Consider the following 72089-nt stretch of genomic DNA (forward strand, 5'->3'; position numbering starts at 1 on the left):
GGATTAGGAACTGGTTGACAGACAGACACCAGAGGGTGGTGGTTAATGGTATTCACTCGGAGGAAGGAAAGGTGCTGGGGCCAATTTTGTTCAATATATTTGTGAGCAACATTGCCTAAGGGTTAGAAGGTAAGGTCTGCCTTTTCGCGGATAATACCAAGATTTGTAACCGAGTGGACACTCCAGATGGAGTGGAAAAATTAAAAAAGGATCTGCAGAAGTTAAAGAATAGTCTACTATTTGGCAATTGAAATTCAATGCACAGAAGTGCAAAGTGAAGCACTTAGGGAATAGAAATCCAAGGGAGACATATGTGCTAAGCAGTGAGAGGCTGATAAGCACAGACAGGGAGAGGGATCTTGAGGTGACAGTATCTGAGGATCCGAAGGCAAGGAAACAGTGTGACATGGTGGAGGCTGTAGCCAGAAAGATACTAGGCTGTATAGAGAGAGGTGTAATCAGCAGAAGAAAGAATGTGTTGATGCCCCTGTTAAAGTTGTTGGTGAGGCCCCCCCCTGGAGTATTGTGTTCAGTTTTGGAGGTAGTTTCTTGCTAAAGATGTAAGAAGACTTGAAGCTGTCCAGAGGAAGGTGACAAGAATGATATGGGGCTTGTGCCAAAGGGCATATGAGAAGAGTCTGAAAAACCTTAATATGTATACCCTAGAGGAGAGGAGGGACAGGAGAGATATGATACAAAGTGGTTAATGCCTGGAATGCCCTCCCAAGACAGGTGGTGGAAAAAAAAGCCTGGCGGAATTTAAAAAGGCCGGGATAAACACAGAGGATCTCTAATTAGAAAATAAATGATATAAAAAAACAAAACTTAAAGGGTTGCATATGTGTTTGCTTAGATGGTGCATCAACTAAGGTCAGTGCTGGGCTGCCTTGTACAGTCTGAGTCCTGCATATAGTGATCTAGTTTAGGATGGGCTGGAGAGAGCTTCGACGGATACTCCAGTAATTTGGAATGTGAGGACAGTGCTAGGCAGACTTTTACAGTCTTTGTCCTGCAAATGACAAGACGGATTTGGATAGGCTGGAGTGGGCTTTGACGGCAACTCCAGTAGTTGGAACATAAGGACAGAGCCAGGCAGACTTCTATGGTCTATGTCCCAGGAACACCAAAGAAAGACCATTGTTGATTTAAATCTTGAATTAATAATGAATGTTACTGTTGGACAGACGGATGGACCATCCAGGTCTTCATCTGCCGTCGCTTACTATGTTACTATGGGCCCTGTTTACTAAGCTGTGCTGTAAGCGCGCAAACTTTTTAGCACACACTAATCCTAGAGACACCTAAAGGAATATAATGGGCATCTCTATCATTAGCATACGCTAATTTTTAGCATGCACTAAAACGTCAACATGGAATTAGTGAAGGGAAATCTTGCCTCACCAATCTTAAATTTCTTTGAAGGAGTGAACAAATATGTGGATAAAGGTGAGCCAGTTGATATTGTGTATCTGGATTTTCAGAAGACGTTTCACAAAGTACCTCATGAAAGACTCCAGAGGAAATTGAAGAGTCATGGGATAGGAGGTAGTGTTCTATTGTGGATTAAAAACTGGTTAAAAGATAGAAAACAGAGAGTAGGGTTAAATGGTCAGTATTCTCAATGGAGAAGGGTAGTTAGTGGGGTTCCCCGGGGGTGTGTGCTAGGACTGCTGCTTTTTACATATTTATAAATGACCTAGAGATGGGAGTAACTAGTGAGGTAATTTGCTGATGACACAAAGTTATTCAAAGTCGTTAAATCGCGGGAGGATTGTGAAAAACTACAAGACGACCTTATGAGACTGGGAGACTGGGCGTCTAAATGGCAGATGACATTTAATGTGCGCAAGTGCAAAGTGATGCATATGGGAAAGAGGAACCCGAATTATAGCTACGTCATGCAAGGTTCCACGTTAGGAGTCACGGACCAAGAAAGGGATCTAGGTGTCGTCGTTGATACGTTGAAACCTTCTGCTCAGTGTGGTGCTGTGGCTAATAAAGCAAATAGAATGTTAGGTATTAGGAAACTAGTAAAAAAGCCCCGTTTCTGATGCAAATGAAATGGGGGCTAGCAAGGTTTTCTTCAGAGTGTGCATGTGGGAGTGTGTGTCCCTGCCCTCTGCCCTCTCTCCCTTCCCCCTTGGAGTCCAGTCCTTCAGTGTTAAGTTTCCTGCTGTTCTGTGTTACAGAGAGAGTGAGGGCATCTCTCTCCCCTCCCCCTCTGAGTCCTTCACTGTTACAGAGAGAGGGATTTCGTGCTGTGCTGTTTTCCTTCACTCATGGGGAAACCGGATATCTCTGGAGCTTCACACTTCCGGCTGGAGGCTTCATAGAACATTGGTCTTGCCTTTTATATATATAGATGAATGGAAAACAAAAATGAGGATGTTATAATGCCTTTCACTCCATGGTGCGACCGCACCTCGAATACTATGTTCAATTCTGGTCGCCGCATCTCAAAAAAGATATAGTGGAATTAGAAAAGGTGTAGAGAAGGGCGACAAAAATGATAAAGGGGACGGGATGACTTCCCTATGAGGAAAGGCTAAAGCGGCTAGGGCCCTTCAGCTTGGAGAAAAGGCGGCTGAGGGGAGATATGATAGAGGTCTATAAAATAATGAGTGGAGTGGAACAGGTAGATGTGAAGAGTGTTTACGCTTTCCAAAAATACTAGGACTAGGGGGCATGCAATGAAGCTACAATGTAGTAAATGTAAAACGAATCCGAGAAAAGTTTTCTTCACTCAACGTGTACTTAAACTCTGGAATTCGTTGCCAGAGAATGTGGTAAAGGCGGTTAGCTTAGCGGAGTTTTACTACTACTATTTAGCATTTCTATAGCGCAACAAGGCGTATGCAGCGCTGCACAAACAGAAGAAAGACAGTCCCTGCTCAAAGAGCTTACAATCTAATAGACAAAAAATAAAGTAAGCAAATCAAATCAATTAATGTGTACAGGATGGAGGAGAGGAGGGTAGGTGGAGGCGAGTGGTTACAAGTGGTTATGAGTCAAAAGCAATGTTAAAGAGGTGGGCTTTCAGTCTAGATTTAAAGGTGGCCAAGGATGGGGCAAGACGTAGGGGCTCAGGAAGTTTATTCCAGGCATAGGGTGCAGCGAGACAGAAGGCGCGAAGTCTGGAGTTGGCAGTAGTGGAGAAGGGAACAGATAAGGATTTATCCATGGAGCGGAGTGCACGGGGAGGGGTGTAGGGAAGGACGAGTGTGGAGAGATACTGGGGAGCAGCAGAGCGAGTACATTTATAGGTTAGTAGAAGAAGTTTGAACAGGATGCGAAAACGGATAGGGAGCCAGTGAAGCGACTTGAGGAGAGGCTTCCTAAAGGAAAAGTCCATAAACCGTTATTAAATGGATTTGGGGAAAATCCAGTATTTCTGGGATAAGCAGTATAAAATGTTTTGTACTTTTTGGGATCTTGCCAGGTATTTGTGACCTGGCTGGATTGGCCACTGTTGGAAACAGGATGCTGGGCTTGATGGACCTTTGGTCTTTCCCAGTGTGGCAATACCTATGTACTTACGTTAGCACACCTACAGCATGGCTTAGTAAACATGGCCCTTTGTGTTCACTCACACACACAAAACACATACATAGTAACATAGTAAATGATGGCAGATAAAGACCTGTATGGTCCATCCAGTTTGCCCAACAAGATAAACTCATTTTACATGGTATGTGATACTTTATATGTATACCAGATTTGTCCGAGTTTGATTATACATATGAATAATCCCTTCAAGGTAAATAATTCCCTGTATAACAAAATCAGAGAATTATTTTTTTCTTCTTCAACTAAGAAACCTTAAGACTTTTACTTCCCTGTTTACTAAGAAGAGCTAGCAGCTGCCGTATGCTAATACTGCGATATTGCGGAAGGGCTGTCTGGTAAGGTTTGTCTCTTTGCGGATGATACTAAACTGCAACAGGGTGGACACCCTGGAGGGTGTGAATGACATGAGGAAGGACCTAGCGAAACTGGAGGAATGGACCGATATTTGGCAACTAAGGTTTAATCCCCAAAAATGCAGGGTCATGCACTTGGGTCGCAAGAATCTGAGGGAACAGTACAGTATAGGGGGTGAAGTGCTTCAGTGTGTGAAGGAAGAGCAGGACTTGGGGATGATTGTGTCTGATGACCTTAAAGCTTCCAAACAGGTAGAAAAAGCGACGGTCAAAGCCAGAAGGATGCTTGGGTGCATAAAGAGAGACATGACCAGCAGGAAAAAGGAGGTGATAGTGCCGTTGTATAAGTTTCTAGTGAGGCCTCATTTGGAGTACTGCGTGCAGTTCTGAAGACCACACCTACGGAAAGATATAAACAGGATAGAGTCGGTCCAGAGGGCGGCTACAAAATTAGTAAGCGGTCTTGAATGCAAAAATTATAGGGGCAGGCTTATGAACCTCAACATGTACACGCTGGAAGAGAGGAGACATGATAGAGACATTTAAATATCTCAAGGGCATTTATGTACAGGAAGAGAGCCTTTTTCAAATGAAGGAATGCTCTGGAATGAGGGGGCATATGACGAAGTTAAGAGGGAATAGGCTTAGAAGTAATCTAAGAAAGTACTATTTCACAGAAATTGTGGTGGAGGCATCGAATGGCCTCCCAGTGGAGGTTGTGGAGTCGAGGACTGTTCCAGAATTTAAAAAGGCATGGGATAAGCATGTGGGATCGCTTAGGAACAGGACGAATTAGGGGTTACAGAGGATGGGCATACTGGGTTATATGACCTTTATCTGCAGTCATGTTTCTATACCGACACAGCCCATTCACTTTGAATTGGTTGTGTCGGGATTGCTGTGTGGCTTAGTAAACTGGGGTTAATTTCTCAAAAAGGATCACTTTGATATTTACTTCTGAAGTGAACTGATCAGGCTTTGTCAGAGAGCTGAATCCAAAACTCTTATGACTAGATTTTTGATATAGGATGTGACAATCCTATATAATAAAAAGCACCTCCAACGTTCTGAAGCTGACTCCATGGCAGTGAAAGTTTGAAGGGTTGGTGCTGCCTCTAACGCTGTATCCATCTCCTGAATTGACGTCATGCACTTCCGGGTTCGTCACAAACAGAACTGACCAACCACAGGATAGCAGCACGAGGCACAACCTCAACATCTATAGCCTTCCCTTCAAGTTCATTCCCTCAGAGTCCTGCCCTCGCGGAAAGAGGAAATGATGTCAGCAGGCAGGACTTCTGCATAAAGAACTCCCTCCCCTTATTATTCAGTGCCTCTCTGTGAAATAGTAGTAATAAAAAAGGCAAGAGCATTTTTATAATATACCACTTCAATCCACAAAACAAAAGGAGTAAGTTAGGTTTAACTATTTTAAATTATAGATTGTATTAGGTTTGTCCTTTGTCGTCATTTCTGGCTTGCCATGCTTTCCTGGCATGATTGGAGTTCTATTTGTTTGTATATATGAGTTGTATTTTTTACATATGTAAACCGTTCTGTTTTGCAGTTGCAATAAGATACGGTATATAAATTGAAATAAAATAAATTTTGATGTAGGCACAGGAAAAAAAAAAAAAATTAAATACTCCCAGGTTTCAAAAAGCCTTTGATACGGTCCCCCACAGAAGATTCATGAATAAGCTGAAAGGGCTGAACTTAGGACCGAAAGTGGTGAACTGGATAGAAAACTGGTTAACCGACAGGTGGCAGAGGGTGGTGGTAAATGGAATCCGCTCAGAGGAAAGGATGGTGAGCAGTGGGGTTCCTCAGGGGTCCGTGCTGGGGCCCACTTTATTTAATATATTTGTGAGAGATATTGCTGAAGGGTTGGAAGGAAAGGTTTGCCTTTTTGTGGATGACACGAAGATAGCCAATAGAGTGGATACCCTGGAGGGAGTAGAAACGATGAGAAGGGATCTCCGAAAGTCTGCCACAAGTCAGGGATACAACAGTACATATACAGTGATATACTATGTTACAATTTAATAAGTTATTAAGTGAAGCAAATTGACAAGATCAATGTTAAAATTTATTAAGTAATGTTGATGTGTATTTCTGAATGATGTAACGAATGTGGAGTGAGAGAAAATTCTGAGTGAGCTTTAGGATAATATATGTGTTAATGTAAGCTGATACAATAAAATAAGCATAAAACTTTAGAAAACATCTGGAGTACTTGATGTTAATTATTTGGATAATTGTACTCCTGTGGTTAATATTCTATCCCCTTGTGATTTAAGTAGATAGTTAAAATTTAATGACAAGAAGTGCAGAGCGATGCATTTGGGTTGTAGAAACTCAAAAGAGAGATACCGAATAGGAGGGGAGAGATTAGCGAGCTCGACTCAGGAGAGAGACCTTGAGGTGTTGGAGGATATGAAGGTGAAGAAACAATGTGACGGCCATGGCCAGAAGGATGCTACACTGCACAGAGAGGGGTATAACCAGCAGAAGAAAGGAGGTGTTGATGCCCCTCTACAAGTCGTTGATGAGGCTCCACTTGGAATATTGTGTTCAGTTTTGGAGGCCATATCTGGCTAAAGATGTAAAAAGACTGGAAGCGGTGCAAAGAAAAGCTACGAAAATGGTATGAGATTTGTGTTGCAAACCGTATGAGGAGAGACTTGCCGGCCTGAACATGTATACCTTGGAGGAAAGGAGAAACAGGGGTGACAATACAGATGTTCAAATATTTGAAAGGTATTAATCCGCAAACGAACCTTTTCCGGAGATGGGAAGGTGGTAGAACTAGAGGACATGAATGAGGTTGCAGGGGGGGCAGACTCAGGAATAATGTCAGGAAGTATTTTTTCACGGAGAGGGTGGTGGATATGTGGAATGCCCTCCTGCGGGAGGTGGTGGAGATGAAAACAGTAATGGAATTCAAACATGCATAGGATAAACACAAAAGAATCCTGTTTAGAAGGAATGGATCTATGGAATCTTAGCAGATATTGGGTGGCAACGCTGGTATTTTGAGAATAAAACCAGTGCAGGGCGGACTTCTACGGTCTGTGCCCTGAGAAAGGCAGGGACAAATCAAACTCGGATATACATATGAAGTATTACATACCATGTAAAATGAGTTTATCTTGTTGGGCAGCCTGGATGGACCGTTCAGGTCTTTATCTGCCGTCATTTACTATGTTACTATACTTTTAAATAGCAAGTCTGATCGCTAAGCACCTGAAAACATCTCTGCATGCACAATTAGCTCTCTGCTTGCTGGAGAGAACCAGGGGGGAGCCCGCCATCTCTGAAATCCGCCCAGGTGGCCATTTAAAAGGAACCAAAAAGATTTAAAGAAAAAAAAAGCATAAACCAATCCCCTGTGCCAGCAGACTGGAAAGCCAGTGGAACTGTTGGGCTGTTCGCGCAGCAGTAGGTGGTGGTTCTGGGCTCCCTATCTGCTTCCCTCCTCCTCCTCCTCCTCCCTGTCTTTCTCCTGGCAGGTGTGTGTGGCTGATACCTTCTGCAAACAACCAGTGCTGTGGAAGTGGAACCTGTTCCAATTCCATTGTTATGACTGGAGATGTGTGAGCCCTTGTGCCCGACTGAGCACGGCGAAGATGTACAGATGCCATACTCGGTCAGGCAGCCAGACAACCCCTAGCTTCACCTGGGAAGCTACCACCGTTCACCAAGAGTTGAGCCTTCAGCTGCAGGTGGCCACCAGGACTTCTGGAACCGGCGGGGTTGCACAGCCGCTGACCAGGATGGCAGGAATACAGACACAGTCCAGCACCAGAACTCCAAATAGGCAAGAATAGTAAAAAATCAGTCCAGGGTCAAGGCAGGCAGCAAACAAGCGAAATCCAAGAACTAGCCAAGGTCCAGTGCACAGGAGATAGCCAGCAAACAGCACTCCAACAGCAACTCCTCAGAACAATTGAGGTCAAAGCAAAGAAGGACTGGAGGCAGTGCTTTAAATAGTGAAGCAATCAGAGCAAACCAAACTCAGGTGCATCCAACATGGCAGCCCCCATAGGAGTAGGGTTACCATATGGCTCCAGAAAAAGGAGGACGGATTGAGCCAGCCGGGTTTTACTTCCAGTGCTTTCAATGGAAGTAATTGAGCCAGCCGGGTTTTACTTCCATTGCTTTAAAGCAATGGAAGTAAAACCCGGTAGGCTCAATCCGTCCTCCTTTTTCTGGAGCCATATGGTAACCCTACATAGGAGATCCTCCCACGACCAGATATGGAGTTCCTTCCTGTTCTCATTTAGACAAGATGGCTGCCCCCTCCTGAGCTAGCCAAGATGGCTGCTGCTCTTGCTCCAAGCCGGATGACGGCTGCAGGGTGGGAAACAGAAACCGACCCATCCTGGAGAAGTGTAGTAGAGCGTAACATCCATCCTCAGCAGCCCACACACTCTGTGAGCCAGCCAAGAGACAGAGCACACAGCACGCGCCGTGGAATGGTCCCTTACCCTACTACAGCCAGCAGTCACGGAAGAAGAACAGCTCACACAGCCGAGCCCAAGTGCTGAACATCCTGCACCACACACCGAGCTGGGCATGCCTGAGCTGAGGAGGACCCTGGGCCTCAGCCCCCTCTCCCACAGTGCTGCCTGCAGTGCTTGAAGCCAGGAGAAGGAGCTCTCTCAATGACGTTCTCCTCCTGGCTTCAAGCAGTGCAAGCAGCACTGTGGGGATGGGAGACGGGAGTGTGCGGGCACCAGGCGGCTCACAGCAGCAGCAATCTGTTCACTTCTTCATGTGCTGTTAGGGCAGGCACGGCAGGCGATGCCAATCCACATCATCCGGCACATTATTATTATTATTATTAATTACATTTGTACCCCGCGCTTTCCCACACATAGCAGGTTCAATGCGGCTTACATAGTAAATAGAATTACAAAGTCCTGTTCTGGCACTGCATGCAAGCGGGAAGATGACGCATGTGCATAGGCGCCATTTTTTTGACAAATCTGGGAGAGCAACCGCTCCCCCTGCGTTCCCCCCCTCTAGCTACACCACTGGTAATACATTTCACCCTCAGAGTGGGAATAAGTTGCTGTCAAAACATATACCACTATTAGACAATGCTGGCATAACGGTTTACATAGTATGTATAAAATTTTAAACGCAGATAGAATAGAAAAAGAAAAATAATGTGTTGTTGCTTGGAAGCATTGGCAAATTTATCCATTTTTGAGCTGTCAGATATATATATATATGCCAAAAGTCACTGTTTGGGCTTGATGCTCATTTCCTCTAACTTACCAGCCGGGTCCTTAAAGCCCTTGTAATGAGATGGAGAGAACACACAGCCTTACAAAACTACCTCACCAACCCACCCAGTTATTAAAGCCCACCTTCTATACAATCCTGCTTAACATCTTTCTTCTCTCTTCCCTTACTTAATCTTTTTACATTACTAATTGTATTTGACATCCTGGAATGACTATGTCATAACCAGGGCTTTTTTTGAGGGGGTACTTGGGGGTACTGAGTAGCGGCACCTTTTCCACAGTCTGCTAAACTTGACCCATGGTTCTCGTATTTTAATGAAAGAGCTCAGGTTCTACATACAAATTCTGTCTTGTCATAGATTCTATGTCTGGTTGCAGGGATCCTGTCTATTGTAGGGTGCGTCTCTCAATGATCACTGCACCCCTGAAGGGTGGCCTGGCATTTGAGTACTGGCATCTTTTTTGCTAGACAAAATGCACTGGTCATAACAAAACTCTGTAAGCCACATTGAGCCTGCAAATAGGTGGGGAAATGTGGGATACAATACAAATGCAATAAATAACTCTCTTGAGCAGGGACTGTCCTTCCCCATGTTTAAACTTGTACAGCGCTGCGTAACCCTGGCAGCGCTATAGAAATGCTAAGTAGTAGTAGTAGTAAATAAATGGAAGACAGCATGATGTATCTCTACTCAGACTCCTGAAGTTCTCATCATTAGTCTGAGGCTGTCAAACTACCCCAGGCACACTTCAAAGAGCCTTGGCCAAGCCTGAACCTAGCTGAGGCGCTACCTCGGCACTGCATGCGCTAGGCCCGAACCGCTCTCGAAGGCATATTGATGCATATGTAGCTAAGACATTAGGGGGTCTTTTACTAAGCGGCAGTTGCATTTTTAGCTCACGGTCGAAATCCGCTGGTGGTAAACGGCCGAGATATAGGGTTCGCATATGGCTCCAGAAAAAGGACGACAGATTGAAGTAAAACTTGGACTGGCTCAATCTGTCCCCCATTTTCTACTGCCAGAGCGCCTCGGCGTTTACCACCAGCGGATTTCTACCGTGGCTTAGTAAAAGACTGCCTAGATCGCTGCGGCCTGTTTTGTGCTTACACCCCCCCCCCCCCCCCCAAAAAAAAAAAAAAAAAAAAAATCACATGAGAAACCAGCTATCTATCCTCGTAGTAGCGGCGCTCTGGAGAAAAGTCACAGGTGTGCGGATGGTGCACACAAACCACTTAAAGCTAAAACAAAAACAAGCAGGTGAAAAGGCGGCCAATTAGCCTACAACTCCCAGGCTGCAACACGCCTTCAGGCCGGACGTTAGCCCCGCCCGTCTAGAAAAAATAGTCTCCGGAAGGGGCCAAGAGACGAGCTGCGGCGTTCAGTTGTTCGGTGACTAGCGAGTGGGAAAGACGGTGTTGGTTTCGTGGAACAGCGGGAGTAGCAGTGTCTTCTGTAGAGATGGTAAGTCTCACGTGTCTGTTCTTTCACGACTCTTTTCTAGCAGCATTTATCTTTATATATATATATATTTTAGGTGAAATACCGCTTTAATTGCCGTATCGAAATCATGTCATCGCTTACTGTCTCTCCTGTTGGCGGCTTGTGCCTCCTCCCCACTCTTTAGCTTTCATTATTTTTGAAACCCAGGCACGCCATCTTTGATCTACACAGAATGAGTGAGGGTGGGGGATAAGTGATGTATTTGTGTGTGTTAAAAGCTTGTGTGGTTGTCTATAGGGCCTGCATTTCTCGTCTATTTTCCTCATTTTGAGTATGGGGCAGGGATTATTATTATAGAGGAAGTGGATGAAGCGCTGCAGGGGCACTGGCACGGGAGGCTGCGCTGCGGCTCTTTATCTCCGCGGATGTATCAGGGCGGGCGGAGGTGATTGGAACTTAGGAGGCGCGAGGTTTCATTCCTTCCTGTCGTTCGTTAGCTGTCCGCCCCCTTTCCTTTGTGGGGAAAGCGTGCTTTGGTTTTAGGAACTTATTACGGGTGGGGATTTTTTTTCCAGCTTCCCTGTCGGGTGGTGGCATCGATAACTATTATTTGCTCTTAACGTAGTGGGCGAACATATTACGCAAATTCTTCATCATGTGTCTTTTTGTTGGTTTATTTAAAAGAAATACTTTCCCTTCCGCTGGTTGTACCGTTATTCGGTGCCTCGGGCGATGATTATGCGCGTTACCTCCGTTGGGGAGAGAGAGAGGGAAGAGGCGGGCGTGCTGAGCGCATGCGCCACGTTCCCGCGCCAGTGGCTGGTTTGGTGGGTGCGGCGCGCGACCGGAACGCGGTGATTTCGAGGGAGGAGGAAAGCCTGACCTTTTTAAAACCGCAATAAGGCGCCGACTGGCGTGTGGGAGGGTGGAGAGCGCCTAGCCTTTCCGTTCTGCACCCGAGCTGCGTTTCTCCGCTCTTTGGATGCGTCGTCGATTACTTACGCATCCGGTCACAACCGAAGGTCGCCAACTGGATCCAGATACACGCGACAGGGTGGATCCAGACCCGGTTTATCTCGTTTCATGCAGGGACTTGTTCTTATTTCCCCACTGTATTCCTTAAGAAAAGCTAGGCTACGAATCCCTGCACGCAATGGGGTAAATCGGGACTGGATCAGCCTTGTCTGGTTCCAGTTGGCAACCTTAAGTGTGTAGGAAACGAGGCCAGTTGGCCGTATTTGAACTTGATTCTGTACTCTTCCCCTACTGGTAACGCACGTGGCTTTTCTATGAATTGATGCTGTGGTTATGGTCAGATCAGAAGCAAACGTGGTTGCTAGATGCTATTAGCACCATACTAGGAGCCCGTCAGCGTATGAAACAATGGGCTTGCGGGCTATGACTGCAAGTAGCATGCAAATGCATGCTAAAAAAAAATCTTATTCCTCCCCAATGCTCAGCGGACAGAGCGACAAACATTGCCTTCTTCTGTGGCAAACCGTACACCAGCTTGGAGCTGGCGTTAGGTTTGCAGAGTATTGGGGAACCTTCTCCAGCATGCTTACAGAACCCCCCCCCCCCCCATCCACCTCCCCCCCCCCAAAAAAAAAACAAAAAGAAATCCCTGGTGGCCCAGTGGCCAATCCTACCCCCACCCGCCCTTGTGGTGTAGTGGCCCCCATACTTTAAATGGCAGAGGAGGGAGTATCACTTGCTCCCCCTTCGAGCACTGCTGACAAAATGGTGGCACCCTGCCCAGTGCATCCTGGGCCACTAGACCACAGTGGCGGATGGGGGTAGAGTTGGCTACTGGCAACCATGGATTTTTTTTGCTGGGGGGGGGGGGGGGCTAGAGATCCACCGGACCTCCAACCCTGTTCTATTGGATGGGTGGGGGACTGGAGCCATGTGTCACTGTGTAGGGGGTGGGGGCACTAGGCCACCAGGGCCTCAGTGATTTTGAGGTCTGGGGGGGGTCCCATGGACCTTGTATCTCCTGCATTTTGACAGGTCCACCTGTCAAATGCAGGACAGCTCAGGCACAATCCTCTTCCACTTCACCTCTATGATCAGAACTAACGTACCTAAATTTGCATGCTATTACCTCTGATCGTAGGGGCTATTTTTAGAGCGCCGTACAGCGCGGGGCTTCTGATAATTGGCATATTAGTGTGCTGACTTTCCTACTGCAGTCAGCTAGGAAGTTCTGACTTTCTCTTCCTTTCCCACCATCTGAGATATGCCATCCTTTCTTAAGAATAGGCGTGCGTTTAGTAACATATTAAATATCCCTTCCTTTGTTCCCATTCCATGTTATATTATTATCTGAAGTTGGTAATAAGACATGTTTGTTTAAGGACTGGCTTGGGGAGTGTCGGCCAGGTTGGCTCTCCTAACTGAAACATGGTTACACTTTGAAGATGATCCCCGGATTGCTGAACTTTGTCCTCCAGGCTAAAAAAAATTACTTCTAAATCTCAAAATGGCAAGGAAGGAACAGGCATTGGTTTCGTTTATAAAGATACTAGCCGTTAAGCCCGTAAAAACGGGCGAGATTTCTAGCTACCCTCCTCGCCGCCGCTCCCTCCCCCCTCCATGCCGGGCCCCCTGCACTGACCTGACAGCGCCTCTCACCTCCGTGTGAAAGTGCTGCAGGCAGCAGCAGATCGCTCTGCTGCTGCCTGCAGTGCTTCCACACGGAGGTGAGAGGCGATGTCAGGTCAGTGCAGGGGGCCTGATGCAGAGGGCGGGAGCGACGGAGGGTGGAGGTTGGTGCCCGCAGTTCGTTTCCAGGTGGCAGCGTCCGACAGTGACTCCGACTCCGTTTCCCTCTGTTCTGCCCTCTGACGTCATCACTTCTTGATGCGAGGGCGGGACGGAGAGGGAAGGCTCTACTGTGCATTTGCGGGTGAGTCGGTCACTTGCCGTTTGTTTGATATTGGATGATCAATTAATTGAAGCTTTCTGTTCCAGAATTGGAGATTTTGGCTTGTCAAGTTAGAGATTCTTCATTATCATATTGTCCACCTGATAAGTAGACAAAAGCATACCCCTCTTTCTGTGAGTTTGTCTTTAGGAATTGAATCATTAGTCCTTAGTTTGATTTTCGGGGATATTAATGACCACTTGGAGGACTTAAAAGAAATCCTTAAATTACACTATATATACCTTTGCATATTTTAACTCATGTTAAAGGTCATCAATTGGATTTAGTTTTAGTGATAGCGACTTCTAACATGAGTCTTTCAGATGTTATTTGGGAACAGACTTTATGGTCAGATCATTTTTGTTCATGTAACCTTAACTGGTGTAAGTTTAAGGGTTACTCTAAGCAGGTTTATTCCACTTCAGGAAGAATTGATGTTGATAAATTTTGGGATATGGTAACTAGAGGGTTGACAATACAGATGATAATAGATAAATGGTCTTGAAATTAGTGTAAGAATATTGGATGAGTTAGCTCCTCTATGTTTAAAGTTTAAAGTAATCAAGGGAAAGTGATAAATGTTTTACTCCTGAATTATTGGTATTAAATGACTGTGTAGGAAGTTGGAGCGAAAATGTATAAAGATGGACTGTTCTCTAGCTGCTTGATGTGAAGCAGTCCATAATTATAAGCAAGCTTTGAAGATAGCTAGTAAGGCCTATTATGATTTAACTGGAAAGGAATTGTGAATGTGAAGCAATTACTGTTTAAATTCCCTTAAAAAGCTACCAATCAAGAACATTTGTATTGCTGAACAACTTCTTTAGCAAGTCAGTTAGCTAGTGCCACCCCCCCCCCCCCAAGTTAAGATGTACTAGTGGCTGCTGTGTGCCAATGCCGACACAGCCCATTCAAAGTGAATGGGTTGTGTCAGCATTAGTGCATGGCAGCAGCTAGTGCAGCTTAATAAATGTGTGTGTGGGGGGGGGGGGGGGAGATAAGGGTTTGTTTTTTTTCTTAAGAGGATTTACAAAAAATGCAGCTGAATTACACACACACACACATATATTTTAATGTAACGGAAGGGGATACTTTGAATTTGGAGAGTTCTCTACTATTCAGTGAGTGACCTCCAAATTATTTAAGAAATGTTTTATTGTACATTGGATACTTGTCCCCTATATCTGATGGAATTGGCATCACCACTTTCAGGTTGAATTACGCTCCTGCATTAATTCAAAATTATCTTTAGGTAAGTTCCCTGATAAAGTTTGGGGAAATAATTGTAACCTGTAGTTTGATTTTAAAACGGTCAAACTCTATAGTGTCTAATTATAGGCCTGTTGCCTCTATTCCGTTCTTTGTAAAGTTGCTAGAATGATTTGTTACAATGCAGTTGACACAATATTTGGAACATGCGATGTTCTCCCTACAGCTTTAAACATAGGGGGTGAGGGGATCCCTGATTTGTAATCCACTTTTGACTTGGTGGGCCATTTTCTCCTCCTACAGAATCTAGCGGCGTTGGGAATAACTGGAAATGGTTCATTCCTTGTCACTTGCAGCAGATGAATCCAGGAACTAGTGGGTTAAGTCCGCCTACCAGCAGGTGGAGATAGAGGTAAACTAAAGGCAGTGATGCCAGACGGCCAGCTCCTTCCTCAGTTAGTATGTCTCTATCTCAGCAGGTGGTGGACGGCTTTTTCTCCAGCTCCTGGGCCCAAGGCCCCTGAGGGTGCTCCTGGGCCGGTGGCCAGTTTGAGCTGGGGGTGGCGGGCTGGTGGTTGTCCCCTTTGGCAGCATATGCAGTTGCTGGGTCCCTGCTGCACCTCAAATTTCCTCTGAACAGGCTTTTGCTGTTCCTTTCCTTCCCTGTTTGTTTCTGCCTCCTCACTAAAAAAAAAAAAAAAAACATAGAATTTATTTAGAAGAGAAACCGAGAAGCACAGGGAAGTGTATTTTTGCTGAGAGCAGGTTTGGGTTACTGCTGTCCGAGTCCTGTTTTTTGTTGCTTGTCTGAGCCTGCCTCGAAGTGGAGTCAGTGTTTTACTTGGGCTCAGCTGTCAGTTCCCGCGCTTTCCCGGTCTGGGGTAAGTCCTGCTGGGTTCCTGTTTGGCGGCGGGACTCAGTGGAGCGTGTCCCCCCCCCCCCCCCCCCCCCCCCCCGAGAGTGTTCTCAAGCCATTTTGCAGTCGGTCGCAGAGCCGGCTCTGGTAGCGGAGGGGCAGGCGGTTTGTGTATTCTCGGACAACACCACGACGGTGGCCTACTTATCAATCGGCAGGGGGGCACTTGCAATCTTTCCTTGGCAGTGGAAGCGTCTCGTCTTCTAGTATGGGCGGAAGCGCATGTTCAGAGTCTGTCGGCTGCGCACATTGCGGGTCAAGACAATGTTCAAGTGGATTTTCTCAGTCGGACTCGGCTTTTCGGCTGGTCTGTCAACGTTGGGGAAGACCAGTAATGGATCTCACAGCCATGGCTTGCAATGCCAAAGTTCCCCAGTTCTTCAGCCGCAAACGGCAGCCAGGATCCGCAGGATTGGATGCTCTTCTCCAGCCATGGCCGGAACAGCTACTGTATGTTCTTCCTCCTTGGCCTCTTGATAGGGAGAGTTCTTTGCCGCATAGGGTGGCATCGTGGGCCGGTCGTTCTAGTGGCCCCAGACTGGCTCGACGGCCGTGGTATGCACTCTGAGCCACCATTGCGACTTCCGGTGACTCCCGATCTGCTGCATCAAGGGCCAGTTCAGATGGAAAATCCCTCCCGCTTTGGTCTTACGGCCTGGCTATTGAAAGGCGACAGCTGAGGAAGAAGGGATTTTCAGGGCCAGTCGTTGCCACTCTTTTGGGGGCACGGAAGCAGTGTGCTTCAGCAGGGTACGCGCGAGAGTGGAAAGCTTTCTCGGTGTGGTGTGCTTTGCTTGCAGAATCGCCTTTTTAGGCGGACATTCCGGTTATTCTGGAGCTCCTTCAGGATGGTCTTCAAAAGGGATTGGCATATAATTCCCTTTGAGTGTAGGTGGCCGCGCTAGCTTGTTTTAGGGGCAAACTGGACGGTTCTTCTTTAACAGCTCACTCTGTGGTCCATTTCCTATGCGGGGCTCTTCGGCTTCCGCCTCCTCTGCGGCAGCCGTACCCAGCGTGGCATTTGAATGTGGTACTGCGAGCCCTCCAGGCCCCACCGTTTGAGCCGTTGAATAAGGTTTCCGAGAAGGATCTAACACTTAAGACAGTGTTTTTGGTGGCCATTGCTTCAGCAAGGAGGATTTCTGAAATTCAGGCTTTGTCTTCCAGAGATCCTTTTTTGCAGTTTTCTGAAGCAGGGGTGTCGATCCGGATGGTCCCGTCGTTTCTACCTAAAGTGGTTTGGCTTTCCATGTCAATCAGGCGGTTTATCTTCCGTCTTTTCAAAGAGAGGATTATCGGGGGGGGGGGGGGGGGGGGGTTGCCTCGCTGTGTCCTGGGCGTGCGGAGAGCCTTGTTTCGGTACTTGCAGATCTGAGTTTCGACGCTCGGATCATCTTTGTGCTCTTGTCGGGATCAGAAAGAGGTGAGGCGGCTTCTAAGTCTTCCATTGCTCGATGGATTAGGGAAGCCATTGGAGCAGCGTATCTGCTACAAGGGCAGGCGTCTCCAGTGGCCCTGAAGGCGCATGCTACTCGGGCAAAGACGGCTTCTTGGGCGGAGGCGGAGGCCTTCTCTGGAAGAGATTTGTCGGGCGGCTACTTGGGCGTCCCATCATACTTTTGTGAAGCATTACAGGCTAGACGTGTCTGCTTGGGAGGATGTGAGTTTTGGGACGGGAGTGTTGGCGCGGGGAGTGTCGGCTTCCCATCCTTCTTAAGGAATGCTTTGGTACATCCCACTGGTTCCTGGATTCATCTGCTGCAAGTGACAAGGTAAAATTCTTACCTGATGATTTTCTTTCCTTTTACGCAGCAGATGACTCCAGGATCTCTCCCTAGTTCAGCCAACGGTTTTTTCATTTTCCACAGTGACTATTTTTTCCTTCCGGGTTCTCTCTTCCAGAGTTCAGATAGATATGGGAACACGGAAAGGATTCCGATTTCTGGATCAAGTTGCAGTTATTTTGAAGTTCTTATTTGATTTTCTGTTTTTCATAGTGAGGATGGTTTCTCGTTTTCATATTTTTGGCCTTGGCAAATGATTACGAATGACATATTGAGGAAGGAGCTGGGTCTGGCATCACTGCCTTTAGTTTGTTTATCTCTATCTCCACCTGCTGGTAGGCAGACTTAACCCACTAGTTCCTGGATTCATCTGCTTCGTTAAAGGAAAGAAAATTATCAGGTAAGACATAATTTTACCTTATTCTGAACACTATTTGTGACTGTACATGAATTGTGATATTGTATAAATGTGTGTACCTAGTCATGCATCCGAACGTTGTATAATTCTTTCAAGAAAGCCAGTTAACTTATTACTGGAACATAACCAGAAAGGCACTGTGTGGTTGCATTTTCAATAGTAATACTTGAGCCCAGCTATTTTGAGTTGGTCTTCACTGGAACAAACTTGTTTTCCTTGTGCTATTACCATCCAGTTGCACAGGCAGTGAAGGTGGATGATAAAAGGACTTTGTTTTTGTTTTTTGACATTTATATCCCCCAAGCAAACTCTGGTTCAGTGTTACATTTGAAAATAGTGTTACTGAATAATAGAATTCAGTAACATGAGGAAGATAGATAGGGAGGGAGGGGGTGGAAAACTGCATAAAATACTCCTTTCAGCAGGGAAGAAAATTAACTCTGGGTGTAACTACAAAGTTTACTTGACTGCGGGGATGTGGTGGGGACAGGAAACTTTTTTTTTTTTTTTTTTTTTGGTTGTGGGGAGGGAATGTGAATGAATTTGACCCTGTGTCACTGGGAAGGACTAATGGAAAGAAAATTGTCAGGTAAGACCTGATTTCTCAGGGCAATCTAGGAATTCCCTGTTTGAATATATCTAGGAAGGTTTACTTTGAGCTTTGTCCGCAATCACACTAAAGGCCCAGTACTTTGTATATTCTCACAGAACTTATTCCAGTGTTTTACTTCATCTTTCAGAAAGAACTGAGGACATATTTTTCTAGTTAAGTAGCAGTTTAGGTTATTTTGGTAGGAGTACTTGAGTGGAGGGTGATCTTAGTATAAGTTATTCTGACTTTTTGATTTTTTTCAGTTCTGTTAAACCTTTGCTACTTTTGTAAGCCATTTTGAATATTGTACTTAAAGATGGTATATAAATTAAATGGTGATACATTTGAGCCCAGTGGGTGACAAGTAGTATCTTGAAACTGTCTTAAGAACTCCATATCTAAAGAGCTTTTAATCTTCCCTCCTTCACAGGCTTCTGGTGTAACTGTCACAGATGATGTCATCCGTGTCTTCAATGACATGAAGGTGCGGAAGTGCTCCACCCAAGAAGAGATCAAGAAACGGAAGAAGGCAGTGCTTTTCTGCCTGAGTGATGATAAAAAATACATCATTTTGGAGACTGGCAAGGAGATCCTGGTGGGAGATATTGGCGAGACAGTGGATGACCCATACAAGACCTTCATTTCTATGCTGCCTAAAGATGACTGTCGTTATGCCCTTTATGATGTTTGTTATGACACCCATGAAACAAGGAAGGAAGACCTAGTCTTTATCTTCTGGTAAGGAAGCTTTTTAAGGTGTTTGGGGGTATGTTGGGCTGAGTTAACTAGTATTCTCTTTTGTGAATAGGGCCCCATATGAGAAATGATTCAACTTTTATTGGGGTGGAGTGCAAAGCTATACTGTGACATAGGGTTTGTTTGAAAATTTCAGATGGTGGAATTAGTGGGGAAATCCATAACTTAGACTGGGACATATGAAAACTAGCACTAGTTAACATGCAAAAAGTGGTTATCTGGTCGGGGGGGGGGGGGTGTCTGAATTGGGGTGTATTCTGTTCAGTAAGCTAGAGACCAACTGCCTATCTTAAGCCAGTCTTAGCAGCCTTATAAGTACATAAGTAGTGCCATACTGGGAAAGACCAAAGGTCCATCTAGCCCAGCATCCTGTCACCGACAGTGGCCAATCCAGGTCAAGGGCACCTGGCACGCTTCCCAAACGTAAAAACATTCCAGACAAGTTATACCTAAAAATGCGGAATTTTTCCAAGTCCATTTAATAGCGGTCTATGGACTTGTCCTTTAGGAATCTATCTAACCCCTTTTTGAACTCCGTCAAGCTAACCGCACGTACCACGTTCTCCGGAAACGAATTCCAGAGTCTAATTACACGTTGGGTGAAGAAAAATTTTCTCAGATTCGTTTTAAATTTACCACACTGTAGCTTCAACTCATGCCCTCTAGTCCTAGTATTTTTGGATAGCGTGAACAGTCGCTTCACATCCACCCGATCCATTCCACTCATTACTTTATACACTTCTATCATATCTCCCCTCAGCCGTCTCTTCTCCAAGCTGAAAAGCCCTAGCCTTCTCAGCCTCTCTTCGTAGGAAAGTCGTCCCATCCCCACTATCATTTTCGTCGCCCTTCGCTGTACCTTTTCCAATTCTACTATATCTTTTTTGAGATACGGAGACCAGTACTGAACACAATACTCCAGGTGCGGTCGCACCATGGAGCGATACAACGGCATTATAACATCCGCACACCTGGACTCCATACCCTTCCTAATAACACCCAACATTCTATTCGCTTTCCTAGCCGCAGCAGCACACTGAGCAGAAGGTTTCAGCGTATCATCGACGACGACACCCAGATCCCTTTCTTGATCCGTAACTCCTAACGCGGAACCTTGCAAGACGTAGCTATAATTCGGGTTCCTCTTACCCACATGCATCACTTTGCACTTGTCAACATTGAACTTCATCTGCCACTTGCACGCCCATTCTCCCAGTCTCGCAAGGTCCTCCTGTAATCGTTCACATTCTCTCTCTTCCCCCCCCCCCCCCCCCCCAAAAAAAAAAACAAACAAACCCCGGTGCTCATCAGGAAGCAAGCAGAGCCTTAGAGTTGACTAGCACTGCGTTGTGCCATTGGCTGGATTTTTTTTTTTTTTTTACATTTGATACCTGGAAGAAAACAAGTCCACAGAAATCGAAGAAGTAGGGAAGGGACATAGGCCAACCAAAAACACCAGTGTATTCCAGGAGGTTCCGACAAGTTTTGTTAAACGGATATCAAGGCATATGCAGACTGAACACAGAACCATGTTTTCGGCGACAAGATTCCTGCTTCAGGAGTCGTATCTTTTGGGGTGTTCCTTTAAGGGTCCTCGGTCTTGCTGTAGCCCTTTTATAAACCACCACCTCCTTTGGGGTTTTTTTTCCTGAAGCATGCATTTTGTTGCCTTAACAGTTCTGTGTTAGTAGTATGTATTTACCTTTATCTGTATTTAATAAATTTGTAGCAACCTTCTTTTGGAGTACATAGAGGAGGGACCTAGGCCAACCAAAACACCAATATCTCTGATTTTTGTGGAATTAAATTTGAACATACCAGACATTATGCTAACACTGGCAGGCTTCTTATGAAACATTTTTATGCTTTTTAGTTCTTAGCAAACAAGTCAAAGAAAAGCCACACGGAGTGTGGAGGTGCACTTGATCCCCACAGGACAAAAGGGAGAAAACAGAGAAGGGGTGGGGAAAATAGGCTCTATTCAAACAATGGGGGAAACGTATGGATTAGTTAAAACAATGATATTTATTATGAATAGGTGACTCACCTATTCATAACAAATATCATTGGTTTAACTAATCCATACGTCTCCCTCATTGTTTGAATAGAGCCTATTTTCCCCACCCCTTTTCTGTTTTTTAGTTCTTAGCACCATGTAGCTTTCCTTATGACCAAAATGTGCCTGGTACAGGGTGGTCGCGTGGCTTCTTATGTTACACTATATTGCACAACTGGGCTGCATTTTAAGTATAATTGGATAATGCATTGTCAAAGTAGATTTTAAAACTGAATTTTTAGTCTGTGCATTTTCAGTAGTACTTCAAGATGAGAGAAATTCAGTTACAAGAGGTATTTTGTTTTTCTTGACTTGATAATGTCAGGATTTGAACACAGGCTTCTCTGGGTTTCATCCTGCTGTTTTATTAAACCACTTTTCTACTGATATCCCTGTGGACTGTATTTTCCTTTGCCAGATAACACGAACTAGGATATCTATTTGTAGCATCTGGAAGGTGACCTGTTTCTCAGTGGCAGGCACTAGAGATGAAGGGAAAGGGTGCTTTTTTTTTCCTTGGGTGTAACTACTAGAGAGATGGGTACAGAAATCTTGCCCGTCCCCACCTTTCCCTGCAAGAATTTAACCTGCCTCCACCCAGTTCCAGAAGAATTTAATGGTACATTAAAAAAAAAAAAATTCCGGTTGGCTCTCTTTTTGGGTTTGAGCCACAGCACTGCAGGCAAGGAAGGAACGGAAGTTGGAACATTTTGGTGCGCACATATAAGATGTCTCTGATTTTGCTGGCACTGTGTGCTAAGAGGTTACCACATGCACGTGACATCTGATGCACAGACATAGTTACGAGCATCAACCCGGGAGCAGAGAGGACTAATAGTGACATAGTAAATGACAGCAGATAAAACCTGAAACAGTCCATCCAGTCTGCCCAGTGGTCACACTCATCAATTCATGATTAAATCAACAATGAATGTGATGATATATACTTGATTAGGGTCTTTCTTTGGCATTTCTGGGACATAGACCATAGAAGTCCGCTGGCCCTATCCTTATATTCCAACTGCTGAAATTGCCCTCAAAGCCCACTGCAGTCTATTCATCTCACTTGTGGGGCAAGGCCGTAAAAGTCTGTCCATTGTCCTCATGTTCCAGCCTCTAAAGTTGCTGTCTAAACCCTTTCCTGCCTATCCTAAACCAGATTGCCATATGAGAGAGACTGTACAAGTCTGCCTGGTATCGGCCCTAGTTCATCAGTCAGTCTCGTCTAAGCACCAGTTGATACATCCACACACGCAGCCATTTAAGTTTTTTAGGTATTTTTTTTTTTTTTTTTTTGTAACTTCCATTTTCTAATTAGAGATGGTTTGTTCATATCCCGCCTTTTGAATTTAATCACCATTTGTGTCTCTACCACCTCCTTAATGGATACTTTCTGCATCTGTACTGTTAAAATGAGGAGGAGGAGGAGGAGGAGACTCCACTCAAAGAACTTACATAAGTATTGCCATACTGGGAAACACCAAAGGTCCATCAAGCCCAGCATCCTGTTTCCATCAGTGGCCAATCCAAGTCACAATATACCTGGCAAGATCCCAAAAAAGTACAAAACATTTTATACTGTGTAGCCCAGAAATAGTGGATTTTCCCCAAGCCCATTCAATAACGGTCTACGGACTTTTCCTTTACGAAGCCATCCAAGCCTTTATTTAAACTCCGGTAAGCTAACCGCCTTTACACATTCTCTGGCAACGAATTCGAGTTAAATTACACGTTGAGTGAAGAAAAACTCTGATTCGTTTTAAATTTACTACATTGTAGCTTCATCACATGCCCCCTAGTCCTAGTATTATTGGAAATCGTAAACAGATGCTTCACATCTGCCCGTTCCACTCCACTCATTTTATAGACCTGTATCATATCTCCCCTCAGCTGCCTTTTCTGCAAGCTGAAGAGCCCTTGCCGCTTTAGCCTTTCCTCATAGGGAAGTCGTCCGATCCCCTTTATCATTTTTGTTGCTCTTCTCTGCACCTTTTCTAATTCCACTATATCTTTTTTGAGATGCGGCGATCAGAATTAAACACAATATTCGAGGTGCGGTTGCACCATGGAGCAATACAAAGGCATTATAACATCCTCATTTTTGTTTTCCATTCCTTTCCTAATACCTAACATTGTATTTGCTTTCTTAGCTGCAGCAGCACACTGAGCAGACTGTTTCAACGTATCCCCTCCAATCTTCCGGTACCACACTCTATTTTAAGGATAAATTACACATTTCCTTGTCATCAAGCAGATGAAGCCATTATGTATGGGTTGTGTCCATCAACCAGCAGGGGGAGATAGAGAGCACTCAACTTTTCACAGTGCCTCATGGCCAGCTAGCTCCACTGCCTCTTTAGTATTCTCTATCTCCCCAAGCAGGGTGGCTGCAGCTTCTTTGAGCTCCATCAAAATCTGCCTGGTGGTGGCTCCTGGCTTGCCAGTTGTTAGCCGGGGTGTTAGAGGCTATAGCAGCTTCACTTTGAAGGCACATAGGTCAGCCCTTTCCCTGCCTTACCCATGCCCCTGTGGATGTGGACATATTAGCTTGCTTTTCACTGTCCTTTCCCACTCAGTGGATGCAGGCACATTGGTTCGCCTTTCCCACTTATCTGAGCCTCCGAGTTTTTATTTACCTGTTTTGCCTCTGCTTTCCTCACAGCGTTAAATAAAAGTCGCGCTTTAGCACAGCGATCTTGGAAAAGAGGTTTTTTTCTTGAGATTCTTCTACAGGACCGGAGCTGTGATACTCGGTCTAGTGAGGTAAGAGTGTTTTCTGACTCCTCCGGGGTGGGCCCGTGATCGGGACGTTTTTTTGGCGCGAACTGCCATTTTTTGAATTTTACCGCCGTTTTTTTGCGATGGCTGCGGAGACTGTAAAGCGCTGTTCTAAATGTGGCAAGCACAAATCAGCAGCGGAGCTCTGTAATTCGTGCTGTACAGATGGTAGAGGCGGCCCGAGCATGGCGAGCGGCGATCTTTCACGCTCTGAGCTGGCAGCGGGCAGGGGTAGGCAACTCCGGTCCTCGAGAGCCGCAGGCAGGTCAGGTTTTTAGGATATCCACAATGAATATGCAGGAGATAGATTTGCATACTATGGAGGCAGTGCTTGCAAATCTATCTCCTGCATATTCATTGTGGATATCCTGAAAACCTGACCTGCCTGCGGCTCTCGAGGACCGGAGTTGCCTACCCCTGCCCTAGACTACCAGGGATTATAAGATAGGTGTGAGGGCTGCGCCTGTAAGTGGATAGGAAGGAAAGGCAACTCAGTTTGGAGGGGAGAGGGACAGACAGGAGAAGACACATTTTTGGCTTCCACCTAAAACACATGGTCAGTTTAGGCCAAGGCTGAAACCAAAACCAGGCAGAAAATGGATTTTAGGTTGGTTTAGGCACTGAAACTAAAATTCGTTCTGCTTATCATGGGGACCAGAGTAAGGCACATAACATGCCGTCACCATGGGCAGTGGTACAAAAAATAATTTGTGTTAAATCTCAGATTACATGTAAAGATGTTTAAATAATTTGCAGACTTTTTTTTTTTAAGTGGCCAAAACCACTTAACAGGACTTCCAAATTCAAGGAGGGGGGTCTGTCAGGCAGCATCTAATGTCAGGGAGTATAGAGCCTCTTAAAGCAGTGCTGGGTCACATAACACTGCTATGCAGCAGAAAATAAAACAATTTTTTTTTTTTTTTTGCTTCCCATTACCCCAATTGACTTTGGAGTTGATAGCATTTAGCTTTTAACACCATGCACATCATTAACCATGCTTCTAGGACTACCATCCTTTTTGGAACTAGCAGGCTGCCTGCTTGTTTCCTACACCTATGATGTGCATTCATTGAAGATGCCCTGATAATCCAGTTGACTTGGTGACCCATGGACAAGCCTTGAGCACCACCAAAATGGAACACAATGGTGCTAGATCTGCTGCACTTCAGTTGAACTGGCAATCTAAAGGTCAAAATCTGTGATGGGTCATATGCCTATGGCAGAGAAAGCTAGAAAGGACCACGAAACAAATGGATATTCAGACTTGGTCCGACCAATGTTTTAAGTCTTCTGATAATTCTGAACCTTTTTCCTTTGTAGGGCTCCAGATTGTGCACCCCTGAAAAGCAAAATGATTTATGCCAGCTCAAAGGATGCCATCAAAAAGAAATTCCCAGGTAAACTTTCTGCTGTGTTGAGCCAGTTGCAGACACACATAGAGGAACTTAAGTCTAGTGCCCTTTTACTGAGAATGTAGGTAGGACTAATTTCAAAGAATGGTTCTCACGTACACAGTTCCTCCAATACAAGCACCATTCTTCAGGATCTGCTTTTTTTTTTTTTTTTAAATCTCGCTGCAGATATATAAAACCTCTATTTCACTGATGGGATTAATTTGCCATCACTACTGATTTATTACAGCACTATTAGATCTATGCCATGCTGTGCGCACAGCCCCATCTCTTTTGAAGAGGTAGCTGTTAGTCTGGAGTAACATCTGACCAAATGAATCGGTCCAGCTCATGCTGCACATTGTTTTGTCCTATAACCTGTCATTTTTTGTAGTCCCTTCTCTTGATCACAATCCTATTCAAGACATTAGATCAAAAATAGGAAGAGACTAGGAGCAAAACACTCAGGAAGCCAATCCCAGACACATGGCCTAGTATAGTGAAAAGAACAGTAAGTCAAGTTGGTGGTGAAGGTGCAGATAAGTAATTTACCTGAGAGGGGTAGAATAGTAAAGAAGTTGCAGAAGAATTGCTTATGGTTCAAGGAAAATATCTGTGCAAAAAGTATTGAAATATGAAAAATTCCAGGGGACAAGATGGCCGACCAAGCAGAGGGGGTAGTATTGATGCTCAGCATCTGAATTTTGAAGCAGTTTCAGTGGGGACAATGGTTAAATGCAAGGACAAGGTGCACACACACATCCATCTGCAGACCTACCGTTGCCTAACCTGGTCCAGCAGACACTTATGGGCTTTGTTACTTTTATCGAGCCATGAACCAGGAGCAGGATGATGGAGGGGGCCCCCTTCCTGCAGCTTTTGACATGCTGAGTCCTGGAGACTCCTGGTTGTGGGACCAGTGAAGGAATACTGTCAATGCGAGAAGCACTTCGGTGAATCCATTGAATAGGGAAGCAGGAGCTGGCATTAAGCTGCCTCAATTGATGTTGCTGCTGAGGCTTCATCTGAAGGCAGGGTGGTGATCCTTTGAGAAGGAAGCTTTCAAATACAATCCAAGCAATGAAAATAGCATGGGAAGTGCTTTAAGTGGAGCTACCAGTTTGAGAGAAGTACTGGCCGCAGTCAGTTCCTTGGATAATTCTCTGCTGAAAGTACAAGATCTGAAAACTGTTCAGGCTGGTTTGAAGAACAGTATTACATTCCCAAAAAATGTAGACATTACATTTTATTTAAGGTTTTTAAACTTTACCAAGACAGTAATTATTTCACCTTTTGGAGATGTTAAATATTTGTATTAAAGTCCTGAAGATATCTATGGACTCTGTGCCACCTGTTAGAGCCTACTACATTGGATATTATGTTCAGGCCTTGGGAGTGAGGGTAGAAATAAGATTGAAACTCATCAGTTTTAACCTTGGAGAATTCTGGAAGTGTCACCAAAGATACCCAAATTTCTGCCTTTGCCTTGGAACTGGACTGAGTCTGGATCATCTGTTTTTTCTTATTTCTATCTTAGATGTGTTTTGGGTCAAGTCACAAATTTTCCATAGCATCCCACAGATCAATCCAGAGACTTGGGAGGTTATGTCCTCTGCACTTGACCACATAGAGAGAGTTCTCTATGTCCACCTGCTAGCAGCTAACTTCACCTCTGTATTCTATCTGGTGGAGGATCATAACTGCAGTTCTGCATTGCTAGGATCCTGGCCTGTCTCCCGGTCTGAGTTGAGTTTTTCTTGTGTTTGAGGCCTACCTGGTGGTGCCATGTCTCCCTCCCTTTCATCTCCTGGCCGGCCTCCTGTGCTTGCGTGGGTCATTTTTGGCTGCCGCTTTCTCCTGCCTCCAGCAAAAAAATAAAAAAACTTGCAGAGGTGCCAGTAAGCCTTCACCCCCCCCCCCCCCCCAACAACACTAGAGCCTACAGCATGGCTGAGAGCTTTGGGGAAGGGGGGGGGGGGGTCGGTTTCTGTCAGGCTCAGCTCATCATGGTGACACCATCAGAAACAGCTAAGTGCTGCTCCTGTTGTAGGAGCTGGCGAGCAGTGTCTGGGTCTTGTGCCCGGAGTTCTTGTTAAGGCCCTTTGGACAGCAGGGTACAGCCTGAGATGAGGCAGCCGTGTCTGCAGACATCTCTAGCCTTTCTTCACGCCCTTCTGTGGGTGCCATTTTTTTTTAATCTCCCCAGATGCAGTGGTGGCTTGATTTCACCGGCAGAGGGAAATCCTCAGCTGTTTGGCAGGCGCATCTGGCTTTCCTGATTCCTGCTCTTCGGCAGGCGCCATTCCCCCTCCCGGCCCCCAACGTGCCAACCACATTTACTGCAGCACAGGCAGAAGCTCAGACTGGAAAGACTCCTGTTTTTGGACCACCCACTGCACAGGAGGTTGCCGCCCAGGGCTTGAGTGTGGAAGACGCCCCTTTTCCCCAGAATTTGTGCTTCTGATGCACAAAATCTTCCTGTTCAAGGGGGGGGGGGCAGGGTCTTGCTCTTCCCTCAGATTATCAACTGCTGGATCTGAAGGAGGCCTCTGTGGCCTTGGCGGTAGATGATGGCCGATTTCTGTGTGGCTCCCGCTGGACTGTCAGATTCCCTGGAGGAGGGGAAGTTCCTGCTGGACGGGGGTGGTGATCCCATGACAGCATGGCTCTTTAGGAAGGAGGAGCTTCTCTTCCCCCCCTCCCCCTCCCCCCCCCCCCCCCCCCCCCCCCGGGACTTGAAGCACCGGATTGGGAGTAGTGAAGGCTATGACTAGCCTTATCAGTTTCTGACAGAAGAATTGGAGTCTTTACATATACCCACAGTGGATTCCTTAATTACAGCGGTCATAAAAAAGACCACTTTCCCGGTAGAGGGTGGAATGGCCCTGAAGCATCCCCATAACCGGAAGTTGGAAACTTCCCTCTAAATATCCTTTGAGTTGGCAGTCTTGTGTCAATTTGCAGGTCGTATGCGGCATAGGCGTGCATTTCCTGGGTGCAGAGAGTGTCTTCGGAAGATAACCTGGTTAATTCCTTACCATCTATGGAGGCTGGACTTGGCATATTTGACGGACTGTACAATCTTCTCTGCTTTGGCAAAGGAGGTGTCTTTGGCGGTGATGGCTGACCGCTGGCTTTGGCTGAAGCATTGGGCGGCTGATAAAGATTCCAAATCTCACCTGGCACGGTTACCCTTCGGGGTGGGGGGTAAGCTGCTTCTTGGAGGTGACCTGGAGAAAATTAAGGACCTGGTGGGGGGGGGGGGGACTCTGCCCGAGGATAAGCCTTTCGCTCCTGGGCTTATTTCAGGGAGGCGAGACATTACCAGCCAGTACATTCCAGCTCCTTTCCAAAACCTCATTTCCAGCAGAAGCAGCATCTGTTTGGGGAGGAGTGCCACTCCGGTGGACTTTCTGCTCATTTAGCGCTGGCTGATAGGTCACAATGATGGGGCCCTGGTCCATCCCCCTCAATAGGGGGGTGGCTGTCCCACTTCTGGGGGAGTGGGCCAGGGTTACTTCAAATGAATGGATCTTGGAGGTTATCCGGGATGGATACGGTGAATAAAGTGCGTTGTAAGCCTGTAAAATGTACTGGATATTCGCTGAGGACAGGCAGGCTGCTTGTTCTCACATGTGGGTTGACGTCCGCGGTGGCCCAGGAATCGGCAAAATATTTTGCAAGCAAAATAGTGTCTTTCGAGAGAGTTCCGTCGCATGGGTAGTGCGAACGACTTGCTGCGCGAGCGTGCCTCTTCAGTTCTTTTTTTCTCTGTGGTGAGGTGTGGTTTGGTTTTCTGACTGCTTCTCTCTCTGGCCCAGTTAGAACTTCTTCGTGTTTTTCTGGTTGTGTTAATCTGTATTTAAAAAAAAAAACAAAATTTATAAGTAGTTTCCTGTACTTTTCTTTTACTTTTTACCCTGTTTCCTTTCTTTTTCAACGTGGGCGGCCTTTTCCCTTTTGTGCTTTTTCTTTCTTGGCACAATCGCGTCGTTTAATTTTGCCGAAGCCGTTTTTTCTTCCATGTCATCGAAGACACCCAGCGGCTTCAAACGTTGTACTTGGTGCAACCGGATCATCTCAGGTACAGATACCCACGCCTGGTGTATCCAGTGCCTCGAGCCCGACCATAGCCCACCCGCTTGTAGTCTGTGTCTTCATATGAAGAAACTGATCCAAGCGTCTCGAGAGGCCCAACGAGAGAAACGGTCCCGTTGACGTCGACATCGACAGGAGCATCAACGTCGAGGAGAGAGAGTAATGGCTGCTGAGACCAACCCTTGCTGGGAGCAGTGAGGTGTCGAGTGGGTCTCCACCTGCCTCCTGTTATGCAGGCTCCCCGGGACCAACTGTCGGACCCGGCCCCGAGGAGACGTGAGGATTCCATGTCCTCATCGGTACCGAGGCGTCTCGATGATGGGTGTCGAGTGAAGGCTAAGAAGCACGTCATCGTTCTTCGCACTGTAGTGGGAGCTTCGGGGCATCAGCGTTGGCGCCAAGAGAACCGCTCCCCCTCTACAGGAGGTGCCATTGCCTCAGTCTCCTGGCAGCCTGGTACCTGCTCCTGAGCCTCCACGGATTCTGTCACCACCTGTTCCACCGGCCCCACAGCCTTCTCTGATGGTGGCTCTCGACGAGTGCGTCTGCTGCCACCCAAGTCGACTCCCCTTTGACGTCGGTGGAGGGAGCTTCGCCGCAGTCGGATCGGGCATCAACTTCTCGACATCGCCTAGAGGACATCATTACTTAGTGCCGAGACAGGTCCAGTGTCTGAGTACCTTGACACAGGATGTATCCCACACAGCAGGAGCACTCGTGGGAATCGGAGGAAGATCCCAGGTACTTCTCTTCTGATGAGTCCTTTGGGATTTCTTCTGACCCTTCCCCTCCGCTGGAAAGAAGACTATCTTCACCCGAAAATCTTTTTCCTCCTTTGTCCGGGAAATGGGTATGGCTATTCCCTTCCCTGTGGAGGTTGAGGATGAGCCCAGGACCGAGATGCTCGAGGTCTTGGATGATTCTTCTCCACCTAGAGGCTGTGATAGTCCCTCTGCATAAGGTACTGAAGGAAGTCCTTATGTGAAACTGGTCCGCCCCTCTGTCTGGCCCTGTGGTTCCCAAGAAAGCTGAATCCCAATATTGGATCCACTGTGAACCTGGATTGATGAGGTCCCAATTACCCCACAATTCTATGGTGGTGGAGCTCTCAAGAGAGCTAGGAGTACTAGACTATGCTTCGGCGCCCCTAGGTAGAGAAGCTAAGACTGTTCTTTCTTTTGGGAGAAAGATGTATCAAGCTGCTAAAGATCCAGTCTTACCCAACTCTTCACGAGCGTCCACTTGCGGAACTTGATACAGCAACTGTCGTGCTTGGTGGATGCACTCCCTACGGTGCTAGCCGAGCCTTTTCGCCAGGTGGTCAGGCAGCAGAAGGCGTGTCAAGTTCCTGGCCGGGGGTACTTTTGACACTTTTGATGTAGCATCGAGAGTCGCTGCTCAGGGTATAGTGATGCGCAGACTGTCATGGCTTTGTGTCTCTGACCTGGATCATTCTGTCCAGCGAATGGCGGATGTTCCTTGCCGGGGGAATAATGTTTTTGGTGGAAAAAGTAGAGGATCTCGTTGATCAGATCAAGAAGCATAATGATGCTATGGATTCTCTCTCCCACCGGGTGCCTTCTGCTATAGCCTCCTCATCTAGGAGGTTTTTTGGAGGGAAGAGAAGTGCTCCGTATTGCAACTGTAGGCGTAGGTACACTCCTTCTCGGCAGCCGGCTCAGCCCCAGCACGCTCGTTCTCATCACCAGCGTGCGTCCAAGGCCCACTCTGCTCCCCAGCAAAAGCAAGGGACGGGATTTTGACTGGCTCCAGTTCAGCATAGCCTCTGTAAAAGTATCCGTACCGGATGACTTACCGGTAGGGGGGAGGTTGATGTTTTTTCACCAAATGTGGCCTCTCATAACCTCTGGGTTCTTCAAATAGTCTGGTTAGGGTACACCCTCAATCTGGAATCCAAACCTCCAAATTGCCCACCAGGAGCTCATTCTTGCAGGTACTTGCAGAGGAACTCTGCCCTTCTAAAGGCCAGTGCGGTCGAACCCATTTCACCAGGGGAAGAAAGGCTGAGATTCTATTCCAGGTACTTCCTTGTGCAAAAGAAAACAGGGGGGTGTGTCCCATCCTAGACCTAAGGGCCCTGAACATATATCTGGTTTGAGAAAAGTTCAGGATGGTTTCCCTGGGCACCCTTCTTCCCATGATTCAAGAGAACGATTGGCTATGCTCTCTTGGACTTAAAGGATGCTTACACACACACATCTTGATACTTCCAGCTCACAGGAGGTATCTTCGATTTCAGCTTTGTGTACTGCCCTTTGGTCTGTCGTCTGTGCCCAGGGTGTTCACAAAGTGCCTGGCTGTAGTCGCAGAGTCGCTACGCAGACTGTGGGAGTGCATGTGTTCCTTATTTCGTCTGGTGAAGGGCACCTTTGAGGCGGGCGCTCTACAGTCCATGCGAATGACTATACAGGTGCTAGAACTACTAGGGTTTGTGATCAATTACTCCCAAGTCCCATCTCACCCCAGTTCAAAAATTGGAATTCATTGGAGCACTGTTGAACAGACAGCTCAAGCTTATCTCCCCGAGGCGAGGGCAGACAACCTCCTGTCCCTAGTGTCCTTGGTTCGAGCGTCTCAACAGATCACGGCTTGCCAGATGTTGAGACTTCTGGGGCACATGGCCTCCACAGTTCATGTGACTCCCATGGCACGCCTACACATGAGATCAGCTCAATGGACCCTAGCTTCCCAGTGGTATCAAGCTGCGGGGAGTTTAGAGGATGTGATCCAACTGTCCACTGACTTTCGATATTCCTTGCAGTAGTGGACGATTCGATCCGTTTTGATCTTAGGACGTCCATTCCAAATGGACGCCACGCCTCAAGGAGCTTGGTCCTTTCAGGAAAAAGGTCTTCAGATCAATCTTCTGGAATTGCGAGTGATCTGGAACGCTCTAAAGGCTTTCAGAGACTGGCTGTCCAACCAAGTCATATTGATTCAGACAATCAGGTTGCCATGTATTACACCAACAAGCAGGGGGGCATCGGATCTCACCCTTTGTGTCAGGAAGCCGTCCTGATGTGGCTTTGGGCACGCCGTGTCGGCATGTTTCTCCAAGCCACTTATCTGGCAGGCGTCGAGTCTGGCCAACAGGTTGAGCAGGATCATGCAACCTCACGAGTGGTCTCTGAACATGGGTGTAGTCCGCAAGATTTTCCGAGCGTGGGGCACCTCCTCGGTGGATATTTTTGCCACTCAGATCAATCACAAGGTCCCTCAGTTCTGTTCCAGGCTTCAGGCCCACGACAGACTAGTGTCAGATGCCTTTCTCCTGCATTGGGGAACAGGCCTTCTGTATGCGTATCCTCCCATACCTCTAGTAGGGAAGGCTTTGCTGAAACTCAACAAGACTGCGGAACCATAATTCTGATACCTCCTTTCTGGCAGCGTCAGATTTGGTTCCCTCTTCTCAAGTTGTCCTCTGAGGAACCGTGGAGAGTGGAATGTTTTTTTTCCCAACCCTCATCACCCAGAACGAGAGGTCGCTTCTACATCCGAACCTCCAGTCCCTGGCTCTCATGGCCTGCATGTTGAGAGCTTAGAATTCGCTTCCTTGGGTCTTTCAGAGGGTGTCTCTCGAGTCTTGCTTCCAGAAAAGATTCCACCAAGAGGTGTTACTCTTTCAAATGGAGGAGGTTTGCCGTCTGGTGTGACAGCAAGGCCCTAGATCCTCTTTCTTGTCCTACATAGACCCTGCTTGAATACCTTCTACACTTGTCAGATTCTGATCTCAAGACCAACTCCATATTTGTTCACCTTGTTGCGATTAGTGCTTATCGCCGTGTAGAAGGTAAGCCTATCTCTGGACAGCCTTTAGTCGTTCCCTTCATGAGAGGTTTGCTTTTGTCAAAGCCCCCGGTCAAATCTCCACCAGTGTCATGGGATCTCAACGTTGTTCTCACCCAGCTGATGAGAGCTCCTTTTGAGCCACTGAATTCCTGCCATCTGAAGTACTTGACCTGGAAGGTCATTTTCTTGGTGGCTGATATTTCAGCTAGTAGGGTCAGTGAGCTTCAGGCCTTGGTGGTGCATGCACCTTATATTAAATTCTATCATAGACTAGTCCTCCATATGCACCCTAAGCTCCTGCCTAAGGTGGTGGTCTGAGTTCCATCTGAACCAGTCATTTGTCTTGCCAACATTCTTTCCCCGTCCTCTTAACTGCCCTGGCGAAAGCAATTTGCATACCTTGGACTGCAAGAGAGCATTGGCCTTTTACATGGAGCAGACAGCCCTTCAGACAATCTGCCCAGTTTGTCTCTCTTGATCCCAACAGGAGGGGAGTCGCCATCGGGAAAATGCACAATCTCCAATTGGCTGGCAGATTGCATATCTTTCATTTATGCCCAAGCTAGGCTGACTCTACAGGGTCATGTCACGGCTCATAATGTTAGAGCCATGGCTGCATCAGTGACCCACTTAAAAGTCGGCCTCCATTGAAGAGATTTGCAGGGCTGCAACGTGGTCATCAGTCCACATATTCACATCTTACTACTGCCTTCAGCAGGATACCTGACGCGACAGTCGGTTTGGGCAGGTAGTGCTGCAGAATCTGTTTGGGGTTTAGAATCCAACTCCACCCCCCCTAGACCCATTTTGATTCTGTTCCAGGCTGCACTCTGTTAGATTGACATGAAACCAAAATCAACTATGTTATGTCCTCGCCGTTGCGAGGCCCAGTTGACCAATGTTCATTGTTTTGAGTAAGCCTGGGTGCTAGGGATACCTCACATGTGGGTACAAGCAGCTTGCTTGTCCTCGAAGAAAGCGAAGATACTTACCTGTAGCAGGTATTTTCCGAGGACAGCAGGCTGATTGTTCTCACAAACCTGCCCTCCTCCCCTTTGGAGTTGTTGTTTTTTTATATGCTTTTTGATTAAACTGAAGAGGTTCGCGCGGTGGAACTCTCTCGAAAGACTTTGATTTTATTTTGCTTGCAAACGTTTTTGCCGATTACTGGGCCGCCGCGGATGTCGACCCACGTGTGAGAACAATCAGCCTGCTGTCCTCGGAGAATACCCGCTACAGGTAAGTATTTTTGCTTTTTCTTTTAAATATGTGAAGAAACTGTGTGTTTGTGTTGTAAGCCTGTAAAATGTACTGGATATTTTCTTAAATATGTGAACAGTGTGTTGTAAGCCTGTAAAATGTACTGGATATTTTCTTAAATATGTGAACAGTGTGTTTTAAGCCTGTAAAATGTACTGGATATTTTCTTAAATATGTGAACAGTGTGTTTTAAGCCTGTAAAATGGATATTTTCCTGTCTTAAATATGTCTGAAGTGTATTTCTCCTGTTTGGGCAGTAGATGGTGCATGTTTGTTTAAAGCTGTTAGAGGACCATTGGGAGTGTGGCTCCAGTAATCTAGAAATCACGGGGGATAATTGGAGAGTAGGAGACTGCCCAGAGGCAGTTGTGACCCAGTCAGTGGGAGCAGGGTGCTAGTGTAGAGCACAATTGGCAGGTGCACACGAACCTGAGCTGTGCTGGGGATAGACCTCTAAGTGGCTGCAGGGTAACCCCAGGTGTGTGGCTAGGCATTTTGTGACAAGATACAAACTCAAATTCTCTAGAGCCCCTCTAATCTATACTGTGTATTAGTCAGCTTTCCAACAGCCTTTTCAGATTTTCACAAACATGTTCTGGGTTCTCCAGAGCCAGGCAGGTTCTTAATATATTAGCATAGACTATACAAGAGAAATTGTTTTCCAATGCATGACATTTTTTTTCTTTTGTGACAGCTGGAAACATGATTAGCTGTAATCCCAACTTCTAGTGCAACCATGAAATTTCTGATTTACCTTCTTCCTCTTTACATGCAGGTGTCAAGCACGAGTGGCAGGCAAACAGCATAGAAGACATTACAGAACGTAGGGCACTGGCTGAGAAACTGGGTGGCAATGTTGTCAAGCTGGAAGGCAAACCGTTTTGAAGCCATAATGTCAATTTCTAATGGAGCTTCCACCTTAAGTCCCCCGGGCTACCTGTATTTCTTTGTGGGTGGGGAGGGATGGGGCGGGATTCTAAGTGTTCAGATTTCTAAAAATGGTTTGTCTGTTCCACACTTTCCATATTCCCCAGCTGTGTACCATGTACTATATTTTTGAAAATCAACAATATACTTAAGTCTCAACAGTGAGTGTTTGAATTGTTTGCCAAATTTGACTTGTAAGTACGTTTTTTTGTTAAACTTGTTGCAAGTCATCTGCCAAGCTTTGGGTTGAGTGGAACAGGGTGTGCCATCTGTATGGTCTTGTGTCCCCCCCCCCCCCCCCCCCCCCCCCTCATTCTATTTATTTGGTCCAGGGCATTTCAGATTGGTTTTCAGAAGCAAATTTGATGTGGAAATGCTGTTTGGGTGGGAGTCATGTCTTAGTTTTTAAAAGCAGCTAAAGACATAAATTTCTTTTCTTGGTTAGAGTAATCAGCTATATAAAAGTTGACATGAGGGTCCACCTGTACAGATCAGCTGAAGTCTGATAGACTGAAATTGAAAAATTCCTGTTTTGTCTGCTCTTAATTCCACATGTCAAAACAGACCAAAATTATTTTATCTGTGGTTTGAGACCAAGTGTTTAAAGCAAATAACAACTTTTGCGATTATAAGCACTTTCTCTATTTCTTTTTGAATTGAGAATGCTAAGAGGATAGTGGAAGTGTGTGGCATGATATAGTGATCACTGTATGGGGTTTTTATGTTGACCAATTAATGTTTTGGCACTCAGAGCTGATTATAATTCGTCTCCTGTTTATCTGTGTGACCAAATCCCCCCAACCTTATGTCTTGGGAAAAATGATGGACCTGCCAATTGCTAAGACTAGTGACTTGTGCTGTTTGTAGTATTGTGTATAAATGGAACATTGAGTCTGTAAAAGATGGGATGGAAAGATTCCCCTCCCCACTCTTCTCAGTGGAGTTACTAATATGGATGGAGCACCAGTAACAAAACCCTTCAATAAAATCATTAATGATAAAATCCTTTTTCAGCTTTTGTGTTGAGTTTTTTTTTTTCTTGGTTTAAATTCACTAGAGCTGCATGAGTCCCCAGGATATACCTAGCCAGTCATAGGGCCCGCTGCAGACGCTAGTTCTCATTTTTGTCCTTGTCCCTGCAGGTTGCCACTTAAAAAAAAAAAAAAGGGGGGGGGGGGAGGCTAGAAAAAAAAAAAAATCTTAATGGGGATTAATTTAAATAGCTGAGAGGCAAGTTTGGACTGAGGATTTATCTCCTGCCAGGCATAAGATCATGTGGGAACTGGCCTGACTCTTTAATGACTGATTGCTGCACTGTTGCCATCTCCCCCAAAATTGTGCCACTGTAAGCAAATTCCCAGTGAAACAATGATTGAGCCCACAAGTGAAGCAACTTTTAGCACAGCTGTAAAATGACTGATTTTTCATTTCCTCAATTAATGGCCATGTTAGCATGTAAGCCTTTACTGATACCTCTTTGAGGCAAAAAAGGCTCATGCTAACCATGCACTGATTGGTAGCATACAGCAATGTGGCTGCACTAACCGATTAGAGCTGGACACATGTACTCTCTGCCCTCCAAACCTGCCCCAGTGCTAAAAAATAAAATGCCGTAGTGCATTTTCCTGTACAGTATTGCCACTTAGTAAAAGGACCCTTAATTTTGTAACTGAGACATTGGAGAGTTAATTGACTTGCCTAAGATCACAAGGAGCAGCAGTGGGATTTGAACCAGGTTCCCCTGGCTCTCAACCTGCTTCTCTAACCATTAGGTGACTCCAGGTGCACCTGCCTTTAGTCAGTTTATTTCTATAATGAATAAAATTGTATTTTATTTACTCTTTTTATTTATAGCAAAATTTATATTCCACAATTTCCAATATATATATATATATTGTTCAATGTGGCTTTAAAAAATTAACACAGTACATAGATGCAAAGTGATTTACAGAGCTAAAAATTGGGCATCAAAGGCTCATATGTTTGATGCAACAAGAATGGTCTAAAGTCATATCAGGTCAGAGATGGGTTCAGTTTTAACTGAATTTAACTGATATTCAGTGTTAAGAAATCTATTCAAATACTATCTTACATTTCTAACAGTAATTTTATAGTATATGCTCAGCTGTTCCTCCGTCTCAGACAGATTATTTCCCTGTATTACACCATCCCCACTGCTGTGTCCAGTCATAATCTGGCAACCCTAGGCAGGATTAAGATACCTTGACAGAACTGTGCATGGTCTTGGCACTGGAATAGCAGGTGTGCTGCAGGACAGGAATGAGGTACATTGAGATCCACAGGTCCAAAGTGAATGGGTAAAACCAGGACTGTCTGAATCTGACCTGGAGCCAGTTGGTGACATCACCATGGAATATCATAGGCATGCTCTGAAGGTGCCATTCCGGTACTAAGTACCCAGAAGGACTTTGCCCTCGTGAGGTGTGATTTGGCTGCAAGTAGCAAGGGTGTGGAAATAGGATATAGCAGTATCAGCTAGGGTGTAGTCAACACTGCGGCAGCCATAGCTAGATGGAAAAGTTCACCTGGGGTCACAGATTGGCAAGGTACATAAAACCCTGAAAAAGGAAACAATCTTATAATTTTATTCTCTTTTGCAGGCCTGCAGCATATATTAGTATATAGGTAGGTAAACTTCTATTTGTGAAAATAAAAAGTAAAAAAGTGCCAAAATACAATATAACATAGTAAGACAACAGCAAAATTTAATTCTCTTTATATCAACCTATTGACAAAACAAATCTAACTGAGCCCAGATCTTTCAAACACTGAAAAGCTCAGTCTTAACTGCATCAATTTCTTTGTACTTCTAGTGAGACACTGTATTACACATTCATAGACAAGATTGTGTTTTTATTTATTTAAAAAATGTATACTCCACACTAGCTACCAGTCTAGGTGGCTATTGTCTTTCCACTCAGACAACATATACCTTATAGCTATGGCCGTAAGTAAATCAAATAGCTTATTCCTTACTTAATAAATGAAATAAAAGCAACTGCTACACAATAATCTTATAATTGAGTTCAGTGTGAATTAACACATTAATCCTATTCCATACTAGTTCCCAAAATTGTTATAAATTAATACAGGCAAACAGCATATAAGACAGTTCCCACAGCAGACCCACAATACCAGCATTTATTAGAACCACTAACCCCCCAGTTCTGCAGCTTTGGAAGGAGTCCAGTAAGGTTCTATGAACTAAATAATACAGACTGGCTGCTGCTGATAGCAATGGGTCTGCACACTTAGTCCAAAAAATTTGCCAATGTGGCTGAAGACTAGCCCAAATCAAACTTCCAAACTCACTCAAGTGCAATACAGGTATACTACCCACAAGACTTTATCTTCTTGTACATGATATTCTCCGAGGACAAGCAGGCTGCTTGTTCTCACGACTGGGTGACGTCCGCGGCAGCCCCCACCAACCGGAAAGAAGCGTCGCGGGACGGTCGGCACGCAGGGCACGCCCACCGCGCATGCGCGGCCGTCTTCCCGCCCGTGCGCGACCGCTCCCGCCAGTTCCTTTTTTTCCGCGCCTGGAGAGAGTCGTGCTTTGCCGCTCTCTCTACTTCAGCCGCCGGATTCTTGCGATCGCGTATACGCGGATCGCGCTTCGTTTAATTTCCTTTTAGTATTTCTCTGTTACGAAAAAAAAAAAAAAAAAGAAAAGACTGCGCGTGTGGAGCACGCGCTCCCCTTTTCCCTCGCTTCCAGCGGGGACGCCTCGTTGCGGCCTAGTGGCCGCTCGGTCGGCTAGTTTTTTCGTGGTGTGATTTTAGCCACCATTGCCGACTTTGACTTCGCCGACGCGATTTTTCCGTCGATGTCCTCGAAGGTCCCGAGTGGATTTAAAAAGTGTGGTCGCTGCGGCCGGCCGATCTCGCAGACCGACACCCACGCTTGGTGCCTCCAGTGCCTCGGGCCGGAGCACAATCTCAAGTCGTGTGCGCTGTGTCTCGGTCTCCGGAAACGGACTCAGGTTGCGAGGCAAGTTCTGCGGGACCGTCTTTTTGGAACTTGCGCCGGCCCCTCGACGTCGACCTCGACGGCATCGGTATCGAAGGCCGGATCTTCGGTACCGGTATCGATGCCCGAGACATCGGCACCGATGGCAGCGACCCCAGGAGAACAGGTCCCGTCGGCCCGCCGGTCCGCCGGTGAGAGTGGGGTTGAGAGGCCGCGTGGGCTGTCGGCCCCGGTCACTCCCTCAGCTCGTGAGCCACGGGACCGAACCCTGTCGGACCCGGTACCTCGAGACCGAGGGGGATCGACCTCCTCCTCCTCCATGCCCTCCGGCGCCGGTGACGTGCACCGGAAAAAGGACAAGAAGCGCCGTCACCGGGAGCCCTCGGTGCACCCTGAAGGGGAGTCGACGCCGAAGCGTCATCGTAGAGAGGAGAGATCTCCGTCGGTGGTGGAGGTACCGACGCGTCGGGGTTCCGGCACCTCGGTGCCGTCTCCTGGCCCCCAGCAGCTTCTGGCACCGACACCCTTACCGGCCCCACCGCCTTTCCCGGCAGCGGGCCTGGACGAGTGCCTCAGAGCCATCCTTCCGGGGATCCTGGAAGGGCTGATGCGCCAGGCTGTGCCGGCGTCGGGGGTGCTTGCGCCCCCGGCGCCGATGACTGTGGCGCCGGCGAGCTCTAGCCCGGCGCCGGGGCTGTCGACACCGCCGCCGCTTGCGGTGCCGGTCTCGACCGCCACGCAGGTGGAGTCCCCGTCGACGTCGATGGAGGGAGCTCCGTCCCCGCCGGCGCGGGAGTCCACCGCTCGACGACACCGAGGCCTCGGTGCCTCGACGTCGAGCCGGGCCCGGTACCGGACTCAGCTACATGAGCTAATGTCCGATACCGAGGATGAGGACTCGTGGGGGGAAGAGGAAGACCCGAGATATTTCTCCTCAGAGGAGTCTACGGGCCTTCCCTCGGACCCCACGCCATCACCGGAGAGGAAGCTCTCACCTCCTGAGAGTCTCTCCTTTGCCTCCTTTGTGCGGGATATGTCCATAAGCATTCCCTTTCCCGTGGTCTCTGTGGAAGAGCCGAGGGCCGAGATGCTCGAGGTCCTCGACTATCCATCACCACCTAGAGAGTCCTCCACGGTACCGCTGCACAATGTCCTGAAGGAGACGCTGCTTCGGAACTGGGTGCGACCACTAACTAACCCCACCATTCCCAAGAAAGCAGAGTCCCAGTACAGGATCCACTCTGACCCAGAGCTCATGCGGCCCCAGTTGCCCCATGACTCAGCGGTCGTGGATTCTGCTCTCAAGAGGGCACGGAGTTCGAGGGATACCGCCTCGGCGCCCCCGGGGCGGGAGTCTCGCACTCTGGACTCATTTGGGAGGAAGGCCTACCAATCCTCCATGCTCGTGACCCGCATCCAATCTTACCTGCTCTATATGAGCATCCACATGCGGACCAATGTGCAACAGCTGGCGGACCTGGTCGAGAAGCTCCCGCCGGAGCAGGCCTTATCAGGAGGTGGTCAGGCAGCTGAAGGCGTGCAGAAAGTTCCTGTCCAGGGGGATTTTTGACACCTGTGACGTGGCATCTCGTGCTGCGGCCCAAGGTATAGTGATGCGCAGGCTCTCATGGCTGCGTGCCTCTGACCTGGACAACCGCACCCAGCAGAGACTGGCTGACGTCCCTTGCCGGGGGGATAATATTTTTGGCGAGAAGGTCGAGCAGATGGTTGACCAACTGCATCAGCGGGAAACCGCTCTCGACAAGCTCTCCCACCGGGCGCCTTCAGCACCCGCCCCCGCGGGCGGGCGTTTTTCCCGGGCCCGGCAGGCTGCACCCTATTCTTTTGCGAAGCGTAGGTACAACCAGCCGGCCCGAAGGCCTCGTCAGGCACAGGGACAGCCCCAGCGCGCTCGTTCCCGTCAACAGCGTGCGCCTAAGCAGCCCCCTGCGCCTCCACAGCAAAAGCCGGGGACGGGCTTTTGACTGGATCCATGGGAACATAGCCGCCCTACAAGTGTCCGTACCGGACGACCTGCCGGTCGGAGGGAGGTTAAAATTTTTTCACCAAAGGTGGCCTCTCATAACCTCCGACCAGTGGGTTCTCCAAATAGTGCGGTACGGATACGCCCTGAATTTGGCCTCCCTGCCTCCAAATTGTCCTCCGGGAGCTCAGTCTTTCAGCTCCCATCACAAGCAGGTACTTGCAGAGGAACTCTCCGCCCTTCTCAGCGCCAATGCGGTCGAGCCCGTACCACCCGGGCAGGAAGGGCAGGGATTCTATTCCAGGTACTTCCTTGTGGAAAAGAAAACAGGGGGGATGCGTCCCATCCTAGACCTGAGAGGCCTGAACAAATTCCTGGTCAAAGAAAAGTTCAGGATGCTTTCCTTGGGCACCCTTCTGCCAATGATTCAGAAAAACGATTGGCTATGTTCCCTGGATTTAAAGGACGCATACACTCACATCCCGATACTGCCAGCTCACAGACAGTATCTCAGATTCCGCCTGGGCGCACGGCACTTTCAGTATTGTGTGCTGCCCTTTGGGCTCGCCTCTGCCCCACGAGTGTTTACAAAGTGCCTCGTGGTGGTAGCGGCCTACCTACGCAAGCTGGGAGTGCACGTGTTCCCTTATCTCGACGATTGGCTGGTCAAGAACACCTCGGAGGCAGGAGCCCTCCGGTCGATGCAGTGCACTATTCAACTTCTGGAGCTGCTGGGGTTTGTGATAAATTACCCAAAGTCCCATCTCCAGCCAACTCAGTCTCTGGAATTCATAGGAGCGCTGCTGAATTCCCAGATGGCTCAGGCCTACCTTCCCGAAGCGAGGGCCACCAATCTCTTGGCCCTGGCTTCGCGGACCAGAGCGTCTCAGCAGATCACAGCTCGGCAGATGTTGAGACTTCTGGGTCATATGGCCTCCACAGTTCATGTGACTCCCATGGCTCGTCTTCATATGAGATCTGCTCAATGGACCCTAGCTTCCCAGTGGTTCCAAGCCACCGGGAATCTAGAGGATGTCATCCGCCTCTCCACCAGTTGCCGCACTTCACTGCTCTGGTGGACCATACGGACCAATTTGACCCTGGGACGTCCATTCCAAATTCCGCAGCCCACGAAAGTGCTGACGACGGATGCATCTCGCCTGGGGTGGGGAGCCCATGTCGATGGGCTTCACACCCAGGGTCTGTGGTCCCTCCAGGAAAAGGATCTGCAGATCAACCTCCTGGAGCTCCGAGCGATCTGGAACGCACTGAAGGCTTTCAGAGATCGGCTGTCCTGCCAAATTATCCAAATTCGGACAGACAATCAGGTTGCAATGTATTACGTCAACAAGCAGGGGGGCACCGGATCTCGCCCCCTGTGTCAGGAAGCCGTCGGTATGTGGCGTTGGGCGTGTCGGTTCGGCATGCTTCTCCAAGCCACGTACCTGGCAGGCGTAAACAACAGTCTGGCCGACAGACTGAGCAGAGTCATGCAACCGCACGAGTGGTCGCTCCATTCCAGAGTGGTACGCAAGATCTTCCGAGAGTGGGGCACCCCCTCGGTGGATCTTTTCGCCTCTCAGACCAACCACAAGCTGCCTCTGTTCTGTTCCAGACTTCAGACACACGGCAGGCTAGCGTCAGATGCCTTTCTCCTTCATTGGGGGACCGACCTCCTGTATGCTTATCCTCCCATACCTTTGGTGGGGAAGACCTTACTGAAGCTCAAGCAAGACCGCGGCACCATGATTCTGATAGCGCCCTTTTGGCCCCGTCAGATCTGGTTCCCTCTTCTTCTGGAGTTGTCCTCAGAAGAACCGTGGAGATTGGAGTGTTTTCCGACTCTCATTTCGCAGAACGACGGAGCGTTGCTGCACCCCAACCTTCAATCCCTGGCTCTCACGGCCTGGATGTTGAGGGCGTAGACTTCGCTGCGTTGGGTCTGTCTGAGGGTGTCTCCCGAGTCTTGCTTGCCTCTAGGAAGGATTCCACTAAAAAGAGTTACTTTTTCAAGTGGAGGAGGTTTGTCATGTGGTGTGAGAGCAAGGCCCTAGAACCTCGTTCTTGCCCTGCACAGAACCTGCTTGAATACCTTCTGCACTTATCAGAGTCTGGCCTCAAGACCAACTCAGTAAGGAATCACCTTAGTGCGATTAGTGCTTACCATTATCGTGTGGAAGGTAAAGCCATCTCTGGAGAGCCTTTAGTCGTTCGATTCATGAGAGGCTTGTTTTTGTCAAAGCCCCCTATCAAGCCTCCTACTGTGTCATGGGATCTCAACGTCGTCCTCACCCAGCTGATGAAACCTCCTTTTGAGCCACTGAATTCCTGCCATCTGAAGTACTTGACCTGGAAGGTCATTTTCTTGGTGGCAGTTACTTCAGCTCGTAGGGTCAGTGAGCTTCAAGCCCTAGTAGCTCATGCTCCATATACTAAATTTCATCACAACAGAGTAGTGCTCCGCACTCACCCAAAGTTCCTGCCGAAGGTGGTGTCGGAGTTCCATCTTAACCAGTCAATTGTCTTGCCAACATTCTTCCCCAGGCCGCATACCCGCCCTGCTGAACGTCAGTTGCACACATTGGACTGCAAGAGAGCATTGGCCTTCTACTTGGAGCGGACACAGCCCAACAGACAGTCCGCCCAATTGTTTATTTCTTTCGACCCTAACAGGCTAGGGGTCGCTGTCGGGAAACGCACCATCTCCAATTGGCTAGCAGATTGCATTTCCTTCACTTACGCCCAGGCTGGGCTGACTCTTGAGGGTCATGTCACGGCTCATAGTGTCAGAGCCATGGCAGCGTCAGTGGCCCACTTGAAGTCAGCCACTATTGAAGAGATTTGCAAGGCTGCGACGTGGTCATCTGTCCACACATTCACATCACATTACTGCCTCCAGCAGGATACCCGACGCGACAGTCGGTTCGGGCAGTCGGTGCTGCAGAATCTGTTTGGGGTGTAAATCCAACTCCACCCTCCAGGACCCGAATTTATTCTGGTCAGGCTGCACTCTGTTAGTTGTTCTTCGTAGGTCAATTCCTGTTGTTTCCTCGCCGTTGCGAGGTTCCATTGACCTGGGTTCTTGTTTTGAGTGAGCCTGAGAGCTAGGGATACCCCAGTCGTGAGAACAAGCAGCCTGCTTGTCCTCGGAGAAAGGGTATGATACATACCTGTAGCAGTTGTTCTCCGAGGACAGCAGGCTGATTGTTCTCACCTACCCTCCCTCCTCCCCTTTGGAGTTGTGTGTTTCATCTTTTGCTAGTCATTCAACTGGCGGGAGCGGTCGCGCACGGGCGGGAAGACGGCCGCGCATGCGCGGTGGGCGTGCCCTGCGTGCCGACCGTCCCGCGAAGCTTCTTTCCGGTTGGTGGGGGCTGCCGCGGACGTCACCCAGTCGTGAGAACAATCAGCCTGCTGTCCTCGGAGAACAACTGCTACAGGTATGTATCATACCCTGATGCCTATTATAAATATTAACTGTGCTATCTTAAACTCTAGGCAGAGTTACTAAATAAAACACACATAAAATCCAAACAAGACAATATGTTAACACTATTATCCAGTTAGAGACGTGTGCTAATAAAAATGTGCTAGCTGCATAACGCAGAAAAGCCCTCTCTTCACCCATGACATGCCTTCTAAAAATCTTTTTAAAAGTCTGTAATGCATGGGTTAGCATATTCAAACAAGCAAAATACCACAAAATGGTTTAATGTGTTTCCACAGTAGCCTGTTGACATGTGCTAAGTGCATGTTAAGGGCTTAATGCCCTTAAGTAATTGCTGATATTTTTTATTATTAGATTTACGGGTTATAAAAAGGGATTTTGCAAACTTATTGAAAAGCCCAGTAGCTTCTCAAAATCTTTTCAGGATCAGATAAATGGTAGGGTAGCAGGAGTATAAAGTGATTTCTGGTGTGTTTTTTTCCCCCCCCCCTAATTTTAATGCCTTGAATAACATAGTAGGTGACAGCAGATAAAGGCCTGTATGGTCATAATATAATTATTTCTAATAGCAATAGCAAGTCATTCAATGGCAAGAGCGATAGAATAGGAGAGAGAGGACATCTTGTTTTTATCCACATTATAAAGGAAATGAGCTTGAACCATATCCATTAACTAATATAAGGGCCAAATTAGCATGCTAAGATGGGTGCTAAAAATATATATATTCTCAGCAATCCACCAGACCGTTCAAGATGCTTGGGTTATGCACTCCTACCAGCAGAGGGAGACTGAGAACACTAAAACTTATTATACAAGTAGCCTGTGCAGACAGTCTGCTAACCAGTATTTTCTCAGTCTCAGCAGAGGGTAGATGTATGCAGCCTGTGCAGTGTACTCAGTCTGGTAGGCCTGTTTGGGGTTTCTAGGTTGGGTTGTACCCACACTTGTGTCTCTATTACAGGGTGTAAGTCCTAAGGGGCTTCTTATTCCCTGTGGGGTGTCACACCCGGGTGGCCGGGTCCCTCCCCCTGTGCTCTTCCTCTGGAGGACTGCTTGACCTCGGCTACAGACCTCGTTCTGTACCCTTGAGGCTTTTAGGCAACAACGAGGTTTAAAAAAAAAAAACGTTTTTAAAAGGCGGCTATTTTGGCCGTTCTTGTGGCAGGCCAGAGATAAAACGTCTTCAAGGGCGTTCTTGCCTTAGGCGGTTTTGCCTATTAGTCTGTCAGAGCACAAAGCAACTGTTTGTTTTTATTGTGTTTGTGGCTATTATGTGTAAGCCGGTGAGGTGTCGGTTTTGAGCGAAGCGCGGCGTTGAAGTGAAAGGTGGCCAATGTAAATTTTGTGGGGAGCCTAAGTTGTCAGCGCTCTTGCCGCCCGTGCTTTCCCCTGAGTCGGTGGAGGTGTTGGGCGGTGATTTGACCGCACTTTCCGGGCCGGCAACGGCGGGGCTGGTTTTGGCGGGAAACGTGACCATTTTGGCTGCGCATCCCGGGTCGGCCTTGACTGAGCCGTTTTTGGCGGGAAACGCGCCTAGTTTAGCTGCGGCTCACGTGATGGACCTGCCGCCTCGGGAGTGAGGGGGGGTCCGTCGCGGAGACTGGGGGTCTGTCTTCCCCCCTGAGTTTGTTTGGTCTCTGTATAATGCCTGGAGAGCTGGCCCCTCTCAGACTGTTTGTTCCCCGGAGGCTGCTAGCTCAGTGGGAGTTAAGCGCCCACGGGTGGATATTTCGGAGCCTATGGAGATACTTTCTGTGCCTGGGTCGGATGTTTGGAGTGACCCAGGAGAGGAGGATCTCTTGGATGTGTCTGAGAATCAGGATGGGCTAAGGCCTGGGGAAGATTCTTCAGTGGTTCGCATTTTTCATAAGGAGGAGTTGTTAGAGCTCATTGGTCAGGTGATCTCTACTTTGAAGTTTGCTCCGGCGGCCACTCCCTCTACGGAGGGACCCCAGGTAGATCCCTTGGTTAAGGGGATTCGGAGAGCGGTTCCTTTCCCGTTCTCTCTCCTTTTCTGCTCATATCCAGCAGATTGCCAAGACCTGTCGTTTCTTTCTTTACAACATCCGTAAAATCCGCCCCTTTCTTTCCGAGCACTCTACCAAAACCCTCATCCACACCCTTGTCACCTCTCGTTTAGACTACTGCAATCTGCTTCTTGCTGGCCTCCCACTTAGTCACCCCTCCCCTCTCCAGTCGGTTCAAAACTCTGCTGCCCGTCTTGTCTTCCGCCAGGGTCGCTTTACTCATACTACCCCTCTCTTCAAGACCCTTCACTGGCTCCCTATCCGTTTTCGCATCCTGTTCAAACTTCTTCTACTAACCTATAAATGTACTCACTCTGCTGTTCCCCAGTATCTCTCCACACTCGTCCTTCCCTACACCCCTTCCCGTGCACTCCGCTCCATGGATAAATCCTTCTTATCTGTTCCCTTCTCCACTACTGCCAACTCCAGACTTCGCGCCTTCTGTCTCGCTGCACCCTACGCCTGGAATAAACTTCCTGAGCCCCTACGTCTAGCCCCATCCTTGGCCACCTTTAAATCTAGACTGAAAGCCCACCTCTTTAACATTGCTTTTGACTCGTAACCACTCGCCTCCACCTACCCTCCTCTCTTCCTTCCCGTTCACATTAATTGATTTGATTTGCTTACTTTATTTATTTTTTGTCTATTAGATTGTAAGCTCTTTGAGCAGGGACTGTCTTTCTTCTATGTTTGTGCAGCGCTGCGTATGCCTTGTAGCGCTATAGAAATGCTAATTAGTAGTAGTAGTATCTTCAGGAGCACTGCCATTGTCAGAGCCATATAAAAGAGACAGCCCTAGGAACCGAAAGTTAGCTGGTGCTCCCATCAGATCTGAGCTGTCCTCTCGTGTTTCTCAGCTTATAAAGTCCACTGAACTCTTTTACCCATCTCTGCACTGCTGGGCCACTTCAGAGCTCTCCTGCTGACCTGTACTTTCATCCTGAAGGAGAAGAAACATGCTTCACTGCCAGGTTGTATACAAGCTGTGTTCCCAAGAACCATAGATCCAAAAGCCTATCAATTCTCTCTCCACCCCCCCCCCCCCCCCCAAACCTTACCTGATGCATGAATGAACATCCACCCCCAAACAGAATAAAAGAAATGCTGAGATTTAAGTGTCAGACTTGTATCTTAAGTTCCAGTAGAAGCAAATTGTGCAGTCTATTACTCCAGTGCCAAGTCCTCAATATGCATTTCTTTCCCAATATACAAGCTTTCATGAGCCAGAGTCTTAAACCCTTTCCCTGCACCCCCTAAGTTGAAATCTGACCCAAAAGTATACCCCAGAAGCAATGCAATAGATTGCTGTAGGAAACATTCTACGATACCAATTAAAGAGCTCCAGAAAGTTTGCCCGACTGCATGTTAAAGGGTATTAGCAAGCTCTCTACATTTTAAACATAATGGAGAATCCATCCAGCCTATCAAATGCAGTCTTGACTGGGAAACATATGTTTGTAAAAGGACATGAAATTCACATTCCCTTAGTTCTGCACTATGCATCTGATAAGGTATACCATGAATACACACCAATAAATCTCTTGAACTCAAATGCAAATCCTCATTGCAGTGACGCATAGAGCATCAAAGATGATGTGGCAACCAGTCACTTGTGTAACAATAAGATAAAAATGGAGTTCTCAGAAGGCATAGCAAATAACCCCTTAATTTAGCTTCCAAGTTCACACACAACAGAGATAAATCCAGGGAACAAATATAGTGAGAGATGTGATAAAAATGCATGACGATCAGTCAAATGAGGCTCTCCCATAATTAACCTCCCCTTCACACACACACACACACAAAGGATCCTTCAGCTTTCCATTCAGGAGAATATAATGTTTCAAAGTGGTAAACCCTTTTCTTATCTAGCTCGATATCCTAGGATTTTGACCTGGTGAAAAATCTAAATTCCCTTGTAGTGGTAATAGAACACCACACTGAGGATCAAAAGACCAAAGATGTGCTAAATCCCTCACTGCTCACAGTGGCTGGATCACAGTATGCTGTGAATCTGTTTCAGGTTCTGTTCTTGTTTCCTGAAGTTCCTTCCTTGGTAGAAAGTTGGAAAACAGTCTTCAGGATTCATGTTCACTTATAGGAGGATGAGTCCATTCCCTCCAGTTTATGTTTTGGAGGATGAGTTTATTCCCTCCAGGAGGTTGCGTGTATCCCCTCCTTTTGAGTTCATGCCCTTGTTAAGGGGCCATCGTTCGCTGTGAGGAAAGTTCATGTTATTCCCATTGCGGTTTGCCATACTGCTTTGGAAGCTTCAAGTACTGAGGAGGCGGTGGAGCTGGCTGGCCGTGGGGCACTGTGGGGAGTTGGGTGCTCTCTGTCTCCCCCTGCTGGTTGGTGGACGTGACCCATATGTAATGGCTTCATGTGCTATGACTAAAGGAAAGAAAATTGCCAAGGTAAGAACCTAATTTTCCCTTTCCGGAGATGCGAAGGCAGTAGAATGAGAGGACATGAAATGAGATTGAAGGGGGGCAGACTCAAGAAAAATGTCAGAAGTATTTTTTCACGGAGAGAGTAGTGGATGCTTGGAATGCCCTCCCGTGGGAGGTGGTGGAAACGAAAATGGTAACGGAATTCAAACATGCATGGGATAAACATAAAGGAATCCTGTTCAGAAGGAATAGATCCTAAGGAGCTTAGCCGAGATTGGGTGGCAGAGTCGGTGGCGGGAGGCGGATATGGTGCTGGGCAGACTTACACGGTCTGTGCCAGAGCCGGTAGTGGGAGGCAGGACTGGTGGTTGGGAGGCGGGGATAGTGCTGGCCAGACATACGGTATGTGCCCGGAAAAGGACAGGTACAAATCAAGGTAAGGTATACACAAAAAGTAGCACATGTGAGTTTATCTTGTTGGGCAGACTGGATGGACCGTGCAGGTCTTTTTCTGCCGTCATCTACTATGTTACTATGTAAAAGTCTGTGATGCAGATGAGGTGGCTAGGATGAATATTTGGCGTGTAACAAAGAAGATGAATTGGATAACAAAAAGCTTGTTCCATCTGTACAGGCATATAGTTCTCCCTCTGATATATACCTAGTCTCCCAAATGCCAGAGTAAACGAACCATATTATAGAATTTAAGATCAGGGAGGCCCAATCCTCCATGCCCCCAGTTATCGATAAGATTAGAAAATTGGATTTTTGGCTTCTTCCTCCCCAACAGAACCATGAAACTACACTATATAGATGTTTAAGATCTTTCTGTGTTAAATATAGAGGTAAGGTTTGTAAAAAGTATAAACATTTGGAGAAGATAACCATATTGAAAAGACTAACCCTTCCTGTTGAAGACAAGGGAAGATCTGAGACCTACGTTGCAGGACTTGTTTGGTGGAAGAAAATAATTTAGAAGCATTATAAGTACATAAGTATTGCCATACTGGGAAAGACCAAAGGTCCATCGAGCCCAACATCCTATTTCCAACAGTGGCCAATCCAGGTCACAAATACCCGGCAAGATCCCAAAAATGTACAAAACATTTTATACTGCATATCCCAGAAATGGTGGATTTTTCCCAAGTCCATTTAATAACGGCGATGCGGAAACGGCATCTACCCACTTGTGAGAACAAGAAGCCTGCTGTCCTCGGAGAATACCTGCTACAGGTAAGTATCTTCACTGTTTCCAGGGCCTCCTATATTTTGCTATTTCTTTTCTCACCTTCTTTCTTCTTCACTTCCTGCCATGTGTCTGTGTTTGGCACTGATCTTTCATGTTCAACTTTCTTCCATTTTTCTGCCTCCTTCTCAAATCTATGTAGTTTTCTATCTCCCTACCTCTCCATTTCTGTGCAGCATTCCCCTCTTTTCCTTCATTGTGCAACTCATCTTCCCTTCCCTTCATGTGCAGCATGTCTCCTCTCTTCTCTTCCTATGCAGCATATCCCTCCTTCTCTTCATGTGCAGCATTTCTCCCTTCTACCTTTCCCTTCCCTTCATGTGCAGCATTTCCCTTCTTCTCTTCATGTGCAGTATGTCTCCCCTCTTCCCTTTCCTTCATGTGCAGCATTTACGTCCCTTTCTTTCCCTCTGAGGGTACATTTTTTCTCCTCCTTCCCACCCTGGTTCTCCCCTGCAGATCCAGTCTCCGTACTTTCTTCCTCTCACCTCTTAGGTCTGGTCTCTTTCCCTTCAGTCATGAGTTTACAAACTTGTAGCTGTTACCAGCAGTGATTAGATCAGGCTTTCCACTGGTTACCATGAAGCTTTCCCTCTGCCGTGTCCCACCCATCTGGCAAAAGGAAGTTGCGACAGATGGAAGGACTCCTAGGCTGTTCGTTCTAATTGCTGCCAGCAACTGCTACAAGTTTGTAAACTTGCAGCTGAGGGGAGAGAGACCAGACATGAGGGATGGGGAGGAGGAAGCTAGAGAGGCGATGCCAGACTTGCCAGGAAAGTACGCTGATTCTGGTTGTGGTTGCAAAGCAATTTTATGGGGTGGCACTTGCCACCCCATGCCACCCTATAGCTACGTCTATGCTGAGTAATAGCTAACCACACGTCCTTTAGATTTATTTCTTGAGGAAGCTCATAACATAAGAACATAAGAATAGCAATACTGGGTCAGACCAGTGGTCCATCTAGCCCAGTATCCTGTTTTCCAAACAATGGCCAAGCCAGGTCACAAGTACCTGGCAGAAACCCAAATTGTGGCAACACTCAATACTACAAATTCCAGGGCAAGCAGTTGCTTCTCCTGTCTGTCTCAATAGCAGACTATGGACTTTTCCTCCAGGAATTTGTCCAAACCTTTTTTAAACCCAGATATACTAACCGCTGTTACCACATCCTCCAGCAAAGGGTTCCAGAGCTTAACTATTTGTTGAGTGAAAAAATATTTCCTCCTATTTGTTTTAAAAGTATTTCCATGTAACTTTCTCAAGTGTCCCCTACTCTTTTTGTACTTTTGGAACGATTAAAAAATCGATTTACTTCTACTCATTCTACACCACTCAGGATTTTGTAGACCTTGATCATATCTCCCCTCAGCCGTCTCTTTTCCAAGCTGAAGAGCCCTAACCTCTTTAGCCTTTCCTCATACGAGAGGAATTCCATCCCCATTATCATTTTGGTTGCTTTTCTTTGAACCTTTTCTAATTCTGCTATATCTTTTTTGAGATATGGCGACCAGAACTGAACGTAATACTCAAGGTGCAGATGCACCATGGAACGATGCAAAGGCATTATAGTACTTTCAGTCTTATTCACCATCCCTTTCCTAATAATTCCTTGCATACTGTTTGCTTTTATGGCTGCCACCACACACTGAGCAGAAGATCTCAACGTATTATCTAGAACGACACCCAGATCTTCTTGAGCGCTGACCCCCAAGGTGGAACCTAGCATCAGGTAACTATAATTTGGATTATTCTTTCCAATGTGCATCACCTTGCATTTATCCACATTAAATTGCATCTGCCATTTGAATGCCCAGTCTTCCAATTTCCTAAGGTCTCCTTGCAATATTTCACAGTCTGCACGTGTTTAACAACCTTGAATAGTTTTGTATTATCTGCAAATTTGATCACCTCACTCATCATTCTGATTTCCATATCATTTATAAATATGTTAAATAGTACTGGTCCCAGTACAGATCCCCGTGGCACTCCACTGTTCACTCTCCTCCATTGAGAGAAATGACCATTTAACCCTACACTCTGTTTTCTGTTCAATAACCAATTCCTAATACACACCAGAACCTTGCCTCCTATCCCATGACTTTAATTTTCTCAGGAGTCTCTCATGAGGAAGTTTATCAAAAGCTTTCTGAAAATCTAGATACACTACATCAACCAGCTCACCTTTATCTGCATGTTTATTCACACCTTCAAAGAAATGAAGCAAATTGGTGAGGCAAGACTTCCCTCAGCTGAACCCATGCTGACTCTGTCCCATTAAATCATGTTTGTCTACATGTTCTGTAATTTATGTTTAAATCATATTTATTCAAACCAAATACACAGTAATAGAACTGTTTTGTTACAGAAATGGAGTTTTTACATTTTCTCCCCTTTCCCCCCCCCCACTCCCCCCCTCCCTTCCCCTTCCCGTATAGTAATATCACACTGTTCATACATTCAACAAATAACTTCGTGCAGATGGAGTTAATGTATTCCACAGGGGCGCTTACAGTTGTTGAAATTTTTCCCCTGCCCGTGATTCAAAGTTAACAATCTCTACCCTCTCTACCCGCATCATCAACAACATTTTCGAACGCCACTGTTGCAGGGAGGGTACTCTAGTGGTCAGCCACTCCATTAAAATAGTCTGTTTGCCAACTATTACAGATCTTGTCACAAACGCTGTAAAGCCCTTCACCAGTGGCTGCCGCAATTGGGGTTGTCCAAACAACAGCACCGGATCATAGTTCCAACGTTGATGCCAGATGTCATTAACATAATTTATAATAACTTTCCAGAATCCCTGTATGCTTTTGCATGTCCAAAACATGTGTCCCAAATTGGCGCCTTCCGCTCCACACTTCGGGCATTCCCCCCAGGGCGACAGACCCATATAGAACGCTCTTCTAGGGGGGATATGCAGCCGAAAAGCAAATTTGTACTGTAATTCCCAATGTGCAGACTGATACGTCACTCTTCTGACTGATAGCACATGAGACCGCACCAAAGCTGGTGTAACTTCTGTTTCCAAATCTGCTGTCCACTGTTGGGATAAAGTTTTATAATCCGGTTCTGGCATAGTGTCTTTTATGTGCCTGTGGTGATGGGAAAGTGGCACCTTATGCTGGGCCCCCAGGGAGAAAGCCGACGCAAGTTCCTCCTGAGCATCCTCCGCCAGGTGTTCCCAGGGCAGAGACATCACATAATGCTTTAACTGTTCATAATGGAATCGCTCCCTTTCAAGAAGACCATATTCTGTTTTCAGGGCCTCAAACGATTTCATGTGCCCTTCCCGGGTCAGCACCTGCAGTAAGTACTCCAATCCCCGCTTTTTCCATTTCCTGAATGTCCCATACATACTGCCCGGCCTAAAGGCCAGGTTGTCACAAATGGGCAAATATGGCGAGATCTTTGTTGAAAAATGATGCATCCTGCTAACCCATTTCCAGGTTGCTGCCGCTGTTCTCATAATCAGGGATTGTTGCAAGACCTGTGGTACGGGTGCCCCAGTCGAGTGTAAGTAATTGCTAAAATGAGTCCCTAAAGTTAAACTCAGTTCCACAGCAGTATCTGAAAAGTCACTTATTCCTCGGAACCAATCGTTTATGTTTCTCATTCCACAGGCCACATTGAAGTACCGCACACTCAAAAGTCCTAATCCTCCATACTCCACTGGCACGCACAACACCTTCATCGGCAAGCGAGCTTTTTTGCCCCGCCATAAGTAATGTTGAATCATTCTATCCAGTTTTTTCTCATCCTTCTTCAGGTATAACGGCATTGTTTGTAGAACATATAGCCACCTCGGGGCCATTACCATGTTGTATAGGGCTATTCTGCCCAACAAAGAGAGAGGCAGTGTTGTCCACGTTTGTAGGCTATTTCTAGTATCTGTTAGCAGTCTTTGTATGTTAAGGTCATAGAGTTCTTTACTCTCTGCAGAAACCAAGACTCCCAAATATTTGAATTTACCTTGAGCTACCTGGAAAGGTATCTGCCCCCCCCCCTGCTCCCCCCTCTCCCTCTCCCCCCACCTGCAGCACCACTGATTTTGATACATTTAACTTAAATCCTGAAATATGACCATACTGTCTAATACGTTCTAATAGAACCTTTGTAGATCTCTGCGGGTTGGTCAGCGTTAGCAATAGGTCATCCGCATATGCCAGCACTTTAATTGACCGCTCCCCCACCTGGACCCCTTCTACTTTCTGCTCCGCCTTCAGCGTGCGCAGCAGAGGCTCCAATGCCAGCACAAACAGCAGGGGAGAGAGGGGGCAACCCTGCCTTGTGCCCCGCTTTATTTCGAATTCGTTACCTTTCATGCCATTAACTAACACTCGCGCTGTGGGGTGACAGTAGAGAACCCTAATTATGTCTAGAAATTTGCTAGTGATACCCATATGTTCAAGCGCCTGAAATAGGTAACCCCATTGCACCCGATCAAACGCTTTTTCCGCGTCTAGGCTTAATATCCAAGCCGGCTCAGCTTTCTCTATGCATACCGCCATTGCCATAAGCAATCTGCGAACATTTTGTGTAGATTGCCGACCTCTCACAAACCCCACCTGTTCAGTACCTATCAATCGAGGTAGGCAGTCAGCTAGTCTTTCAGCCATCACTTTGGCTAAGATTTTAATATCTACATTAAGTAGTGAAATCGGCCTGTATGCGTCTGCACTGTCTGGTGACCTGCCCGGCTTGGGAAGTAATGTAATTAGAGCCTGGTTTGCATATGCAGGGAATTGGCCCGTATCTATTACACCCTCATAGTACTCCAACAAGGAGGCCAACGCTTCCGGGGCCAGCATTTTATAATATTCCCCCGTATACCCATCCGGGCCCGGAGCCGACCTAAGCTTTAACCCCTTAATCGTTCTTTTCAGTTCCTCTAAGGTCAAAGGAGCGTTCAAACCTTCTTGTTCTTCTTCAGTTAGCCTATCCAAGCCAGCTTTCCTCAAGTATTGCTCTATTATTTGTGTTTCACTTGAGGGCCCAGCTGTATATAGTTTGGCATAATGCTCATCAAATATTTGTGCAATTTCCTCCCTAGAGTGTACCAAGGACCCCGCCTGATTCCTGACCGCTACTATGGCCCTAGACCCCCCCCAATTCTTGATCACTTTTACCAACAAGGGTCCTGCTTTATTCCCAAATCTACTTAGCTTATATTTATAATATATAGCGGATCGTGTCTCTCGCTCATGCAGGAGGGTATTCAACGCTATCTGGACCGCCCGCACTCTTTCTAAAGACTCAGGAGTGGGTTTACGCATGTGTGTGCGTCTAGCTCTCTGAAATTGCTTCTCTAGGTGTAGGATACTAGCTTGTTGTCGCTTACGCCGGGCACTACAATATGCAATAATATCTCCCCGTATCACAGCCTTGGAAGCACTCCAAAACAGCACCGGTTGTGTTTCTGCATGAACCCCATTAGTATTAAAATATGTGTCCCACTTCTCCTGTAAATATGTCTGAAAGCGCGCATCCCCATGTAGATATGCCGGGAACCGCCATCCCTTACCCCCTTCCCTATCCGCCGGGACAGCCATATCCAGCCACACCAGCGCATGGTCAGAGACTTCCTCCGGACCCACCTCTGTGGCCCGCATCCAGGGAAACATGGAGAATTCTAACAGTATATAGTCTAAACGAGCTAGTGTACCATGTGCCCGTGATCTATGAGTGTATTCTCTATCCCCAGGGTGTAGTGTTCTCCAGACATCCACCAACCCCAACAGCTTCCGAAAAGCACTGAAATCTTTGCGCCTTTGACCTTGATAGTGTGGTGAGGTGGGGCTCGAGGTATCTATCTCAGGATCCGAGACCATATTAAAATCCCCAACCACCATCAGTTTCGCCATTTTATACTGCAAACAGGCGCTTCCTAAGGTCGCATAGAAGCCGGGTATGTACTCATTCGGGCCATATACATTTACCAGCAGAAATTCCACTCCTTGTATCCAAATCTTTAAAATAAGATATCTCCCCTGCCCACCCTGGGCTAACACCTCTACTTTACACGGAAGTCCTTTTCTAATCAAGACCGCCAGGCCCCCCCTCCTCCCCTGCGCATCCACTGCATAACACTCTCCCACCCAAGTCTTTTTCAGTTTAGCATGTTCTTGGCCATTCAGCCGTGTCTCCTGCAGACACGCTATGTCTGCTTTATGTCTACGCAGCGCTTGCAAAATCTTATAACGTTTCGTGGGGGTGCTAATCCCCCCCACATTCCACGTTATTATCCGTACTGGCATGATGATCCTAAAACTGCCTCCGCGACCAACCCTTGGGCTCCTGCATGTGTACCTACATCTGCTAATTCTACATATCTCCATCTTCTGTGCACATTTAGTCTGGTGATACGTGATAACTCCCCCTTCCAACCGCCCTTCCCCCCCCCCAATCCCACCCGCCCATGCTTCCTTTTATCTATCCCCTTTTCCATACTCTAGGCCTCACCTAGCTATGGAACTGTATCACGTTTTTCGGCTACTGCCCCCCACCCTTCATGTTCAATATGTGTGGATTGCTTTTCGCTCTACTCACGTACAGTCCAAACTCTGCTCCCCTTCTATTTCAGGGCCTGCTATCAGATTCTTGCCCTGTTCCCATGATATCTTTGTCCCGGAGGAATTTCCTCGCAGCCTCCACTGTTGGAAATGTATGCCACTGGTCCTGCAACTGCACCTTTAATTGTGCTGGATATTGTAAGGCAAAACGAATTTTTTTGTTAATTAGTGCAGTGCACAGAGGGTGGAAGTGTTTACGTTTGGCTTGTACCTCTGCTGAGAAATCTTGGAAGATTAAAACGTTCCTCCCATTATACTTGAAAGTCTCTCTCTTCATACGAAAGCCCTGTAAAATTTCCTGCTTGTGTCTGTAATTTAACAGCTTTGCTACCACCACTCGGGGTCTTCCCTGCGCCTCCATCTTTCTCCCCACTCGTGTTCTGTAATTTATAATTTTTTTTATAATAGTTTCCACTATTTTGCTCGGCACCGACATCAGGCTTACCGGTCTATAATTTCCTGGATCATCCCTAGAACCCTTTTTAAAAATCGGTGTCACATTGACCACCCTCCAATCTTCAGGTACTACGGACGATTTTAACGACAGGTTACATATTACTAACAGCAGATCAGCAATTTCATGCTTGAGTTCTTTGAGTACCCTTGGATGTATGCCATCCGGTCCAGGCAATTTACTACTCTTTAATTTGCCAATTTGGCTCAGTACCTCTTCCAGGTTCACCGAGATTTCTTTCAGTTCCTCCGCATCATCACCTTGAAAACCATTTCCGGTACAGGAAGATCTCTTATGTCTTCTTCCATAAAGACAGAAGCAAAGAATTCATTCAGTTTCTCCACTATGACCTTGCCCTCTCTGAGTGCCCCTTTTGCTCCTTCATGATCTAACGGTCCCACGGATGCCCTCATAGTCTTTCTGCTTCTGTAATACCTGAAAAAGTTGTTACTATGAGTTTTAGCCTGTGCAGCAAGTTTCTCTTCATACTCTCTTTTAGCCTTCTTTATTAATGCTTTGCATCTGACTTACCAGTGCTTATGTTTCTTCTTATTTTCTTCATTTGGGTCCTTTTTCCATTCTTTGAAGGACAATCTTTTGGCTGTATTGGCCTCTTTTACTTCACTTTTAACCATGCTGGCTGACGTTTTCTCTTCTTTCCACCTTTGCAAATATGTGGAATGCACCTGGACTGGGCTTCCAAGATGGCATTTTTGAATAACGTCCATGCCTGATTTAGTGTGCTAACCTTTGCAGCCGATTCTTTTAGTTTCATTGTATCCATTTTCCTTATTTTATTATAGTCACCCTTTCGAAAATTAAATGCAACTATAGTAGATTTCCTTTGTGGGTTCATCCCAGATAGTAACTCAGACTTGATCATGTTATGATCACTGTTTCCCAGGTGACCCAACACCGCCACCTCTTGCACTATGCACTGCACGCCACCAAGGACCAGATCCAAAATGGCTCCCCCTCTCGTCAGGTCCTGGACCAGCTGCTCCAAGAAGCAGTCATTTATTACATCTAGAAATTTTATCTCTCTGGCACTCCCTGATGTAAACATAGTAACATAGTAGATGACGGCAGAAAAAGACCTGCATGGTCCATCCAGTCTGCCCAAGACAAACTCATATGTGTATACCTTACCTTGAATTTGTACCTGTCCTTTTCAGGGCACAGACCATATAAGTCTGCCCAGCAGCATTTCCAGCCTCCCAACCACCAGTCCCGCCTCCCATCATCGGCTCTGGTACAGACCGTATAAGTCTGCCCTCCCCTATCCTCGCCTCCCAACCACCACCCCCTCTTCCCCCCAACTGCTCCGCCACCCAACTCTCTGGCACTCCCTGATGTAACATTTATCCAGTCAATATCAGGGTAACTGAAATCACCCATTATTATAGCATTGCCCAATTTGCCTTCTTTCCTAATCTCTGTAAACATTTCTTCATCTGTCTTTTCGTTCTGTCCCGACTGACGGTAGTACAGCCCTAGAAGAATACTCCTTCCCTTCACACATGGAATTTCTATCCATAATGATTCCAATCTGCTATCTATGTCATGTAGAATGTTTATTTTATTTGACTCAATTCCCTCTTTAACATATAGTGCAACCCTTACCCCCCTCTCCAGTTTGATCCTCTCTATCATTGTGATACAATTAGTACCCTAACACAGTGTCCCATTGATTGCCCTCTTTCCACCAAGTTGAAGGAGATAATGTGCATCCTTTATCCTGCTCTCTCATTAAGCACACCTGGCTTACTTTCAGCATTGTTGAAACCTCTCTACTGGGATTCCCTAAATGTCCTGTTTCAATAGTATCTTTCAAGGATACTCCACACTGAACCATGCACTCCTAGGCGACTGTTGGCTCCCTTCCCCCCACCCCCCTCTTTCTAGTTTAAAAGCTTCTCTATAATGTATAATGAGGGGGGGAATAGTTGGGGGATAGGGATAAAGGGCATATATATATGAAAAGTATTGATGATGACTGTCTGCACATGACCGTAATTGGTTACATCTGATGTGACTATTTTTGCTGATTGTCAATGTGTCTGTTATATTAGAATGTCATCAATAAAAAATTGTTGAAACTAAAAGTTAGCACCAGCAGCCTGGTTCCATCCCGATTAAGGTTGAACCCATCCTTTCAGAACAGTCTCCCCCTTTCCCAGAATGTCACCCAGGTCCTAACAAACCTAAATCCCTCATCCCTGCACCAGTGTCTCAACCAGGCATTTAGACTTCGGAGCTCTGCCTACCTTTTGGGTCCTGCGCATGGATCAGGGAGCATCTCTGAAAGTGTGACCCTGGACTTCAGATTTCTACCTAAGAGCCCAAATTTGGCTTCCAGAACCTCCCTCCCTTCTCCTATGTCATTGGTACTCATGTACCAAGACAGCCAGCTCCTCCCCAGCACTATCTAAGATCCTCTCTAGGTGATGCATGAGGTCCTGCAGTGCCTGCTAGAGGCTATCTGTTAATTCTATGGTACAAAATTCAAGTTTTAAAACTAAGGGGAAGAGAGTATGGAGATTAGTTGATAAAGTTTGCTTTTTTATATTTTTATTCTGCCTATCACCTACAATTCCTTCTTTAAACCCCAACCTTTAAGTTCCCAAAGCACAAGACAAAATAATGTTCACTTACCAGAGAAATGTCCTCTTCTCTCAGACCTTCTCAGAAACTGTTGAGATTCTGACATTAGAGAAACTACCATTGAAGCAGGAACAAAAGACAAAGAATTTATCTCAGTCACTGTTTCTGTAGGAGTTGTTATAACCAATGCAGATTCAGCAACAGCTTGGCCTAGACCGGAGGGTGAGGGAAAAGGAGTTCGCTCTGTGGAGCTTAAAAATGTTCCGCTAGAAGATCCATATGGAGGAGAAGTAGGAACACTGGTAAGAGTTGGCACTAATTGTTTATCTAGTACATAAGCACCGTCATACTGGGAAAGACCAAGGGTCCATCAAGCTCATCATCCTGTCTCCGACGGCGGCCAATCCAGGCTTCAAAAACCCGGCAACCCCACCCCCCCCCCCCCCCCCCCCCAAAAAAAAAAAAAAATTAATAATGTTCAATGTGGACTTTTCCCTCAGGAATCTGTCCAAACCCCGTTTAAATTCTGTAAGGCCAGAATGCTGTCACTACATTCTCCGGCAACGAGTTCCAGATTCTAACTACACACTGAGTAAAGAGTCTAACTACACACTGAGTAAAGAAAAACTTTCTCCCATTTGCTTTAAATCTACCATATTCTAGCTTCATCTTGTGTCTCCTGGTTTTGTTGTTGTTTGAAAGTGTAAACAATCGCTTCACATCTGTCTGCTCTACTCTGCTCATTATCTTGTAGACTTCTATCATATCACCCCTCAGCCGCCTTTTCTCCAAGCTGAAGAGCCCTAACCTTCTCAGCCTTTCCTCATAGGGAAGTCGTTCCATTCCCTTTATCATTTTCGTCGCCCTTCTCTGCACCTTTTCTAATTCCTTTATATCTTTTTTGAGATGCGGCGACCAGAATTGGACACAATACTCGAGGTGCGGTCACACCATGGAGCGATACAATGGCATTATACAGTGGTGGAAATAAGTATTTGATCCCTTGCTGATTTTGTAAGTTTGCCCACTGACAAAGACATGAGCAGCCCATAATTGAAGGGTAGGTTATTGGTAACAGTGAGAGATAGCACATCACAAATTAAATCCGGAAAATCACATTGTGGAAAGTATATGAATATATTTCCTAATAATACTCAACATTCTGTGCACTCTCTTAGCTGCCACAGCACACTGGGCAGATATTTTTACCGTCTTATCAATGATTACTCCCAGATCCCTTTCTAGGTCTGTAACTCCTAATGTGGAACCTTGCATGACATAGCTGTTCGCCTTCATTTTCCCATTAGAAATCAAGCAAACTGGGGTCACGTGATGACGAGGAGCTGAGCGGACATCTCGAAAGCCGGCTCCGACCCCAGTGCCCATATATCTGCTAAATTACCTGCAAAAACCTCGTAGCGAACCCCAAGTAGGAGGTTTGGGAGATTAAAAGGCGAAAGCAGTGCAGAGAAAGATTGCTGAAACCTTTTTCACGGGGTGGAAAGCCGGTTATGCCCACTAAGACTCCGCGGGGGAAGAAGAGTGCTCGTGCAGTGCAATACAAGATGGCGGCGGTCTAAGAGATGATAGCGACGGGAACGATACCTCTGAACTGGTAAAAGACTTGGCACAACAGATCTCTGCTATATTAGAGGAAAAGCTGTCAAAATTGCAGGCATCCATGGACCAGAACCATGAGACTTTGGAGCGCCAGGGCACATGCCTGCAGCAAGCGGAAGAATGAATATCGCAATGCGAGGACGTGGCCATGAGTACGAGTGGCAGAGTCGAAGCGCTTGAATGGAGATGCGAACAACTAGCACAGAAGGTGGATGTTACTTACAAGGGGGAATGTCTGGTTTAGTGGGGAAGCAGGGATTGGGGTATCGAGGAGGGGGGAGGGAGGTGGGAGGTACAGTACGGGGAGTTGGGGGAGGAAGGGGGAAGGGGCATGCAGGGTCCTGGATTCGCAAAACGGCGGGAACATATGGTGAACAGGGGGGTGGGAGAGGGGAGTGGAAGGTTGGATATTTGGGAGACGACCAGAGGGGAGTACGAGCGAACTGGGAGCTTGGCTGGGAGGCTCTCAGGAACTTGCAACAGTTGTGATAGTATACATGGCTGAGTACGGATTGAATGATGGCTAATTTAAAAATAGTGTCACTGAATGTTGACGGTGTGCACGCCCAATAAAATGAGCTAAAATATTACAAGCACTAAGGAGACAGAAAGCTGATGTAGCCTTGATACAGGAAACACACAAGTAAACTAGAGCACCTTAAACTAAAGAGGGACTGGGTAGGTGATATATATTTTGCAGCTTACAATGGAAGGCAGCGAGGAGTTGCAATATTAATCCGAAAGTCAGTGGCGTTTAGCCTGCATAAAATGTATCAAGACCAAGAGGAGAGATTCATCATAGTGGCGGGCTCACTGCAAGGTGTTAAGGTGGGGCTCTGTAGCGTTTATGCGCCCAATGTTTATACACATAAGTTCTTTACAACACTGATTGCCAAATTGATACCATTCGATGATTATCAGATTATTATGGGGGAGATTTTAAAATAACCAGTGACCCCTCCATAGACCGTAAGCCTCCAAAGAGAGTGGGGAAAGACCATGATGAGAGGGGGGTGAACCTGGTGATGGGGGACTTGGGGTTGGTGGACGCTTGGCGCCTTCAGCACTTAGAAGAGTACGACTACACCTTTTTTTCTCATTCACATGGAGTTAATTCACGTCTTGATTACTTGCTGGTGTCCCAATTGGTGAGCTTGCTAACAAAACAGGAATTGGAGAACCAGATGTCTCTGATCACGCTCCAGTGTGGGCAGAATTGCAGTGGGGGGGAGATCAGAGGCCGGCTCGGTGGCGGATGAATCCGGCGTTGTATCAGAGTAGGGAATTTCGAATCTACTTGCGTCAGAGCTGGATGGATTATATATTGAATAATGAGGCACAGTCAGTGAGTCCAAGAATATTCTGGGAGGCTGCAAAGGCAGTACTATGGGGTAAGATCATTTCTTATGTAGCCTCTCAGAAGAAACGTCGTGAGGCGCAACTTAGAGTCCTTACGGTAAAATTGAGAGAGGCCCGTAGGAACCTCATTGGGTCCGCTTCCGAGGGTACCAGAAAGTTGTATACTCAGTGTAGGAAAGAGATACAAGAGGTACTGGATGCTGGGGCGTTATATAATATCAAACTGTACAAATATAGGCTGCATCGATGGGGCAATAGAACAGGTAAGCTACTGGCAGCTTTGGTGAAACCAAACCAGGGAAAAAGGTTTATCATTAAAATAAGGGACGGAGGGGGGAAGACAATCACAGAGCAAAAAGAGATTCAAAGGGAATTTGTGAGTTACTACTCGTCCCTGCATAAGGAGGGATCGTTTTCGGAGGAAAAGTGTAGGGAATTTCTTGCGAAGGTGGGCTTTCCCACTTTGACGGAGGATCAGCAAAGAATGCTGAGTGCGCCACTCCAGGGGGAGGAGGTTCAACAAGTCATTAAGAGATTGCGGTTGGCTAAGGCACCAGGCCCAGATGGGCTGGGGGTGGAATAATATAAAATCTTGCAAGATATGATCATATTACCCTTCATAGCCATGTGTGATGAAGTAAAGGACACGGGCAATATGGGGCAAGTATTAAATCATGCTTACATTACAGTTCTCCCAAAGCCCGGGAAAGATGAGGAATTAGTGGGCTCCTATAGACCAATTTCACTACTGAATCAAGATGTAAAAATATTGACAGCAGTGCTGGCAGACAGACTGGGACGAGTGATTCCTTGCCTGGTCCACTCGGATCAGGTGGGCTTCATTAAGGGCAGGTTCACGTCGGCCAATATTTTGAAGGTGGGTCTAGCTCTGTTTGAGGGGAGAGGGCGTTCGGGGGACGCAATTCTGGTCAGCCTGGATGCCAAGAAAGCCTTTGATAAGGTGGTATGGGAATACCTGTTTTGGATACTGGGGCGTTTCGGCATCCGGGGTGACTTTTTGGGATGGGTTCGAGCCTTGTACTGTAAACCGAGTGCACAAATTATCATCAATGATTCCCTTACGGAGGAGTTCCCGTTAAAGGAAGGGATCAGGCAGGGCTGTCCGCTATCACCGTTATTGTTTATTCTGTCCTTGGAACCGCTGGCAGCAAGAATAAAGCAGGAGGAAGAGCTGAAAGGTTTAACAGTGGGGGGAGAGGAGTATAGAATCAATTTATACGCAGATGATATGCTGCTTTTGATGGATGAGGCGTTGCTTACACTACCGATAGTTATGACCAAATTTTCGGAGATTTGGAGAGTTCTCGGGTCTTAGCATCAATTTTGGAAAGTCAGAGGCGTTGCCCATTAGCAAGCCGTGTGCAAGTAAGGTGTTGCAAGATTTTCCTCTGAAGTGGGCAGTGGGAGGTATTAGATACCTAGGGGTCTACTTAGGTGCAGACCAGTCATGGGTGTACAAGAGGAATGTGATAGATCGATTAGAAGAGATAAAAAAAGTTGTGTCATAACTGGAAAGATCTGCCGCTGAATTTTTTGGGATGGATTGCCTTGATCAAAATGGTGGTGCTGCCTAAGCTTTTATATCCTTTACAAATGCTTCCATTGTGGGTGCAGAAAGCGGAAGACACTCTGTATCAGAGTGTGGTCAGTACCTTTATATGGCACGCAAAGCGCCCGCGGATAGCATTTGGGAAGCTTACTTATGATCGGAAACAGGGAGGCCTTAGGTTACCAGACTTACGCATTTATAATGTGGCAGCACTGCTGCGGTGGATTCATGAATTGATATCAGGAAAGGGTTTCTATGCCTTGTCAGGTTTTTGGGAAAGTTGGTGTAGGCCAAACGATCCGTTCATTCGCGGTCTTAGAATCCTGGGCGGTGCAAAGGGCTAGAAAGATCGTGGAGAACCCATACATGACGGCTCTACAGCTGGCCTGGCGGTGATGGAGAGGGCATGGCAGCATGGTTAAAGGAGCCAGCTCGTTTCTGCCAATGGTGGGGAATTTGGCTTTTCTCGCAGGGATTGGAGTGTCGGTATTTCAAAGATGGCAGGAGAAAGGATGTAGATTCATAGGCCAGTTTAGGAAGGTGGGGGAAGACGCGTTCCCAACGTTTGAAGTGGTTAAAACCGAACTGCAGATCCCAAGATCCCAATTTTTTGCATACCTCCAGGTGAGGGACTATGTTTTAAGTGTGGAACGTAGGAGTTGGGCAGTAGTGCGTTTTACAAGTATTTCTGCAGATGCCGCCATGCTTTAACAAATTAGCACAGTGGAACCAAGTGATCAGAGACAATCTGAAAGGGCAGCATCTTCTACATTTAGCGGAACTATGGAGTCAGGATGTAGTGGAGGACATTTCAGTGGACCGACTAGGAGCGGTCTTTGGGAACCTGCATGAGTTATAAATTGAACCATATATAACCTTGCACTAAACCGCAGACACTTTTTGCCAGCGGTTTCTGAGGGCTTTTTCTCTGTTATACCAATACAACACTAATAATTTAGGCTGTAGCTTCCACTTTGTATTCTATTAGAGGTATTTCAGTATGCTTTGATTTTGATGTTGGAATACTTTGCTTTGCAAATACTGTATAATGGTTTGTGGCTGACTTCATACACTAATAAAGATATTTCAAAAAAAAAAAAAGAAATCAAGCAAACTAATGCTCACATATAGCAGTTCAAACACCAAAGATCTCAGACCTAGCTCTGTCACTGCTCCCATGGGGTGTGGTGTGCTCCTTTGAGCATGCCCCTTCGGCCACATCCTGTGGCTGTGCGCCTGCGACCATTTGCCACACAAGTTTTAGGGATTTCAACGCAAAGAAGCCCTCTTGATGGCCTCAGAGACTGTCATCTGTCCAAGTGCCTGTCAACTCCAGTGTCTCTGATCTTCAATGAGCACACTGCCACAGGTATCCCTTCTCCTCCAACTACCACAGAAATACTAGAGATTTCAAGGCAAATAAGCCCCCTTAATGATGTCAGGGTCTGGTGTCCACCTAAGTGCCTGTTAGCTCCGGCATCTCTAATCTTCAATAAGCACATCTCCACAGGTATCCCTTCTCCTTCCAGCACTGGCTCCATTTTCAACTACTGGAGTTGTCGATGAAGTCCGCTCAAGCCCAACCAGTTCTATCTAGCCATAACTGGGACACAGAAGTCTGCCAGGCACTAGCCTTAATTCCCAACTACTGGATTTGCCACTTACTTACAGCTAAGTTGTTGTGATTCCTTTCATAACATAGCAGATGATGGCAGATAATGACCTGTTTGGTCCCGTCAGTCTACCCAACAAGATAAATTCATAGCATAAGGTATGATGTGATTCTACATATGTATACTTGATCCTGATTTGTCCTTGCCATTTTCAGATACGTCATTCAGTTTTACTTAAAGTGGATATGAAAATGTGAATATTAAAAAACAAGGTTATAATTAACAATAAAAAATTTTTAATATTGGGAAAGAGCCAGTGAAGAGTTGAGCAAATCACAGTAGTGAGTTCCCTGCATGAAAAGAGTTGCCCGCTGAGGCTCTGGGATTTAACAGGTTTGGTTAATGTTGAAACAGTTGGAGAATAAAATAATAAATTAAAATGCAGTGCTGGGTTTCTTTATAAAAGATACTTGCCGTTTTCAGGGCACAGACCATATAAGTCTTGTTCTCCAACTTCTAAAGTTGTCATTGAAGCCCCACCCCAGCCCATCCAAATCTGTCCAGCCACAATCAGACTGTAGAAGTCTGCCCAGCACTGGCTTTGCTTCCCAATTACTAGTGTTGCCATCTAATCATCGCTAAGCTTCTTTGGTTCCATGCACTTATCCAAACCTTTTTTAAAAAATGTAAACAAAGTCGGAAATGGACCATGGACTCCAGAGACAAGGAAAACAAACTTAATATCTTTGATGTCTTGTCTTTTAACCTTATGACACTAAAGATCAGTCTTTAAAAAGACCTTTGAGGTGGTACCGCTAATGGTAGGTAAAGTCTGTGTCATCTGAATGCAAACTTGGAACGCATAAAGTTAAAAGAGAAGACATCAAAGATTTTGTTCATTTATTTATTCAAAAGAGTCCTGAAGCAGGCCGTAGGCTGAAACACAGGTCCTGTGTCGAGTCCATGATCAATAAATGTTGTTGAAGTATTGAGTTTATTTTCCTTGTCTCTGGAGTCCATAGTCCATTTCCCATCATTTATGTTTGCTATACACCGTGGGATCTTTGAGTTTTCCACTCAGGTGGATTTCTTCTGGATCAAACCTTTTTTAAACCCAGATACACTAACCGCTGATACCACATCCTCTGGCAACAAGCTCCAGAGCTTAACTATTCATTGTGTAAAAAAATATTGTCTCCTGTTTGTTTTAAAAGTGGTTGCCGGTTAACCGAGCTGGAGCAGCTTTCACAGATCTATTCCCCGTTAGTACCCTGAAGCAGCTCCAGTCTGATCTACAGCACAGCGAAACGCTGGCCATCGTTGGTCAGGGGAGATCTGAATGAGGCAACCGTGGACCCCATCTGAGAGCACAACACAAGCTAAGTTATAAGCTATGTTCATTGTGGCGAATTGATATATCAGCATGAGAAATGGACTGCATGCTAGTATGTTAGATAGCAAAGATTCAAATGAAAAATTTATTTAATACTGCATGCACACTGGAATCTAAGGAGGTTTTTCAGCCTATGATAAATATCAAATCCATGTATAGATTGAGGAGTTGATGTATAGATTGAGTAATCGGCAAACGGGATTGATTTAGTACCAAAAGGAACCATTACAGACCTTGGTACTTTGAGGCTGTTTTCCTCCATTAAACAAAAAAATTATCCATTCTTACTAGATAGTGGTGATGTAATTACAGTACTATATTGAATGTTTTAAAAGTAGTACCATGTAACTTCCTTGAGTGTACCCTAGTCTTTGTACTTTTTGAAAGAGTAAAGAGGACTTCCGGTGGTGCCATGAACCACAGCAGTTACAGAACTGCTCTGCACCGCTCCCTATTCTGCAATTAATCTTGATAGTTCTCTCGGAACCCCCTTACCGATCCTGACACAGGGGGCTTACAGCTACCTGATTATTTGAGTGAGTTCGGCAGTGCAAGTTGGAAGCTGGTAGCTTTCCATGGTGGCAAAATCTCTTCCGAAGGAGCGAGACCATCTCAAGCCAAGAGAAGCCAAGATGGTGTTGACTTCCAGTCCTCCCAGCCTGTCTGTGAACTCTGAGTGGACAGCGGATATTATTCAAGAGGTGTCCGTGATGGTAGAAGCAGCTATAGATAAGAAGCTCTAGCAATTTTTTGATAAAATTAACTCAGCTCACAAACAAATTGATAGCATGGGGTTGGAGCTGGATGACGCTCAGCAGCAAATAAACGCATTGGAGGACAAATGATACCTTTGGAGACTGGGCAGAGTGGGCACAAGAAACAACTCCAGGCTTTACTACAAAAGGTGGACAAACTGCAAAATAGGGCTCGTCGGAGAAATCTTCGTTTGACTGGGTTAACGGAGCAGATACAGGATGGGGAACTTGTTGGCTTTTTGGAAGCCTGGTTTCCTAAAGCACTGCAGTTGGGCATATACATGAAATGTTTAGAGTGGAAAGAGCATACAGATTAGACCTTAAAGGCCCAGATGGAGCCCGACCACAGGTGGTAATTTTGAAGGTGTTAAATTATGCCCATAAAATGGAAGCTCTTCAGGCACTGCGCTCCAGTAAATCCTTAACCTTTGAAAAGTAGAAAATACTTTGTTTTCAGGATTATTCCACATCTGTAGCAGTCAAGCGCAAAGAATTTGTGCCAGTTTGTACCACATTGTTTTCCAAGAGGATTAAATTTGTCATACTATATCTGGCATGTCTGTGAGTGGTTTATAATAGACACACACAATTTTTTTTTTACTCACTGCCTGAGCTCCAAAGAGTTCTTGATCACTTTGCCTGATAACCTAGACTCTGAAGGGGAGGCAGATCCTGCTACCACCTGATGGCCTTTGGACTTTTTTTTTTTTTACCAGTTTTTTTGTTAGGTGGGAATGGGTTCCATGGCACAATGATAGCAGCTCAGGGATTTGAGCTGCTGGAGCCTGCACTGTTTTGTTTGGCTCCATGAAGGGTTCAGTGTTTTTTCTTATAATAATGTGTTTCAGCCTGTACATGATAGTTGGCCTGCCATATGTGGAGTGTATTGCAGACAAGGATTTACTGACCTCAGAACACTATCCAGCTTATAATCGAAAATGATCGCCGGCCATTTCCCGACATAAATCGGGAGATGGCTGGCGATCTCGGAAAAGCGGCGAAATCGGTATAATCGAAAGCTGCGTTTTTGGCAGCATCGCCGCTTTCCCGTCGCCTCGCCAGTGAAAGTTCAAAGGGGCGTGTCACCGGCTAAGCGAAGGCGGGACATGGGCGGGCGTGTGCGTGGCTACCAGATGGCCAGCTTTCGCCAATAATGGAAAAAAACCCCCAGCGATAAGCAGTATTTCGCCGGGTTTACTTGGTCCTTTTATTTTCACGACCAAGCCTCAAAAAGGTGTCCAAACTGACCACATGACCACCGGAAGGAAGTGGAGATGACCTCCCCATACTCCCCCAGTGGTCACCAACGCCCTTCCATACTAAAAAATAAAATTAAAAACCTTTTTTGCCAGCCTGTATGCCAGCCTCAAATGCTGTACCCACCTCCATGACAGCAGAATGTGTTCTATCCTCCGACAGCCTTTCCCTGGTTGTGAATGTGACACCTTTTCTATTAGGTGCAATGCAGAGTCACATCAGGAATGCATTGTGGTGGGAGTAGGGTACTGGGCTGTACTCCCATACTGCTTTTCCCCCTGCTAACTGGGTCAGAGTGTGCCCTGTTTTACTTCCGTTAGTCCATGAGGTAGTGGCCATGTTTGTAAGCCAGTTTTAGATCCCTTTCATATGTTAGCCACGTTAGAGAACTTTTATTACCTTGAATGTGGCTGAAAGAGAGCATTGTACAGCATTCTGCCAGCCCTGACCTACTGCTAATCTCAGTACCAGGGAGACTCTTTGCCAGTGGGGCACAACCTCTGATCTGCAGTTAACTGTGAGTAAATGTGCTTATTCAAATAAAGGACTTTCTCAAAGAGATTAGTCTTCAGGTGTCAACTGGTGTGGCAAGCTTATACAGCAGCAACAAGTCCTGTCCCTGGAGCACTTTTAGTGGGTACCACAGTGCACTTAAGGCAGGTGGACCCAGACCCATCCCCCCTACCTGTAACACTTGTGCTGGTAATGGGAGCCCTCCAAAACCCACTGTACCCACATGTCTAGGGTACCCAGTTGGTGTCCTAGCATGTCAGGGGGACCAGTGCACTACAAATGCTGGCTCCTCCCACGACCAAATGGCTTGGATTTCGCTGGGTTGGAGATTGCCGGTATTTTTTTCCATTATCGCTGAAAAACAAACCCGGCCATCTCAAACCCGGCGAAATCCAAGCCATTTGGCCGGGCTAAACCATATTATTGAAAAAAAAAATGGCCGGCCATCTTTTTCGATAATACGGTTCCGGCCAGCTGTAGCGCCGCCGCCACAATAGATCGCCGGCGACCTATTTGGCCGGTAACGTTCGATTATGCCCCTCCATGGTTCCATGTACATTAGTTCTGTAGTGTTATTATTAATATGGTTTCTCTTCACGGTGGGTTGCAGTTGATGGGGGTTTTGGGTAGTTAATCTTTTGCATTCTTTAATTTTGGTGGGGTGTGGGGAGAGGGTGTTCACTCGAGACAGTCCAAGGACAGGGATAGATAGGGCGGGGAGGGGGGGGATTAGAGGTGGGTTTAAGATAGGACTTCTGAAATAGGTATGCAACTTTGAGTGGGGGGTGGTAGGGATGCATCTAGTAGGGTGGAAGCTTTAATCTACTCATGTGGTGGGGGGAGGGTTTAGATTAGAATAGGGATCAGCCGGAGGCTGGGTGGCCGGTCCCTTATCTACATCATGAAGGACTTTTAGCTTGCCTTGGTGCTAGGGAATTGTGGGATCATCCACCCTGAAGATATGTTTATGGAATGTTGCTGGAGTTCATTCTCCTGTTAAACTTACTAAGGTGTTAGAAGAGTTGAAGAAGAAACGGATGCACATAACTTGTTTTGAAGAACACATCTGTCAGACCTAGAACACAAAAAATTGAATAAGGGGTGGGTGAAGGAGGTTGTCTGCTCTACAGGAACTACTCGTAGTGCAGGTACAGCTATATTGTTTAGCAAATTTCTGCCTTACAATATACTTAAAGTGGACCATGATGAGTCTGACAGATGTGTACTGGTACAATTTGAGGTTCAAGGATCTGAACTGGTTTTGGTGATGACTGTGCCCCATACTTACATTTACCTATTATATTGGCGGGTGATTTTAATGCAGTAATGGATCCACAAATGGATCAAATGGGTGGAGTCACTTCTGGTTATTACAGATCAGGGCATGGGATGGGTCAGTTTTATAAAGCATTGGGTTTGGAGGGTCCTTGGCAAATTTTTCATCCATTAGATAAAGATTATACACATGTAGCCCAGACCCATCCTAGTGGAGGAGTGGCCTAGTGGTTAGGGTGGTGGACTTTGGTCCTGGGGAACTGAGGAACTGAGTTCAATTCCCACTTCAGGCACAGGCAGCTACTTGTGACTCTGGGCAAGTCACTTAACCTTCCATTGCCCCATGTAAGCCGCATTGAGCCTGCCATGAGTGGGAAAGCGCGGGGTACAAATGTAATAAAAAAAATATATATATTATATTTGTGACCGCTCTGCTGTTCCCCAGGGTTTTGAAGGCTGAGATAGGGCTTCCTA

General features: G+C 46.5%; 1 protein-coding gene across 1 annotated transcript; it reads left to right on the forward strand.

The window, feature by feature from the left end:
* The first annotated feature begins 10517 nt into the window (after positions 1-10517).
* LOC115479844 (cofilin-2-like) lies at positions 10518-36544 on the forward strand. Its single transcript, XM_030218096.1, has 4 exons — positions 10518-10638; positions 18893-19200; positions 25373-25449; positions 35387-36544. The coding sequence occupies exons 1-4, from the start codon at positions 10636-10638 to the stop codon at positions 35494-35496; spliced, it is 498 nt and encodes a 165-aa protein (XP_030073956.1). The 5' UTR covers positions 10518-10635; the 3' UTR covers positions 35497-36544.
* The last annotated feature ends 35545 nt before the right edge of the window (positions 36545-72089 follow it).

This window comes from Microcaecilia unicolor, chromosome 11 (genome assembly GCF_901765095.1).
Source record: "Microcaecilia unicolor chromosome 11, aMicUni1.1, whole genome shotgun sequence".
Lineage (NCBI taxonomy): Eukaryota > Metazoa > Chordata > Amphibia > Gymnophiona > Siphonopidae > Microcaecilia > Microcaecilia unicolor.

What these genes read in the sequence shown, in the direction of transcription:
- LOC115479844 (XM_030218096.1), top strand. An exon ending in GACCTAGTCTTTATCTTCTG is followed by an intron (nt 19,201 to 25,372) that starts GTAAGGAAGCTT and finishes TTTCCTTTGTAG; the next exon opens with GGCTCCAGATTGTGCACCCC. An exon ending in CATCAAAAAGAAATTCCCAG is followed by an intron (nt 25,450 to 35,386) that starts GTAAACTTTCTG and finishes CTTTACATGCAG; the next exon opens with GTGTCAAGCACGAGTGGCAG.